The sequence below is a fragment of the Acipenser ruthenus genome, chromosome 48, assembly GCF_902713425.1.
Source record: "Acipenser ruthenus chromosome 48, fAciRut3.2 maternal haplotype, whole genome shotgun sequence".
Lineage (NCBI taxonomy): Eukaryota > Metazoa > Chordata > Actinopteri > Acipenseriformes > Acipenseridae > Acipenser > Acipenser ruthenus.
This window is the reverse complement of record NC_081236.1, coordinates 3,039,104-3,111,192: the sequence shown is the minus strand read 5'-3', so window position 1 is coordinate 3,111,192 and position 72,089 is coordinate 3,039,104. Positions and strand designations below refer to the sequence as shown.

The window sequence follows — 72,089 nt, the reverse complement described above, 5'->3', positions numbered from 1 at the left end:
GATAACTATAGAGCTTGCAACTCTTGGTCGACCATTCCAACTTGGAATGCTGTATGACTGTCGCAATGACTCCCTCATCCCAGGTAATCACGTTAATTACACTGTCATAAAGTAAAAGTGATGTTTGTATGTTTTACAATAAATAATACCACAAGTCGAAATACATCCACTTGTGTATGCATAACATTTGGAGTAATGTAGTATTTTTAAATGTAAGTGTTGGGGAGTAACCCATTACATGTCATCTGATTACATTGTTCAGTAATTGTAACTGTAATGGTTCCTTTTTCAGACAGTTAATGAAATGTGGTAACGCATTACATTTCATGTGATTTTTTTAAAAGACGACGGCTAATGCATAACATGGAAATAAGAAAGTGCTTCAACAGTGCAAGCCAAACCTTACAATGTTACATGAATGCACTTTTCATGGTGTCAGAGGAGGGAACAAGTAGGTTCGATAGATAGATCTTCAAAAGAATATTTCGAGCTACAGCCTGACCAAACAAAAAATATGTGTAAAATGTAATCTGTGTCTAACTAACTACTTGTAGCTGTAACTAGTTACTGTAACTACTGCTGTTACAATTGTGTTCCATTAACTGTAACAATTACTTTTTAAATGCAATTTCCAACACTGTACAAAACACATCAGTAATTACAGTTATATAGATATACTATACCTATATAGATAAGATGACAAATGTCACACAAAAAAAACATTTCTCATCTTATCTATATATTTGTAAAGTAAATTAATGTTTAATTTTTTTTATCTTCATGAGATCGATCGCACAGTTCAAATATGTTTTTTTTTTTTTTAATTCTTTAACAAATGTCTGTATTTGAATATTTAATTAAATTAGCTTTTAGCAAAAAAATAAATACCGGTATGTATAATTTTTAAAAAAATGACATCAGTTATTTATATTTGTGTGTGGTTGAAATCACTCCTTGACAAACGCGTACTTTTTGCTTCAGAAATGTCGTTCTTATAATACGGTAAATGTAAACTTTAAGTTACAACAGTAAATTTGCATTTTTCCCCCCAATAGTTCTCCTGTGCATTTGCCATGTTTTTAATATGCTGTACCATACCTCACTGCTTCAATATGCAGCATTAAGTTTGCAATGCATTTGTCTATGGTAAACGTTTGAGCTGTACTAACTGCATGCATGTTTGTTTTAAATCCACAATAACAATAAGTTAATTTGATTGTCATATCTACGTGTGATACATATATTTACTAAACAAATTAATACGGTTTCTTAAATTACTGGTCTACTCTCCATTAACAATTAAACCATTTGTGTATCTCAACTACAACTGAGAAATATATTTATAGTAAAGTTGGTTTCATTTATGGGTTTTTGCGGTGAATGGTCTTTTAAATCGTTCAAGACTTAAACCAGCAGAATCATGAAATGCAATCAAATAAACATTATTCAAATGTCAGCGTAACATTTTAATAAGAGACTAGTCTTTATCAATGCCAATTATTGCAGTTATGCACAGCGATTGTAATAGTGTCTAGCATAATATTTTTTCATTATAACTTTAGTTAAGATTACTCGCTTATTAAATAAAATCTTACCATGTTCTGCTTGTAAATAAAAAAATAAGTCTTGGACTATTTTAAAAATACAATTTTAAACCAATTGTATTATGAATACATTTCTCAGTTGTAGTTGAGATACACAAATGGCTTATCAGGGATCAATTGAATAATGGCAAGTTGAAAAGTCAGAGGTGTAAGAAATAATCACACACTATACAAATTGAACACGTAGACCTTTTCTGATAAACACACATCTTGTACGGTGCGGTGTACACATTGTACTGTTCCAGTTAAATTGCACAAGCTCTTATTGTTTATTCAGCTGTTTGTTTCTTTCCATGATGAGGGTGATAAATCATTGAAAGTCTGTCTCTAAACATTGTGTGATTTTCCTGTGTTTAATGTAAAGCTTTTCGAACCACTGTTTGACATGTCCCAAATCTGTGAACCATGAAATTCTGCACATACACACTTAACACCTACGATGATTAACCTTGGGCCTCGTTTCTGTTTGTCACAAGATGTTATCGCTTCAAAAGCTGTTTCCTCGTTTCTATAGAAAAACCACAAGCCTGTCCGATAAAACCAGACATGCAGCTTGTACCCCAGTTCAAAAATCTATTTGTGATGATATGGCCAAACCACAAACTTCTACTTAAATGACGCAATATAGTCACAGAACTCTACCTCCTGTCGGAAGGGGGTCAGTTCTGCGATTGGTACGAATTATTAGGCTACACCTCTTTTGGGTTAGAACCTCACATCCCGTGGGACTTAAACGTGCTTACTATATCAATGACTAACTATTGTTTTGGAACTTGAAAAGCATCTGTCGAGACCTGTAAATTGACCTGTAGCTCTCTTGCGCAAAAGTGCTATCTCTGTCGCCATGGCAGCTCAGAATACCATCAGCTGACGGCTGTCGTAAATTGCATGCATTACATTTCATTTGCTTTGTTCCCGTTTATATTTTATTTCCTGAATAAACTCTTTTTGATCGATACCTGAAGACTGATTTATTTTTAAGAAGAAATCAAACCTCTTACAGAGGGGAAACACTGAACACCAGAAACCCTACCCTACACAACTGCTTGATTTGATTCTGGACTTGAGATCGCAATTGAGCAAATATTATTAACATTGGTATTTACACTCATTTAATAGGATCAACTGAATAGGTACATATAATTCAATCGACCTAATTAACATTAAAATATGGGAGGGTATATTTAAATATTTCTGTCGGTGTTCCAATTTGGCCTTGCGTGACTATTGATATTGTGTTCTTAAAGTGGGTTTACAAGAATTGTTTAGATTGTGTTGAAAAATTGCAAGAGCAGCCTGCCTTATTTGGCCATCGTAAAAAAAATAAAATAAAAATAAAGCAAAAATAAAAACATTACACAAATACCTTCTACTACCCATGAATTATTTTTATTAATAAAGATTTTTGACTGCATACATATATATATATATATATATATATATATATATATATATATATAACACATACATATTCAAGTTTTCCTACAGAAAGGTAGCTTCAGCAATTCTGATCCTTATGATAGCAAATATACCATAGGTTACCCTATTCACCCACATAATAATAATAATAATAATAATAATAATAATAATAAAAAATAAATGAATCTGAATTCAGAATTCTGCAGGGACAGTTCAAGGCTCTCACTAGTAGAATGTTGTTATATTTGTTTTTTTGTTATTAGTAGTACAGTATACTGGTAACCCATACAAGCTCAACAAATTCCTCTTAAAGTGATGCTACTTCGTTCTGTAATTCTTGCAGCAAGCTGATTTTTTCTTTTCTTTTTCATGTTTCCTTGCTTGTGAAACACATCTTGTCCTATGAATTAGGATTAAGAGATTTTACTTCAACTCTATACACGGTCGCTCAAGCCTGGTGCTGAGGTCAGTAGCCTACAGCAATAATATAGGAGACCACTGGCATGAATTCCCAGCTATGCTCATTTTAATGCAGTATATTTGGGGGTACAACGTGACTTTTTGGTTCTTATTAGGTACTCGTGATAGATGCTAGTTAAGGCTAGTGTAACATTAATTGCATCTTATCTTAAGCTTAGCTATCCGCTCACAAACATGGAAATAACAAAAAATATCTTTCTGGGCTTTGCAAAGGGCTGCTTTTTTTGTAGTATATTTAGCATTTTTTATATCCTTGTATATTAAAACAACTAAACAATAAAGCACCATCATTTTAGGAGTCACCTGAAAATGACAATCATTTGAAAAAAATAACTGAAAGATGATGTCGTACAGTATGCTTATTTGTTTATTTTCCAGCAGATCTCAGTTGTTTTAGTCAATTTCTGCAGCTTTTTCGTGAGAAGGCAGTTCACCCTCCTTGTAATTAAAGGGGAAATACAAAACACCCATCAAACAGGAACGAGGTAGAGGTCAATTCTAAATTGACTTCGATCTTCTGACACATTATCCTGATCTCACTAACTTTTTAAAATATAGATCACCCTCACAGCACCATAACAATGAAGGTTATGACAACAATTTTGTTGCAAATAAAACTCCAGGAGAATGTAAATTAAGTTTTAAAGTGATATTATAAGAACATTTATAAACAAGAAGCTGTTAGGCCCATTCAGCAAATTCTGAGGTAGGTTGGATTTGGGTGGTAAATAATTACAGTAATCGCCATTAATTGACCTTTTAAAGTTAAGGTTAGTACTAATGATTCAAAAGAGGAATAACTTTCAGTAATAAATTTGTGCAACATTATAATTAGAGCAGTGAATGGAAGTCAGTCCCCTACCCAGCCCCACAAGACGTGCTTCTGAAACAATGTATAGTTTGGGGGAGATGCCTCTATCAGGCACTTTTCGTCGGCATGTATGCCAGGTTTCTGTGAAGAATAAAAGTTTATGATCTTTGATAAACTCATTAATTAGTGGAGTTTTATTGGATAAAGATCTAGGGGTAGGTGCACTAAAGTGTTACAGAAGTCTTGGGTGAAATGTACTAAACAAGCACAATGCTATTTGCAACTCTTCAGGGAATACTTTGCAGCAGTAAGTTCTGTTTGTGGTTCAAGCGTACATGAATATGTAATTATATATGTACATATACATATGAATATGAATTTTTGAGGTGAACAGCCAAATACCTATTTTTCCCTAAAAGCAGGGAATACTTACCAGCCTAGAAAACAAATTCCTATGACATTTCTGGTTTCCCCAGCGTGTTGGGAACAATAGACTGCACACATGTGCCGCTAACCCCTGCAGCTCATTCTGAACATCTGTATAGGAATAGGAAACACTATTCTATTAATGTGCAGGTGGTTTGTAATTGTGCACAATTCAGCACTGCACCACTGACTAACTTAAATAAAAATCGACAGTACACATTTGGTTTATAGGCTATTCATGATAATACGAATTAGTGGTATGATGCAAAATTTGTTGCTGGTCCTATGAAATTCGTGTGATTGAGAATAACTGTCCTCCTGTAAGTATCATAACTTGTCAATGCGGCATCATGCTCTATTGTATGTTAATTGTCTAGGCGGCCAAGTTAATAATAATAATAATAATAATAATAATAATAATCATAATTAAAAAAATGCTAAAATCATTTAGTTTCAATTGAAAATAATGTGTACAATACAGCAGCATGATTTATTTTGTGTTACCATACCGGTACTAAAGTAAAAAGAAAGTGCGCTGGGTATTCATTTGATTTTAATACTGTACTGTATAGGCATACTGTACAGATTTATATGTAATGTACAGCCTACCCAAAACACATTAGTGTTATTTCAGCACAATGATTTATATTTTAAATATATTGATAACTGTAAATGTATGTGTGTGCGATTTTTATTGTATTTTTTTTAAACCCGACACCTCCTATGTCAGACAAACATATCTGGTTTAGCGAGGGGCTACTGTATGGGTATGAAAAGCTTTTTGATAGAAACACATTTTTTATTTGGTGGTGAAGGTGGGGGCTCCACTATAGAATCAGATGGGATTAAACTGCCTTTCATTTTTTATATATATATATATATATATATATATATATATATATATATATATATATATATATATATATATAAACAGAATTAAAATAGGTAAAATGGAGATGGAACAGATGAGGTTTACATTTAACAAAAACAATGTTATTTTGATTCTTGCACCCTTGCATGTATAGACGTTAGCCTATCCTTCGGGCACCATCTTCTGCAGCAAACCACAACTCAGCTGTTTATTTGAACGATGTCACACGACTCTCGCAATGCTAGAGATCTCGCTAAGAAGATGCAACAAATATTTCAATTAGCATATTGCGGCTCTTTCCTTTAACATATTCACTCTTAGTACATACGACACAATGTATACTTTGCTAAGTGTTGCAACAAAAATGCAAATTGCGGTATGTTTGGGCTGCGACTGGCTCATCTTAGTACATCTACCCTTTAGTATTAAACAATGCTAAACATAAGTTGATTGATTCAGCAGGGGTTTGAACTGATGAAACAGGGATACATATATGAAACGGGGATACGTATAAGATTATTTAAGCAAGCCCCTTGAGTTTTCTTAACAACCACAGAGCAACTGGAGGGAATGATTCTATAACTAATACTATATTTGGTAAACCTTCTTTTAAAGTCTTATAGTTTTAGAAAAGTGTACAAGGGTTTAAATATATTCCTTTTTTAACCTATCATCTGCTTTTTCTCAGGTGTTAAATCACAATCTTCCTGTTCACTAAACTCATATACTGTGATATTGATCCGACTTTTACTTCTCTTTAGAGCTTTTGGACAGACCTTCCGCACATACATGAGCTGGTTTCCCTGCAAAGCGATTGTTCTCATAGTCATCGTATAGGGATACAGTTCACTACGCGTCATCATCTTCATAATCATTATTATTATATAATATTTAATTTTAATTATTTATATAATTATTATATAATCATACAATACATTTTACTTTTGAGTTGGGCTAGTTTATGTTAATGTGTCAGATTTTTCTTATTATTATTTGTTTATTTGTCAAGCATGTGAAGAAAAAAACATGTCATACTTTAAAATCCAAATATGGATTTTCAAAATACTGTAAATAAATACAAGCATGGATTTAAAGTCTGTGTGTTTTTTTTTTTTTTTGCAAGTGGTTCAATGCAGACCAAAATAATTAACGGTCCGCATATGAGTGTTTTTTTTTTATTTATTTTTTTTATTTGAACACATGATAATAATGTTTCAAATTTCATATTTTGTTGTAGGTATGACATTGTGGGACATGGACACACTTAAAAAAGATGTTGACCTGCGATCTCAACACAACACAGAGTTCCAGATCATTGCCTCTGATTCCATCGAGGATAAATCATCTGCTCTGAATATAGAAGCATCGCTGAAAGCAAGTTTCTTAGGAGGTTTAGTGGAGGTGAAAGGATCTGCCAAATACCTTAAAGACACAAAGAGCTCTAAACACCAGGCTCGTGTCACACTGCACTACCGAACAACCACCAAATTTATGCAGTTAACTATGAAGCAACTTGGTCGTGGGAATGTTCAGCATCCATACGTGTTCGATCAGGGCACAGCAACACATGTTGTCACAGCAGTGCTTTATGGTGCTCAGGCATTTTTTGTGTTTGATCGTGATGTTTCCTCTGGTGAGGACCATCAAGATATTCAAGGAAATCTGCAGGTTATGATAAAAAAAATACCAATGATTGCAATTGAGGGGGAGGGTTCTCTTAAAATGGCAGACAATGAAAAGTCTAGTACTGACCAGTTCACTTGCACATTCTATGGAGATGTTGCACTTGATAACAACCCTGTTTCATTTCAGGATGCCCTTAAAATATATTCCATACTCCCAAAACTGCTCGGGGATAATGGTGAACATGCAGTGCCAATGAGAGTCTGGCTATACCCATTAAATAAAATAGATTCCAGCGCTGCCCAAATTGTTCGGCAGATCAGTGTAGGACTGGTCAATCATTCACAGAATGTGCTAGAGGAGTTCAGTGAACTAGAAATGCGTTGTAATGACATGCTGAAAGATAAAGTTGTCTTTCAGTTCCCTGAGATTCGCAAAAAGATTAAGCATTTTAAATATATGTGTCTCGAGTACAAATTGGTTTTCCAGAAGAAACTGGCAGGAATGCTGCCATCCATTCGGGGGGGTGGACAAGAGGAAAGCAGGCTAGCAGACATCTTGAGAAATAAGGAACAGTCACCATTTAAAACCCACTTTCTTGAAAGCTGGTTAGATTGTAAGATGAGAGAAATCAATGTCCTCAGGATGTATATCAGCTTGATGAAAGACATAAAAATGTTGTCTTCAAAGAGTGAACATGATATGGCAGTATTGGATCACAAGGCCAAGTATGTTGTCTGTTTTGCATTCACATCACTGTGTCAGGAAGAAACATATATTTCAGATCTAGAACCCATTCCACTTTACAAGTGCCTGACAGTACAAACATGGAATATGCAAAGCACGAGGAGGAACAGTGGTTTTTGTCTCAGAAAGTTTCAGAGAGAATGAGAGAGCAGGCTAAGTTGTTTCTTGACTTTGCAGAGGCTAACAAAGACAATAGTAATACCAGATTTATAGCAGCTTCAGTATACAACAAGGGTCACCCAGGCGCTGCTATGTACTTGTATGAAGAAGGATTCAAGCAGAGTGACTGCTTTGAGCCGCCCTCCAAGCCAGACAAGCCAGTTGTGTGTGGAGTGACACATGACAGCGTGATGCTAAAGATAAAGCCATCACAATATGGGTTAAGCAATCTAGTCCAGTACATAGTTGAGTATAGTGTTCCTGAAAAAGATGAATGGAAATCTGTGGAAACATCTACTAAAGAAGAGTCCTACACTGTATCTGGTTTACTTCCAAACACACTTTACCAGTTCAAATGCAAAGCTGTATGCAGGCAAGGGGTCAGTAAGTCTAGTGATGCGAGCAACAGTGTTAAAACTCAACCTACAAGTCCACCAGGTCAACCATCAGCAGTTCAAATTGACTCGACTGAAATGACCATTGACTGGCTTAAACCAACGGTAATAGGAGCTGGGGTCAGCATTGATAACTACACTGTTGAATATAAGGAAATGAGGGATTCTGCTAGTGGTAGTGATTGCACTGACATGTGGATTAAAAAAAGATGTGAAAATAGTGAGTGCACTCTAAAGGAATTGAAACCTGAAACAACATATACCATTAGATTGTTTTCCAATTGTGGAGAAGCAGGCATAAGCGCACAAAGTGTTGAAGCGAAGGTAACAACACTGGCTGAAAGTAAGAGAATTGCTGACAAGATTCAAAGACAGAGTAAGTTAGTGAATAAGGGATCACCTTCCATTTACACTGTCCCACTACAAGAAGTAAATATCAACAAGGATTGTAAAAGGTGTTTCTTTGGAAAAGAAAACAAAAGAAATAATAAGACAGTTATGGTTGTTGGGGCAACAGGAGCTGGTAAAACCACTCTCATTAATGGAATGATAAACTACATACTTGGAGTTGAATGGGATGATGGATTCCGTTTCAAATTAATAGATGAAGGTGAAGCTACATCTCAAGCTGAAAGTCAAACATCTGTGATCACTGCATATGAAATCAGTTATCAGGATGGATTAACTCTTCCATACTCTATCACAATTATAGACACCCCTGGATTTGGAGATACAAGAGGAATTACACGGGACAGAATGATCACTGAACAAATCCGTCAGTTTTTTTAACCCCCAGTGGTGTTGATACTATTGATGCTGTGTGTTTTGTAACCCAAGCGTCATTGGCTCGCTTGACACATGCACAGAAATATGTATTTGACTCAATTCTTTCGATTTTTGGAAAAGATATTGCAGAAAACATACTGATGCTTGTGACATTTGCAGATGGACAAATCCCCCCAGTTCTAGAGGCAATCAAAGTTTCTGGAGTACCTTGTCCAAAAAGAAAAAATGGAATTCCTGTTCACTTTAAGTTCAATAATTCAGCCTTGTTTGCTGACAACAAATTCTCTAAAAATGATGATGAGAACAAGGATTGTGATGATGAGGATGATGATGATGATGATGATGGTGAAGATAACTTTGACAAAATGTTCTGGAAGATGGGTGTAAAAAGCATGAAAAACTTCTTTGACTCATTAGTCAAACTGCAAACAAAAAGTTTACGTCTAACAAAGGAAGTCCTTAAGCTGCTGTTGAAGGTTTACAACCTCAAGTCCAAGTGGGCTTGTCAAAACTGGATGAAATTCGGAAGACAAGGCAGATCATAGAACAACATGAGGCTGAGTTGAGTACTAATAAAGACTTTGAATTTGAGGTGGAGTTAATAAAGCCAAATCAAGAAGACATCAGTTATTCTGGTTCTTTTATCACCAACTGTCAATCATGTAATTACACATGTCACTACCCCTGTGGCATTCCAAATGATGATGGTAAAAGGGGTTGTGCTTCCATGGACTCAAATGGGAACTGTACTGCTTGTCCTAGGAAATGTCATTGGTCTGTTCATTTTAACCAGAAGTACAAATGGACATATAATATAGTGAAAGAAAAAAGGACAGTTCAGGATCTGAAAGACAAGTATGAGAAAGCATGTGGTGCTAAACTATCTGCCCAGGAAATTATTAAGAAACAGTCCGAGGAAATTCAAGAACTTGAAGATGAAGTGATAAGGCTCATAGATGAATCCTCCCGTTGTCTTACCCGTTTGCAGGAAATTGCATTGAAGCCAAATCCACTTTCCACACCCGAGTATATTGAATTGCTAATTGAAGGTGAAAAAGAAGAAGCTAAACCTGGGTACCTGGATCGTATTAAAGCATTACAAACAGAAAGAACAGGCTTCGATAATAGCTAAAGTTTCCAGGAATGAACCACCCAACCAAGCACAACCGAACAGAAAAGAGGAAGGCAAATCAAAAAACAAAAAAAGTTCAACACTATGGAGTTGGTTCAGATAAAAAATAGAATAAGCATCTGCATACTGTGAACAAAAATAATACATTTCAAATTAAAAATAAAAAAAAAACGTTTTACTTTTTTTTGGATTGCTTCGTGCCCCCCTGTTGAGAACCACTGTGTAAATGTGATGGATTAGCTACTACAACACTTCATATTAGCCACTCATGTATAGTTTACTTTGAGTTGTTGTGATCACAAGTTTTTGAAGATTCTGATCAATGTGAATTAAAGATTCTTAATGACAAGCTTGGTTTCTTCTCACTCAAACTAAGCTGTATTAATAACAATCAAAGTTGTTATAACAGTGGAAAACACTAGTGGAGGCTTTGAGTAAATTATTGATGCTCATAACATTGATATATATTGTAACTCCTGAATGTGTCAATACAAATTATGGATTATTGTTTTGGTAGTAGTTGGAGAGCATGAGAAGGGTATACAGCAGTGTTGGGCAACTGAAATTAATGGAAGGGCCCAGTGTGTGGCCCTAAACAGCCCTGAGGGCCACCAGACTCAACAATACATCAAAATCTCAGAAACTGCCAATTAAAATACATAAAGAAATAATCAAAAATACACTCACTGTCTAAAATATAAGCAATGTTACCATTTCAATTGAATAACAAATATAATTAAAAGTAATAGATGTGCAGTACCTACTTTTGCTATTTTTTTGCTTATTGTATTCCACTGCCCTCACCACTTTTTGAAGCAGCTGGTGTGTTTGACTATCCAACACCCTTTCCACCTACTCTTGTCACAAATGTGCCTCTGGGATACAGTGTTTAAACATGGATGTAGCAGTTAAGAATCTTATCACCAAAGAACCTACGGATTTGCCAACACAAGACTGATCAGAATGGGCTTGTGTTGAATGTGTTAAAAGACTTTGAATAAACTATTTAAACTAGACAGTTAATTGTCAGTAATGAGGGATGCATGTTTTGTAATACAAAGATATAGGAAAGTATTCCAGTAGGAAAATATAGACTTGTCCCCTTGATGTTCAAATGTTTGTCAACTGGAATGTTTCTTTCCTTGAATTGAAATGTTATGTTAAGAAGCAAAGCTTTCTAAAATACAAATCATATATTGGGAAAAAGTATCTAAATAAAATAATGTATTTCTGTTTATCTTAAATAATTCCTTATGGTAGGTAACTCTCTGACATTTACAAATAGTATGAGTAATATATGTTAATCTTAATCAAGCTCATTAACTATTACTTGATTGCAGATCAATAGATTTGTAGAATGTAATTGATGTATTCAATGTTAATGATTGCTTATTGTTCTTCATGTTAATGAGTTATATAATTAGACCTTGTCTGTTACTAGATTTCAGAACAGATAGTTTCCGATTGAAAAATATGTTAACCTGGCTGCAGCTTGACTGACATTTATGTTTAGTTTTTTTGTATTTAGCCATTTAATCCTGATTCACATGAAGATGTTGTTTTTGATCATTGTTGTTTTTAAATTAAAAACTATTCATTTCAAACAAATGTCTTATTTGCACATTTACTGTGAAATCCCATATTACAGTCACCTCCGTACAAAGGCCGCCTTTCTGATTTGCTTCCACTGATTTCAATGTAAATTGACCTTCAATATTAAGGCCATTTCAGTAATCTGTAAGTGAGGCACTGTCACAAAGACGGCCGGAGTGGGTGGCGTCAGACCAGAATCAGGAAGTAACACACAGAGAGATGGGGTTTTGGTAAAGCTGAGCGCGTGATTGCGCTCAGCATTTAATTAAACAGCACAGAAAATAAAAGGTTTGAAACAACAAAAACACAGGACACGGCACTACACGCCAAAATAAAGAGACAAACAAAACGACTAAACACTAAACAGACGGTGCAGGACAGACGAACAAACACGGTGAGTGAAAACACTTAACTATTATTATTCTTCTTATTATTATTATCTTTGCCTCCGTCTCCAATCCCGTTCTCCACTCACCGAACACCTAACCCTGACTGAGTGCTACGTGTCTCTATATATACTGTTGTGCTGGGATTCAATTACTAATTAATTATTCACTTGAATCCCAGCACGTGAATTAATTCTGTGCAACCCCGTGCTCACATATTACATTTAACCAGCACGTGAAGTGATTTGTGCCCTCCTCGTGCCTACATACAAATCTACACTTTTTAAATACACGTGAAACACAGACCCGTTTATATCCCGTGTACCAATGACTATACACCAACATTAACACACGCACGCAACACACAACACACAATTGCACACAGAGGCGGGGCACATTGCCACAGGCACCCTATACTTACTTACCAAAAATCATTCATTTGAGGTTTGAGGTGAGTGGGTAGTGCCCCCGGTCCCTAAGCAAATATCAGGAAGAATGTATAAAATTGGGGGTGCTACTACACCAGTCGTAACAGACGAAACTTTGCATTGTCTCTAGAATAGCCCAGTCACGAAACACAAACACAAAATAGAACAACAAAATCATCAGCGCTCACACACATCAGGTTACCATGCGTCTGCATATCAGGACTGGGACGAGTTTAGGGATTTCTAAGCTTTTTCACTGACTCCAGGACCGACAAAATTCTGCAGGGATCTCTAATTTGTTAATCTAGTAGATGTTTAAACTACAGCTCCATTACAATACTTAACCATTGAAAATTAGTAAGTATTTACCTACTATATTCTTATCTTTTGACAGTTTGAAAGAAACACTGTCCATCAAAATGTTTTTTTTTTCTTTGACTCCTCCCAGTTTTCTGAAATAGTATGGTCTACATGCAGCACATTACAAGCATCGGCCAACCAGCATATAACACAAGGTAAGTTTACAATCACTTAATAGGCCAACCAGTGTCTAACACAGTGCATATTTATTTAATTTTGCTGATGTCAAGTGGAAGGGTATTTCTCTTTGTTACATATCTAACACACTGTAATGTGATAGATAATTCAGCTGGATGCAGACAGATCTTGCAGTTTTATTACTGCAGCTCTCATGTACTTCTCAACTCAACTCACTTGATAAACTCACTGGTTTATCAATAAAGCTTATTGAATACAAGACCTTAAACAAACAAGTATGTTTCATTTCATGGGGTGGAGCCAGGCCACCTGATATAGTGTTTAAGACATGGAGTTATTAACATATAAAACATGTAGAGAGAGGGACTCCGCCTGTTCAAGGCCCAACACATAGAAGGGGGGTTTCCGTCATTGAGGAGAGCCAACACACAGGAGGGGGGTTACTGTCTCTGAGGTAACCCGACATACAAAGAGGCTCACGAACCAGAAATAAAAACATGAAGTTAGTAGATATTAGAACATATAGAGCGGGGTGTTCCGCCTCTTTAAAAAGCCCAACATAATAGAAGGGGGGTTCCGTTGCTGAGACAAACAAGAGGGGTTCCACCTCTTGAGGACCCTCACATAAATGGAGGCATCAGAACCTGAAAGAGAAGAAGACAAGAATCATGCATGCTAAAGGAAAGGTTTGACTCATGGAGAACCCTCCTCTACGAGGTAAATGAAGCGAAGCTTAATAAAGGGTTGGAGAAAGTGGAATCACTTATCCCCCAAAGAATGGACCCCCAGCTCCCTGCTGAAGACACCTATGAGAAGAAAAAAGAGGAACCGCCAATGCATAAAGAAAAGGAGAAAAGAGAGAAAACAATGAACACAAAAAGGGGAAAAATACACTTAACATGACAATGGGGTTAGTAAGCTGTACCATACTGACTATGTGAAGACCCTCCGCATGGTGGAAAGAAAAAAAAAACCCTTTCTTTTTAGGGGGAAATCTTTGGTGTCCCTGGCAGAAAGGCTGTCCCCACTCTGGACATACTAGCAATGGACTGATGGGCTGAGGATATTTTGGATAATGTAGAATGAATATAAGCTTCAACTGCTGATGAGGTCCAGCGCCCCATATTTTTGATTAAATGCTGGTTGATATTTGCTTTTGCAGCTGATGAAGCTGCCCCTGTTCTGAATGAATGAGGAGTGTAGAATTGTGAGGGGGAAGACCTTCTCTGGACACAACAGTGGAGAGATGTGAAGAAAACCAATGCCTTGATACAATGGACCAGTTTGAACTGATGAACAAAGGTTCAGAGGATGAAATGGACTTGCGTTCTGTGATGTACTTCAGCATGGAAGTGTAGGGGTATAGAGGAGAGTTGATTTTTGAAAGCTGAATACATTGTCCTTGCCGCAGCTGATCTTTTTTTGAAATCGGAGGTATAGGATGAAATGGGAATCTGGAATGAGCTTGAGGTCACTGCAGCGGATACCTAGAGTAGTGTCATGAATGAATCTAAAACCACTCTTCCCTTGTACAAGGTGCGATCACCTTTTTTGAGTGAAAGGTGTATGTGGCAGAGATAGATGTCTCTTTGATAGAAACAGTTTAATTTATTTGAAGTCTTCCCATTGATGATGGGAATGGGAATGTAGAGATGGAGGCCCTGCTAACAAGTTTAAGTTTCTGCAGGTATCAGGCTTTTAAAGACACACCTGTTGTGGCTTTGACAGACTCACTTAGAGCAGAAACTGTCCCAAGACTGTGACTGCTACTGGAAGCAGGCTGATCTTTGGGATACAAATTGAACATTTGTGAAACTGCATGCATGTTAAAATGTTGTAATAACTGTACTGTGTTTTAAAGAAGATAAAGCCAGAAGAAATACTAAACAAATTGTTAAAACACACTGTTCATACACAAAGTTATAATATGCTCTGTATTAACCTATACTTATGTTAGAATATTCTATATTCCTGTTTATTCTGTTATAACAGTGACAAATATTATTCTATCTTTGTAAGTCTGAGTAAAAAGGGAGCTAGGTTGGGGTCCCGCTGACCAGAAAACACCTGTGAAATGAGCTAAGCTTGTCTTTGTCTGAGCTATTGGTGCCAAGGCTTATAACCTTGAGTAGAAAGGCAGACGCGAGCATCAAGTTTCTTATTTAGAGAAGTAAGCTTGATCTGAAAATAGTCTTTAAGCTAAACACAGGTATTAGGGAATAATTCAAACAGTTTATAAGTCTAAATGTTTATTTTAACAGAAGAACTGTTTGAAAATAAGAGAATATAGTGCAGAAATTAACAAAGTAAAAACTTCAGTCAAAGCATAATAGTACCAGTCTGTGTCAGACATATAGTAGGATCTGCCAAAGCGAATGTAATTAATTTGTTAACCTTGTCTTTGCTTGAAACAAAATGGTACCAGGCGTGTGGGTAATTGAAGGAAATAACTTTTTGGCAACTAATGAGAGTATTAATGTTTGGGGGGTTTGAAATTCAAGGTTGCTATAATGAGCGATCTTTTATGTATAAGAAATACCTCCTGATACAGGAAAGGGGAGTCAGTGGTGAACTATATATGGCTTCATTAAATCATAGAAACTAATGAAGACCTGGTAAAAACAAATGAGGGGGAGCCATAGCATAGGACCATGTTATGCCATATGTCTGAGAAAATGCTTACAGAAGAGTCTTCTATTAATGATAAAGGAGTTACCGTGTGTTTTGAAAATGTTATTCACTTGAAGGACCATTTTTAAGATTTAATTATGACTTCTGACATAAAAGGCAAAGCAAAAACTCTATAAAAACTGAGGTAAAATCCTAGTCAAATGTCACTCAACTTGCTAACTACAAGCTGATGAAAACATGTCATAACCATAAACATATTGAAGTATTAATGCTATTATACCTGTTAAGGCACTGGACCTTGCAGATTGCCTGTCAGTTAGAATTCAACGTAGTCTGAAACTACTCAATCCATTTTTAAACATTTAATAAACTGAAGGAGTAATGATACTACTCTGATTCGTTAAAACTTCAAATTGAATGAGTCTGTGTGAATTTCTTGATTATTGACAGTCATCTGGATACGTTGCAAGCCCAGTGTATGAATGATCCACTTACAGGAGTCCGAAACATCTTTATGGCCTCCTGAACATCTCCTCTGAGTTTAAGAGTGTGCTTAAAGTATATATATACATATACTGTATATATATATATATATATTGTAAATGACTCACCCACTCTCGGGTTCGTTGCCCCTTTAAGAATCGTGACCCAACACACAGAAATGGATTTTTCTTGCGCGGTTGCGCTATTTTAATAAACTCCAAACAAAAATACAAAAACAAACACCTAGCTCTTTATGAGCACTAACTACACAAACAGGAACTCCCTGACTAACACGGGACAGCTAAGCTGTTTCCCCGTCTTTTCAAAAACCCCGGTTTAACACAGCACTTACGTTAATTCAATGGCTACTCGGAGACAGCACACCTCTCTGCCTCCTTCCACTCAGCAGCCCCGAGCAGACTGCTTGTTCTCCTTTTAAACTCCCGCACCTGGGCTTAATTTCTAATAACGCCCAGGTGCGGAAGACAATTAACAATAAAACAATTAAACAATTAACAAAACAATAAAGCAACACAAACCAACAAAGGAACCTTCTCTCGCAGGGAGGTTTTAACCCCCTCCCTGCTGTTTCTCATAACCCGCTATTTTACATATCCCCCCCCTTGTCTTTACAAGACACAGGCCACGAGACGGCCACCTCCTCCCCTAAAACATAACCACCCACCCTCAAGTCCACAAATGTCCTTTCTTGCCCTTTCCGACGGGCAGGCTTGAGGGTGGATCGGTCCACGTCCCGGCTCAGCCAGGAAGGGACCTCGCACCGGCGACAAGGGGACCCGACGGCTCAACAGGGGCGACCGGAGCGTAGACCGTGGCACTGGAGGATGCAGCAGTGGGCAGAGATCTTCCCCTGGGGACCGGCGCAGTGATGTCCGATCACCCAGGGGAAGCGAAGCAGCGAACAGGGGGAGCGACAGCGACGTCTGGCAGCAGCCCAGCGACGTCTGGGTGCTCGGGAAGAGCGGAGTAGGGAACCAGGGGAAAAGCTGTGGCCAGTGCTGCACACTCCTGGGCTCAAGGTCCAGCGCAGGAAGGTCCGGGCAGACCGGCCGGGTGTCCTGGAGCAAAGGGTGAGGGACTGGACGCAGCGGTGCCGGACTGGACCGTAGGGGCGGTGGTCGGGGCTGTGGTGGAGGTACGCTCGTCACCTCCTCCCTAGGCTCCGGAAGCGGCAGCTCCTCCCCTCTGGGCTCTGGCAGCGGCAGCTCCTCCCCTCTGGGCTCTGGCAGCGGCAGCTCCTCCCCTCTGGGCTCTGGCAGCGGCAGCTCCTCCCCTCTGGGCTCCGGCAGCGGCAGCTCCTCCCCTCTGGGCTCCGGCAGCTCCTCCCCTCTGGGCTCCGGCAGCGGCAGCTCCTCCCCTCTGGGCTCTGGCAGCGGCAGCTCCTCCCCTCTGGGCTCTGGCAGCGGCAGCTCCTCCCCTCTGGGCTCCGGCTATAGCTGCTGCTCCCTCCTCCTACCTGCCTTTTCTGATGGCACCCCTCAATTCCCCAGAGCGCTCCAGTTTTTCAATAACCACCCTTTACTTCCTCCCTCTGCAGTGTCTGGTTTTTCCCTAAAAAATGCCGTGGCCCTGCCTCCCCCCGAAAATGCCCTAATCTACAACCCCAAACCTGTGCCCCTTGGCCTACGCAACCAGATTTTAGCAGATGCAGATATTAACCTTGTTTCACTACTCATTAACACACTAGATTCCATCAATAACAGCGTGATCCAGTGCGCTGACCTCTCAGTTACACTTAAAACCTCCGACACCCGCTTATTCAGAACACTTACTATTTCCGAGTTCATTCTAGCTCTCAGCCATTTCAGGGACATCATATGCAAGTTCTATCCCGACCGCTGGCGCGAGTTGGATGATTGTATGTCGATCATTTTAGACTTCTCAGTTAGATTTGGAGGTTCCTATTTCTTTGAATACCACAAAGCCTTTTCTGCCAAAGCTGCTGCCCGTCTCCAACAATAGAACCAGAGGATCTACTGGGGTGCACTGGACAAAGACATATTCTCCTGTTTTTTTTACAGGTCTAGCATGCTCAGTATGTGGTTCCACCCCTCAGTCCCCCAAATTTCCTGCTCCCTTACCGACCCTCCACCCCGTCCCCTCATGTCCCTCCCTCGCAAACCTCCATCTTTTCATCCCCTCTAGATCAAAAGATGGTCAGGGCTGCAATACTACATACTCTGGAGGCCGCCAGATTTGTAACAACTTCAATGAAGGAACCTGTGCTATTCCACCTGTAACTTCCCTTCATTTCAGCTCACCATAACTCCACCACACCCAGCATCAATGGTTTAATCCCTCAAGAAGATTTCTCCTTGCAATATGCAAAAATCGACCATGCCATATCCTTAATCAAAATTGCTTGGAAAAATGCATGGCTGGCTAAAGCCGATATATCAAATGCATTTAAAATTATGCCTATTGATCCTGCCCTCTGGCACCTCTTCGGAGTACAGTGGCGTTCCAAATTTTACTTTTCTGCTCACCTGATGTTCGACTGTAGAAGTAGCCCCAAGATATTCGATACCCTGTCAAAAGTGCTGTGCTGGATCCTCGTTAACAACTACTGCATTCCTTTTCTGCTGCATCTCCTGGATGATTTTCTTCTCATCGATTGTCCCCACGCTTCCCCTGCCCAGAAAATAACAATCCTCAAATCATTATTTTCAAATCTCGGCATCCTGCTAGCATCAGAAAAGACCTTGGGTCCTCTCACTTCCATCGAGTTTCTTAGCTTCACCCTGAATTCCCAATGTTTTTCAGCCTCGCTTCCCCGGAAAAATAAAAATAGATGGTATTGTATCTATTATTTCCACTATTCTGTTTGGTCCCTGTGACAGAAATATAATGAGTTCTAGTTGTAAATCTCCCTCCCAACCTGTGAGGGCGCTAAGTAGCGAAAGGCAAAGTCTTTGGGCGGGCTGTCCTGACAGTTCATTTCCTAGGTCGGGGAGTCGGTCAGCCTGGAAGAAGGCGAGACTCCGTTGCAGGAACATATTGACCCGAAAGGTAAACGAGGTAGCAGCTGCAAGCAATAAAGACAGCTGAAATCGTTTACCAAGGGGTCATGCATAATCGCATAAAAGGGGCCAAAGAATTGTAAAGCTTTTCCTTCGCTTTGGTTTTGAAATAGACCCAGAAGGACCCGTGCACTGTGTATTGAGTATTGTGAGTGTTTTGTTTGTTTATAATTGTTACTTGTGTGTTTATAGACGGCCAACACATTCCTGAGCTGTTGCTAAGGCCCAGCACTGAACCCGGATCAGGACTGCACTATTTGTCACTCTTTAAACTGTATCACCCACCACGAGCACTACAGCACGCACCCAGGACTGGTGACCGTGGTTGTATATTGTGGGAGAGATACTGTGTTTATTGTTTAGGGCTGCAATCCCTGTTACTGTTCTCCATGTTTTACACATCACTGTGTATAACCAGAGTTTATTATTTGGTCACCAGACCTGGATTATAACAAAATAAAAGAACCATTTTCCATACCAGATTACATTAACAAATGTTGTTCATCCTCCCACCATATAATGAGAATATTCAGAAGGATTACCTGTTTATCTGTTACTCACCAGTTCATTCTCAGAGCTCAACACATTTCCGGCCACCTGAATGTAATCGCCGATTATCTTTCTTGTTTCCAAATGCAGAGATTCAGAGCATTAGCTCCCAAAGCCAACCTTCTGCCAACTCAGCTTCCTCCCATTTCATGCCTGACATTCATGTAAGCCACCCGCTGCATTCCCTAATTCTGCAGGCTCAAGAAACAACTATTCTCAGCATCACTCCCCGCTCACTACAAATGTACCGGTCATCCTGGAATTGCTTTAAAAATGTTCACATTGCATTCAACATTCCCTTCCCTTCATTTTCAATGCCTATATTATGTCCCTTAAGAATAGAGCTATGAGAGTTTCCTCCATCAAAATTTCAATTTCCAGCATCTTGTTTTTCCACAAACTCATTTCGGCACCCCCAGCTCTACAATCAGCAACTCACAAATTTCACTAATTCTGAAAGGGCTTCAATGATCAGAATCTCCTTTTCCCCCTGCATGCCTACCTATCACCATCAACGTACTCTCTTGGTGCCTCTCATACATCCACTCTGGCTACTCCTCCTAGTTTTAGATAAAACCTTAAAAGCCCCTTTTCTCCTAGCCTTTATTGGGTACTTAGGTGCTCAGAGTTTACATCACACTCAAATAAAAATAAGCAATCACTTCATCTGATAACTTTTCCTTCCTGCTCAAAAGAAGTACAAGTGGACAGGAAGGAAAGGGTTCCCTAATCTATTTGTTTAAATTAAACTCCCATGTTAGCCCATATGACCCCTTTCTCTCTTATCCATCTCCGCCTTTCTCAGGGCGCATCACCCTCAGACCCGCTTTTTATTATCGAAAACAGAACAATCGTCACCTTCGCCAGATTCTTTCCAGGTCCGGATTTGCAGCTGAGCAGTTCTCCGGTCATTCCTTCAGAATCGTAGCAGCTTCTCCCCATGGAGTTCCAGGCTCCTTTATCAAATGGTTAGGTTGTTGGTCCTCCAGTGCTTACCAAGTTTACATTAGAACTAATATTACGGATCCTAAAAATGCTTTTACAAAAATGTGCTCTTAAACGTTAGTAACCTGCCCGGAGGAAGGGCAATCAAATCAGCCATGGATTCCCAGAGGTTTATTTCCCAAAAATGGGTTTTGTTTTCCTCTCCTGCATGCTGATGATTATTTGTTAAAGGTCGGCTAAACCTTCAAGTGGGCTATATTCAATACTAATCGCGACATTGAGACCGGCTTGTTCTTTTTGGGGGTCTCCTCCTCGTCCAGTCGGCCAGACAGCCCTCAAACGAAGTTAGGTTTGATTCCAAATTAATGTGTATATACACAGCATACTTCTCTGTAAAATCGCATACTCGGCATTCTCCACTATAAATATTTGTACTTAAACATTTTGTGATTGGTGTTTGTCCCGAACTACTGAAATGAGCATTAGATACAATTTGATCATGTAAATTAAGCACATTGTACTATGGCGGTGACATTAGTACCTAGTTTCTTTATTTTACTTAAGTCGTGTTATAATTCCCCTGGTAAAAAAAAAAAAAGAAATGTCGCAACTACCTCCTAGCTGAAACTTACTTTTGGCTCTATATTAGTCTAATGTGATATTTGTGTTTCTTCATTTCAATGCTTTCAAACTATGGCATTTTATTTTCAGGAACTTTGAGGAGGAGCCCCTCTATACCATATTTTGTAGAATGTAGTTAACAAGTGACTGCATTACACCCCAGATAGTGAGGGTGTGAGAGGTTGTAGATAGCCTGGAGAGTTAATTTGTAAACCAAGAAAAAATCCTTAAAGTGAATTTAGGATACCTTCACAAATTCCTCTTATTTTGGATACATGAGTGTTTGAGACAAAATGTCTGCATACAAAATGTAAAATAATAATAATAATAATAATAATAATAATAATAATAATAATAATAAACTATTTTGTATAGCGCTGTGGCAGGCTGGCTCGCAGTGGTGAGGTGTGGTGATGTCACGGACCAGGAAGTAACTGAAACCAAACAATGGATGGGCGGGTGAAGCTGAATGCTACTGCACTCAGCATGTTTAATAAATCATATCAAAAACAAAAGGTTTAAACAAACAACAAAACAAAGGGCACGAGGGCCAAACGAATCAGACAGACAAACAAGTAAGTGTCGTGCTGGCTAATCCAGCACGTTTTAGCAATTGTTTCTAACTGTCGTTGTTTGTCCTCGCTCTCTCTCACTCTCTCCACTCCCCGTACTCTCCTCTGTACACTCCAACCCTGCAGAACGGACAGCTGCAGGTTCTTATACTCTGGCCGAGGGGTTAACTAGTTGTTAATTATCTTATTATCCCTCGGCCAGAGTCTGCATGCTTTTGGTAAGGATGCATGACTGTCAGCTAGTTACATAATCAGTAGCTGATCAGCCATGCATCCTCACGGGGTTTTTAAATATAAATAATAAAAGACGCGGCGCTTTTATCCGCGCCGGAAACAAATACAAATAATAATAAATAAATACATAGGGGCGGGACAGTCCGCCACAAGCGCCCTTAAAAGCAATCATCTCAGAGCGCTTCACAATTAATAGTACAGCAATAAATAAACAGATTATACATAAAAAGCACAAGGAAATAAAACAATCATAAAAATCATAAAAACGCCTTTCTAAAAAAAGTAAGTCTTTAAATAAGCTTTAAAAACACTCAAAGAAGCCGAGTCCCTGATCTCTAGTGGAATAGAGTTCCATAATTTGGGGGCATAGCAACAGAAGGCCCTGTCGCCTATAGAGCTCAGGCGAACAGGCGGGACACAGCAGTCTGAGATCAGCAGAGCGGAGGTTGCGAGTAGGAGTGTAAAAAGATTAAAGATCTGACAGATGAGTCAGAGCTAGCCCATGAAGATCCTTATATGTCAGCATTAAAATTTTAAAATCAATTCTGAATCTGATAGGCAGCCAGTGCAAGGCCTCCAAGACAGGAGTAATGTGATCTCTTGAGCGGGACCGAGACAAAATTCTGGCTGCAGAGTTTTGGACAAATTGAATTTTAGTGAGGATGCTATTAGACACCCCAGCAAGCAGGGTGTTACAGTAGTCGATCCTGGAGAAAACACAGGCATGAACCAATTTTTCAGCTGCAGGTAGAGAAAGCATGGGACACAGTCTGGCAATATTTCTAAGGTGAAAAAAAGAAACCTTGACAGTATTCAACACATGTGATTTAAAAGTTAACCCAGGATCGAAAATCACACCCAAATTTTTCATCTTAGATCTGAACTCAAGCAATGTTCCATTAACATGCAGATTTAAAGCATTGGTTTTTCCTAGCTGGTGGGGAGTACCTAACAGCATTACCTCAGTCTTGTCACAGTTAAGATGTAAAAAATGTTGCGACATCCAATTTTTTATATTAGAGATACAGGCAGTTAGGGCAGAGGCAGCAACATTGATATCAGGTTTAGAATTAATATAGATTTGAGTGTCGTCTGCACACACTCCGAAGAATGTTTGTGTTGCATATAAATAACATGCAACACAAACATTAGGGCAGTTTACAAGCAAAAACTGAAAAGCGTGACAACAGATCTCTCGCGCTTTTATGGTGATGACAGTTCTGCTTCCACGTTTACATGAGAGTTTATTTTAGAGAGAGAATTTAGTCGTCCAAATGCAAACAACCTCATTAATAATAAAATAATGGGAGGGTTTATTTAAATATCACCAAACGCACTGAAAAGAGATGCTGCGCGATAAAGGATATCGTTCAAATACACAGGGGTTTACATGAGGCTTTACGCGCTAGGCAGAGATGAAGAGAAGGTTACCCCCCATCTGTCTAGAATGCAAAGGGCTTGCAGTTAAAACGGTTCATGCTGCCAAGAAGAAAAAAATAATATAGTTATTACTATTATTGTTTAGAATTAGTTGTTCTAGAAATGGTAGAAGTAGCATGTGTACAAAAACCGACAGCACTCACCAATTCCCATTACTGCTTTTCTTATGCTTCTTAGGCTACTGGTGTCCTTTCACACACCCATATATATTGGTCTTAGCCAACTGCTTAACTGTTAATGTGCTAAACAAAAGGATTATGCGTTCAATAATCACACATATGCGTTAATGTGGAACAAATATATTAAAAACAACTCATGATGTGTTGGTTTCAAACACAGGTACTTTGTTGAAATATTAAAATTAATTATGCAGAAAATGTGGAAACTTACACAAACGCTGTTAATATAATAAATACATAATTTGTGTGTATTTGCTAATTAGTTATAAGGGTATATACAATCATGGGCCTACTTACAATGTAGTTGCGACAAAAATGGATGGATGGAGAAGACGCAAACACTGGCTAGATTAAGTCTTGTATGGGAAGAACTCCTTCAGTCCCATGCAATGGGTTTACAGGAAAGGAATCGTATAGTGCGCCGAAATTCGGCATGCAATGCAACCACCTCTTGGTGCTGTTGATCAGACGATGCTCCTGGATCAGCAGCTACAGCAGCTACAGCGTTCAAACCAACTTTAATTTAAAGAAGAACAGTTGGGAATTGCTTCACAGCTTTTGTTTTACATGTGAACCCTAAGAATAATATGTGAAAAACAAAACATATTGCATATGCGCACACACTTAGCCCGACATGCGTAAAATGGCTTGATATCCCCAACTATTTGTTTTTTCACAAATTATTCTTAGGCTTCACATGTAAAACAGAAGCTGTGAAACAATTCACATTTGGCAACCTTTAAATTAAAGTTGGTTTGAGCGCTGTAGCTGCTGTGGTTGAGGAGATAAAGCCATTTTACGCGTGTCAGGTAGGCTGTGTGCGTATATGCGGTATGTTATTGTTTTTCACAATTTATTTCTTTGATTCACATGTAAAGGAGAGCCTGTGAAACAATTCACAATTGGTCTTCTTCACATTAAAGTTGGTTTGGACGCTCTAGCTACTGTGGTTGAGGAGATAAAGCCCTTTTACGCGTGGCTGAGACCGAGTGTGTGTATGTGCGGTATGTTATTACACCGTGTAACACATTTTTTTTTTTTTTTGGTTCCTGGGTAGTAAGTGTTATTTCCTAATTGCTTATGCCTCAAAAGTATAGAAAATGGCTATTATTCCCCACAAACTTTGCTTTTGTGACCAGGACAGTGATATTTTGAAATTTACCTGTTTTCCAGAACATTCCAGATAGATTCAGTGCTGAGTAAACTTGGAGTAACTTCTAGAACTTTCCAGTAATATAAATAGTAGTATAAATACAGGGGCCTTAAGCCCACCAGTTCAGTTTAGTTCCAGATGCCTAAGTGGATACATATCTGCATTTTTCTGAGATGGCATCAAGAGGCTGCAAGCATCCAGCAGATGCATTTTGCTATGTCTGCAGCCAATTTATCAAGAGCGAAAAAGTACTCAGTGGAAGCATCTGCTAAGATGTGTGAGGCCTACAAGGCATATTTCAGCATGCCTGTCGGGGATCAAGACAAATGCTGGGCACCTCATTTCACCTGCGAGCACTGCAAAAAAACTCTGGAAGATGGACAATTGTTGCTCAGAATTTTATGTTATAAAATTTGTTAAAATTTTTAAAATTGTAAAAGTTTTTAATTTTAAAATGTTTTACAATTTTCAATGTTATTGAAAAAATATATCATATATGAAAAATGTTGCGAGAGGTCTACGGCTGGGAGGTCATAGTAGACTTCAAAATGGTGGCATTCCTGATGGGTCTCCAAGGCGGTTTTACCAAGTTTCCCTGCTATCTTTGCCTTTGGGACAGCAGGGACACCAAGGCGCACTACCACAGGCGGGACTGGCCACAAGGGACCGAGTTCTCTGTAGGAAGGAACAACGTCAAGTGGGAGCCACTGGTGGACCCCCAGAAGGTGCTGATGCCACCACTGCACATCAAATTGGGCCTTATGAAACAATTTGTCAGAGCTCTAGATAAAGAGTCGGCAGCCTTCAAGTACCTTCAAGACTTCTTCCCTAAGCTGTCTGAGGCAAAGGTCAAAGCCGGTGTCTTCGTCGGACCACAGATAAAGAAGATCCTGGAGTGCAATGAATTCCCCAAGAAGCTCACTAGTAAGGAGAAAGCGGCTTGGAACAGCTTTGTCGCAGTGGTTCGGGGCTTCCTGGGCAATCACAAGGCCGAAAACTATGTGGAGCTGGTTGAGACTCTGGTGAAGAACTACGGCACAATGGGCTGTAGGATGTCCCTCAAAGTCCATATCCTTGATGCTCATCTTGATAAATTCAAGGAGAACATGGGAGCGTACTCGGAGGAGCAAGGCGAGCGCTTCCACCAGGATATACTGGACTTTGAACGCCGCTACCAAGGACAGTATAACGAGAACATGATGGGAGACTACATTTGGGGGCTGATTCGTGAAAGTGATTTACAGTATAATCGTAAATCTCGAAAAACTACTCACTTCTAAATCTTTTGTAGTCATTTTTGTATTACTTTAGTATAAATACATGTTAATTTGGATTCATATGTTGTTTTTTTTCTGACTTTATGTGAATGAAAAGACACAAATTTGCCAGTTTTCTCATTGGAAATAGGTAAATTTCAAAATATCACTGTCCTGGTCACAAAAGCAAAGTTTGTGGGGAATAATAGCCATTTTCTATACTTTTGAGGCATAAGCAATTAAGAAATAACACTTACTACCCAGGAACCAAAAAAAAAAAAAAAATTGTTACACGGTGTTATCAATCATATAATATATAACAATATTATAATGTTTATTGTGTCATATAAATAACTCTTATTTGATAAATAAATTAATGCTCTAGGTTAAATTGTTTTCTGGTTTTAATTTTAAATACATGTTTTAATATTTATATTCACTTTTAATTATTTGATTTGTATATTTACATATCTCAGTTGTATTGGTTAGTATTTGCGCATACTTTGCTGTTATTGAATGCAGAAGGTAACTGCCGCCTTGTCCGAGTCTCCCTTAAGAAAAGGAATAATTTTAATAATTTTAATTGGAATTTCATTTTTCACTCTACGTCGGTTAACTCCGCCTGGTTTTACTGTTTTCGCATATCTTAGTTGTATTGGTTAATATTAGTAATTAGTATTTTGTTCCGTGTGTATGTTGGTATTGATGCCTTCTTGGCTGAGTCTCCCTTAAAAAAAGGAATACTAATTAGAATTACATTTTTAATACTCTTTATACGTGGGTTAATTCCGCCTGGAATTTCTCTTTTATTACGTGTATCTTCCGACTGGTTTAATAGACAGTATTATACATAGCATTTATTTACCATATAACAATACTCATTATTATGATTACTTTATGATTTATTGGTATATTTTTTGTAGTGAAGATCCAAAGTAGATGGATAGATACTCTCCCCTATGAAACATGTACCATGGTACTTGTACCACTGGATTTTTGGAACAAGGTACAATGGTATCATGGTATCAGTGTGAAAGTACAATGGTTTAATTTACATGTGTATCATTTATGTATATATCCTATACCATCAATGTAACCTATTATGGTACTATAATACAGTCCAATGGTGTATATATATATATATATATATATATATATATATATATATATATATATATATATATATATTAGCTCAAAGAGCCAGCTGCCCAACGTTTCGATATGTTGTACATATCTTTCTCAAGGGAGCCTGTGTTTGAATCAAAACATTGGAGGTATTTATAGGTTTTTGACGGCATGACAACTACTTGTTATTGTTTACATTCAAATTATATGATTTATTCTTACATGATGTAATGGTGTTCTATATATTGTGACATCATATATATATATATATGATGTCACAATATATAGAACACCATGTGACATCATATATATATATATATATATATATATATATATATATATATATATATATAGCTACACTATATTAGAGACAGTACAGTGTTGCAATTAGATATCATCTTATCTTAGAAATAAAAAGTAGGCTACAATGTTAATGTATTATCGTGACACTGCATGATAGTACCAATACAGCATTGTACATTGATGGTATAGGATATATACATATATTATACAGTACCATTGTACTTTCACACGGATAACATTATATCGTATTAGCTTGTTTTCAAAATCCAGTGGTACACAAGTATCAAGCCATGGTACATTTGTATATAGTGCTGCCTCAGGTTCATAAATAATAATAATAATAATAATAATAATAATAATAATAATAATAATAATAATAATAATAATAATAAACACTCCATAAAATCACACTTAATTAATTTATTAACTTTACAACTTCTCTGGCCAACCTCATTAATGCCCCTGCACGACGACGATGATGGGCTCTCCTTCGGATTGCAGATCCCATCTTCTGATTTTCATTTATTATTAAAAATATACCGATGGCTATTGTGGCTACAGCAATTATCTCCATTTTTTCTCTGCTCTCCAGTCTCGGCGCTCGCATTTCATTTTGAGCGCCAAGACTCTGAAGAGCAGAGGACATTAAAATAAAAATAACTTAATTGATAAATAACTAGCTAACGTTTTTTTATTGTAGTTCTGCTCATAATCAAGTACCCCCCCCCCCCCCCAAAAAAAAAAAAACACACACACACACACACACACACTTACTTTGCCATCCCCAGAAAAAAACACATGCACGCATATTACAGACAACACGAAAAGTCAATGTTTTATTAGCATGCGCTTTAAAATGGATAGCTACTTTAAGCATAGCAATATTTAACAGCTACTCTCCTACACATATATAAACAAACAAAAATGACAATGACCTCCCGAGTTCACATCTTCTTGTCTGTAAACATTTCCAGTGCTGATTTATGATGACGCCTTTTCCTGGCTGTGAATGATGACGCTGAAGTGTGTTTCAACTGAAACACTTTTACAAGAGTGTAGTATCCTTGATAATACCTTAAAGGATTTACTCGACACGGTATTGCATAAACACAACGTGGTTTATTTTCTGGTGATCGCCATCTTAACTCTCAGTAAACTGAATACAACATCCGGAACCCCAGGCTAGTAACCCTTGTCTCTAACTTACATCTAGTAACCACTAGATGTCAGTATCTAACAATTACAGCCTAACACTGTTCAATTATAATGCATACCCAATACATTACAAAGAGTACCCTTTCAACACAGTCCATACAGATTTCCGAGGTTTTGAAATGGAACACAGCCTAAGAGTGCAGAGCTGAGCAGTGAAACGTGCATGCAAGGGCCGCAGGAAAAATGATTAGTTTTGTTGCGGTCGCGTCCGTGCGTGCGTGCGTGTGAAGAATTGCAATCAAGCACGGAACAAAAGCTTGAAAACAGTCCCGACAGGATAAAAGAAATCGGAGAGAGTCAACACAGGAGCAGATGCCGTTTGGAAACAAGGAGACAAACGTGAGTCGTTGGCACTATTTGTATGGACTGTTTTAGTCTCAGTGCGAGTGCAGCGCTGAGTGCTTCAGATATTTTTAAACAGGACTCAGCAGAACTATATGTAAGGAAAGGAGCTGTGGACTGTGTTTGTTATTCCCATGCGTGTGTGCTATCATTGGGAAAAATAACAAACAACCTGAAATATCAATTGCAGAAGCCAACGGAAATCTGTATGGACTGTGTTGAAAGGGTACTCTTGTACAAGAAGCTTTTACCTGTGTGGGATTATATACAGTATTGGAACGCGTTAATAGTAAACCTGCAGAAGAGCGGTGTGTGTTGAATGCCTGTGTTCAGCGCAGGAGTGTAGCGCTGTAAACCAAAACGTAACCAGCAGTTCAGGAGGACTGTAGTAGACATAAATTTAATATTTGAAGCTGTGTGGTTTACCGGGGGTGTGCTAACCTGGTGAGTGAAGAATCCCAAAAAGTACTCAAAGACGAGTTGAGGTGGTTTTAACACAGAACTGTTTATCTGGTGTGCTTGCTACGAGCAATCTTCCTTGTGTACGAACTGTTTCAAAAGAAACTGACAAAGTCAAACTGAAGTTTGGAACCAGGATTTATTAAACTGTACTGAGTCACAGGGTGATCCAGCAGAGGGAGTCCGGCACAGACTGCAGTACAAGTGGTCTCCAGCAGAGGGAGACAAAATCTGGGAACTTACCTGTATACAGAGACCTGAAAGAAAAAGGTGGATTAAAAGGAGATGGCACAAAACCGTGGAATACAACTGTTACAAGGACTGTTCACAGATACTTACTTACCTGGAGAAGAATTCAAAGGGGAAATCACGTGGAGATTAACTGAATGTTTCTGGTCCTTGTTATATTGTTTTTTTTGTGTGAAAAGTGTAAGATACTGCACACAGGCAATACAAATGTGCATTTTTTGAAGAGGTTGAAGTCTATTCCTAATTTGAATTGAATTGCCCCGAAAGACTGACTCCCTTTTTCTGGGGGTAGCAAGTTCCTGGGTGCCCAGGGGCCCATTTATCCTCCCAGTTCTCTCCGAGCTGTCAGAGTCCAAATCCGCATCCAGTAAGGACTGATAACGGTTGGACACAACAATCTCTGGAGTTGTCTCCCCTGTACGGCGTGCACGCCCTTTCTTTCCCTTTCGACCCACAGTCACCCAGGTTTCTCTACCTGTCTGGTCTGAAGTCTCCCTCCTCCCTGCTAGGGGCATGCACACAATCTCTTTCTCTAGGTGTGTTAATTAAGTCTGTCAATTCTCTATTACTCTCTTATACTCTGATTACATTCTATATAGTAAATCAGTGTGCAAATTACCTAAACATTGCATACCAAACAGTGCACATAAACAAGGCTGAACTAGACTATAAAGCACTATAGTTTGAAACCCAATGATATCAAGCATATAATTATCAAGTAAATACTTCACTCCAAGCAAACACGTAGCGTCGCTTATAGTCCGATTATAGTTCTCTAAAATAAAACCGTGTGCAAATCACCTACACATTGCGTGTCAAGCACTTATACTTACAAGTACACATAAGCGAGGTCTAAGTAAACAATAAAATATTGCAATTATAAACCCAATTACACCAAACATACAAATCAACAAGTGAACACTTGGGTCAGAGCGAACACATAGTGTTGTTTACACTCTCTGGCTGAGCCTGATGTATATTCTCTCTCTCTCTCTCTCTCTCATCCCGTGTTTTTTTGTTTATTATATAACCTTCCAATGGCTCGCTTCCTGACTGGCTTTGTTCCACACCCAGTATAGCTGTTCTCTCGCCCTCTCTAGCTCTATCTCTGTGTTGCTTACGTCTTGCAGCTCTTCCCCTTCTAAGTTTCAATTGCAGTTTTGTTTTCGTTTCAGTATCTGTTGTCCGTTCTCTTTCTGTCACGAGTCTCTAGTTATCGCTTTTCTCTTCTCTTAACGAGCATCTTGTATCCACTGCTACTTCCTAGAAATACAAAAATCACTGCGGCCTCCTGGCCACGTTAATCCAATCCCTGGTCACATTCAATCAAATCCACTTTAAATTTTCAATGAGTTTCGGCTGGTAGTACTAATCCATCTCAGGAGGGCATGTCATTCACCAATACACTCGTGCAACAAAACAAATATAATTTACCAAATCAAACCCAAATAAGCCAAAATCAATATTGCCAAAATAATATTAAATCACAAATAGAAAAAGGAAACACACAAAAAAGTGCTTATAAAATCATAAATATAATACATAAAAAAACATTTGTGCAATACAAAACAAACCTCTAATTTGCCTTGGTCACCTTGTGACACTAACGCAGACAAGGATGGGGCAAAGCATGTCACCACAATTACATTACAGGGCAAAGGCAGTTTGCTCATCAAAATGAGGTGCATGCGCATTGTGCCCTAGTGTTAGAGCAGGGGTCCAATCACGGTCCTGGAGGGCTATTCCACCCCCGGTTTAACAGGTAAAGAGATATAAATTACCTTTAGATACAAATAGAACTAGACTAAAAGTGTTTGCCTGGGATGGAAAATGGAAATTCAAAGAAGTTTATTTTTTTATTTTTTATTAAGCAAAGCAATACATCATACAACACCAAAAGACAGCTCAATGTATCACTTCTCTATATACCATGCTTCTTTCTCATTAATGTGACATATTAAAATATAAAAACAATGTCATAACTGAACATGTGAAACATTTCAGCTTTTAAATACAAATTATGTTATTGAAAATATAAGCAAAACATTTTCATATCAATACAAATTCCCCGACAGTTTACACATGGGAGGATTTCATTGTTGTTTAACTTGTTCTGATAATAACACCTTGCAGAGATGAAGTCTTTAGCGCTGGCTAAGCTTTGCTAGAGGAGGCGGAGGGACAGTTGTCTTCTTGACTGCATGCTTCTTATAGTTCGATTGAGCAAATCTGCACCCAGGTCACTGGATTCATGGCTGTTGAAAAGCAACCTCTGGCTGAAAAAGACAATGAAATGCACATTACTGAACTTAGAAGAGTTTCTCTCTCTGTCATTCTCATCTATAATCATACACAATCCCTGCTTTCTACTTTCTTCCCAATAGTGTTTAAATAATTTCAGTTGCCCTTAATCCTAGCCAAACCCCAGGCTCTTACATAGAAATGAACAGCAGAGCCATATTATTAAGTTTGTTACATTACACTTAAAGAAAACACAACAACAGCATGATTATTCACCCATTGTTCAGGTAGTGTGAATAGGATGATGGTGCATGTTTATGTAGAATATGATACACATTTACCATGTCAGTGTAACTGCATTCAGATTTGCATCCGAAGGCTGATGTAGAGATAGCGATGAACATCTCCAAAATGTTCAGCACCAGAAGAACTGCCAGAATGCCTACATACTGTAAAACACACATCAGTTCATTCAAAAGCCATTGTCTAGACAGCACATTATAACAAGAATGAAGCCTATTATAGGATATATTGAATACTGGATGCTGGGGTCCATTATAAGATGGTGAATCCAGAGATCTGATGCAGGACTTTGTGGAGTAGTCCTTTCTCAACAATGATCTTAACTTTAAGCAATAGTTACAGATTTGACTGCATTTAAGGGGTGTTATGTCCGTACTATGCATCCTAGTATAGTAATATTAAACATTACATATAAGGCAGTTATAATAATACAATGGGATTTTAATTACAATAATGATCTATAACTATAAAACTCAATTTTAAAGAGTAACTAGCAGGGTTCCTAAAGATACAGCATTACATCCCCACATGTTGCTAAAACTGTTTAAATAACATACCTGTAAATGTTCTTTTCATTGTTAACATCCTGACAACGTTTTACACTTTACAGTCTGTTTCAAAGCTCTTTTCAAAATGTCTGCTCAAGTGCACTGGAGTTTGAGATCTGTCCTCTAAATCACTGCAGAAAGAGTGATAAAAACAAACACACATAAAAACAAGTGCTCTGGCTTTTCTGTTCTATACCACATCATGGATCGTTATTGCTTTGTTACCTCTGAACAACAATCCTTACTGTGCACTAGAGTGGCAGTTTTGAAAAGCGCTTTGAAGTTATAAGTGTAAACAGCTGTCAGGATGTTAGCAATGAAAAGAACATTTCCAGGTACGTTATTTAAACAGTTGTAGCAACATGTGGGGACGTGTGACACTATATGTTTCGGAACCCCGCTACTTATTCTTTAAATATGTAGAAATTATATAGAAAATAAACTGGTAAAAATCTGACAAAAACAGAAGTTCTGGTGCTGTATGTGAGGGAGTGACAGCGAAACAGTGAAAGAGAAGCACATGAATGAGACAAGAGTTGAAAAGGAGGTAATATAAAGGAAAAAAATAAAACGATAAAAGAAGAGAGAGGTTGAAGATTGCAGGCGGTGCAAACACTTACTGGGTTTGTCGAGTAACTATGGGAGTAATAATAACCTGAAGTTACTATGGACAGGTTTACTGAATAGAGAATAAATCCAACTCCAGCAAAAATAGAACTGACAACGTTCATTCCTAAACATGCCTTGACCTAGAAGTGAAATAAAACAACAACATTACAAATACAAGTTTTATTCATAATCAGATCAATACATTCAGAACTAGGGTCTACGTTACCTCTTATATGATCACATATTCACAAGTGATAAATTACAACAAGCACACTGAAAAAGAATCTACTTGACCCTTGTCCTTTTTTATTCTGACATGGGTTTAAACAATGATGTGAGAATGATATTACACCAGTTCTCATTTTACTTACCTAATAGTGTCCATCCAGGTTACCAGGTGGAACTGGCTCGTTCTACTGGTCTCAGAGGATGGCTACGTGTCATTATTTGTTTAACGTTTCTATTACTACTAATTGCATGTGTGCTGTTAATGTGTTTCATGTGCTTAATTAACCCTCATCAGCAATGAGATCAGCAGTATCAATAGCAATTCACTATTCTTTGTGAAACTTGTACAGCTTTAAGTAAAATATCATTTTTCTGGTAAAAGATCTATAATTCTTTATTCCAAATCCATTACTTTGTCAAAGAAAGGTGATAGCTACTATAATTATAGTAAGACAAGTACGATAACTTAGTCAGCCAAGTCTCCAAAATCTAGAAAAGTATAGTAAGATAACGATATGATGACATCACAATTTTAGAAGAACGCTCCATTCTGGGTGCCAGAAGTCGTTAGCTATTGTTACAGGTATCTTTTCTCCTTTTTAACTATTTGCATACCTGTACCCTTTAATTTGTATTAAGGCGACAATTCAAACTCCCTAAAGTTGTAAGCAACACTTCACCTCGACTGACACACTGTACAGTGACATGTGAAAGTTATGCGGACAGCTGCACATATGAGTGTTTACAAAGATGACAGTGTGCTGTCCAAGTGCTGGCAAGTTAAGCAGAGGTATGTATGAACAGTAATGAACAGTTTTAATTTGAGATCCGTCTTTCTAATACCTATCAACTATGTAATTTATGGTGGATACAGACATGTGGTGCAATGTTTATTAGCATACAGGTGGAGCAATGTTTGTTAGAATATTTGTCCCAGCACTAACAAAAATAATATTATTCCTTACCGCTATTTTCATGTCATACTACTAAAGCCTCTTCTCATCCATCTTATTCGCGACAGTAACTATGGCTATGCTTTCTTTGAAATGTTATCTCAAACCTGTGCATCTAAAATTCGACAAACGCTGTGCCCATTAACAGCAAAAAAAATGGGTTTCCATTAAAACACATTTGTAGTGTATAAACAGGTCAATGTGATGATGTCATGGGCATGGCTAAGGTTATTCACAAGCAGCTAAGAGATAGCAGCAAACAGAAACACTATCAGGAATTGAAATTGAAGCTTAAACAGTAACAGCAATGAACTGTGCTGAATGACAGCTGGATATTAAAGTAAAGGTTAATTAAGAGAGGGCTTGCTAGGGGCTGCTGTGGCTGCACACAATAACACTGGTGGCTGCATTTGAGAAATGATGACCTAGGAAGAGCCTTAATATTAAATAAAAAAGAAATGAATCAGTCGATTTAGAAAAAGTTCAGTTACACAAAAAGTGTGTGTTACAGATGGCAGGTATTTCTATTTGTGTATCAGTTTACTGACCAGATCTCTTCTGTGGGTATTCTCAGCTGCAACAGCCAGGGATCCAGAGATAATATACTGTAAGAGATACAAGATTTCCATTGTAAGCCATGAATATAAATAACAACTGAGACCTTTAAAAAGATGTGCAGGTTTGCAAATACTCAGTGCGAGATTAATAATGACCCAAATTAGCAGAACAAGCCAGTAGCCGACTACAGCATTGGGAAGGGCCCACACCCAGAATATTATTTATAGATTTGAACTTTACTCCAAAATGTTTAATACCAGGTTATTTGCAATGGAGGATGGTGGTTGGTTTGGTCAACAAAGAATAATAAAATCACACAATTCAAGATGTTCTGTTATACAGCCAATTAGTCATTTACTGACACTTATTAAAAAAAAAAAAAAAAAACTAAGCCCTTTGCGGTCCTATGTCGGCCCTGGTCCGACATTGCAATTATTCCTATCCGGTCTAATGTCGGACCCTGTCAAAAAGACGCAAGAAACAGGTTTCTAGTCGTTTTTTCTCCGGAAAAAGCCAAGAAAACCATTCAATGGCCGAGTGGGAGCGAGAGGAGCCGAGACAAGCCGAAAAAAAAGGGTGTATCTCATGAATAGTCATACTTGCCCCTGGCATCAGATAACGGCGGCCATAAGGAAACAAGCTGGCTGTAACTGCATCAGTGCTCAGAGAATATCACAGACATTTGCAGAGATTTTTTGAGATGTTATAGTAATAAAATAATGACTTGGATCGCATTATTGAGGCGTTTGGTGATAAAACGAGTGATCAGGCGATGATTGATCGGTATGTACGACTATTATTATTATTATTATTATTATTATTATTATTATTATTATTATTATTTATTTCTTAGCATATGTGAAAGCGATAGCAAACGAAAGGGTGTGGCGGGGCTGGAGATGCCTAGTGAGTGCTTTGTTGATATGCAGGGCCTTTTAAACCAGTTTGACTGTGGAAAAAAAATACTTTTAAACAGCGCGTCTAAAATTAACTGTGCGTGTGAAAATAAATTGGACCTGATGCGCCTGACACGCACTTAATAAATGGACTGCAAAGGCCTAATACTAATACATGTATTTAAGGCTTTAAGCATGGAAATGTGTATTACATATAATTAATAGAACTGAAATACTTGAATCCATACCCTTAATTGGTAAGACTTAATAAACATGCAATAAACATACATCACATTTAAGCATTGAATATAAATATGATATAGATTATAAATAGCAGTTCTGAATCAAATATTAGAAAACACTTCAGTACCATCAGCCAATCAGCTTCCAGCTCTAGCTGGCTTCTATCAGACAGTAGATGCCCTCTGGAACGTCACGGCATCTACTGTGAATCAAACAAAATCAATCCGTGCAAGTGCCAGCTTTTGCATTTTGATTTGCCTTAATGAAAGCTCAGTTCATATCTATTGGACAGAAAATACTAAACAGAGACAATTGGTCCAAATATATTTTATTATTGAGCAAAACCAGTCAAACAATTCTTTGCACTTACCAAAGCAACCAATCCTGTACCTGCAGAGTCAGCCAATCATAGTCTGTCTGTCAGCTTGACTGGCGCTCAGTAACATTGTGCTGTTCAGATATCTGGCACTGTTCAGATAAACTATAAGCAACTCTTATAGAACTGGTCAGACACATGGCAAATGACATTTAATAGAGAGAAGGTACTGCACACAGGCAATAAAAATGTGTATTATAAATATCATATGGGAGATACTGAAATTGAATGAATCTATGAAAAAGACCTAAGAGTTTAAGTTGTCTCAGAAATGTCTTCATCTAGACAAAGTGGGGAAGCTATAAAAAAGGCCAACAAGATGCTCGGATATATTGTGAAAAGTGTTGAATTTAAATCAAGTAATGTTAAAACTTTACAATGCATTAGTAAGATCTCATCTAGAATATTGTGTTCAGTTCTGGTCACCTCGTTACAAAAAGGATATTGCTGCTCTAGAAAGAGTGCAAAGAAGAGCAACCAGAATTATCCCGGGTTTAAAAGGCATGTCGTATGCAAAGAAGACTATGCGGTGATATGAATCAAGCATTCAAAATTTTAAAAGGTATAGACAATGTGGACCCAGGGAACTTTTTCGACCTGAAAAAAGAAACCAGGGGTCCAGGGGTCACAAATGGAGATTAGATAAAGGGGCATTCAGAACAGAAAATAGGAGGCACTTTTTTACAGAGAATTCTGAGGTTCTGGAACCAAATCCCCAGTAAGGATGTTGAAGCTGACACCCTGGGATCCTTCAAGAAGCTGCTTGATGAGATTCTGGGATCAATAAGCTACTAACAACCAAACAAGCAAGATGGGCTGAATGGCCTCCTCTCGTTTGTAAACTTTCTTATGTTCTTATGTAAAACATTTGTTTAATAAAAACATCGACAGGCACTATCACTTAAATAGACACTTAATATTGTAGGGAAATACCTTTTGAAAAGTATCAGATGGTGCCATTTATAGAGAGAAACATGTTTGTAGTTCAAATCTATGTAAGGATAGCAATGATAATGCTCAGCAACAGGTCTGCTAATAAGGTCTGCTCAGCAAACCGCTGTACTCTGAACAGGAAACCAGTCTTAGCTGAACAGACGCTGACAAAAATAGGTTGCTAAGGTAACGACAGTTTAAGCCTTGTGGTTGGGACATTTCCAGATAACTAGAAGAACACATTTTGCAGAACAGAGAAGCAAGTGGCTTGCCAGAGTACTGCTGTCCGCTAGAATTAGGAAGACAGCAAACGAGTTAAAACTCACGTAGGCTCTGGGATAGCTGGGTATAAATACCAGCAGAGAAGATGTCTATTTGAGACGCATCCCAAGTCCATCCTGTTCACTTGGAAGGTATGTGGCAGTGCCCCCAGAGGGAAAGGCCAAATTGATCAATACCCGACCTTTGTAATGGCTAGTTGCTAATGATAATGTTACTAATATGTGTGTCACCATAAAGGGAACTACAGTATATTAAACTCTTAATCATTGTTTGAACTTGAATCGTAGGTTATAAAATACGATTCCCTACAATATACACTCTCTCCAATTTAACCTCAAATACATCCAGAAGTATAGATTTAATTCAAATGGCTGAGATTGAAATATATACACTAAAGTAGTGTATATAAAGAAAAATAAATACAGTATGGCAGAACCACACTCTCAGTCCAAATAAACAAGAGACCATCTGGGTCAAATCCACAGAGCCTACGCCTCGCCTTGTCTCGCCTCGCTTCAGCCTCTGCCCTCCCCTCTTTACCCTGGAGTGATTGGGCCAAACCGGTTTAAATAAGACAACTACTAAGACAATTGTGAACTATCAAACAGATCAGTGAGTCAAATAGGATCAACACTGCAGTGCAGCCCCTTTACCCTCCAATGTAATAGTATCTTACCAACTAAACAAGCCAACACTAAAATGTCAATATGAACGTGTAATCATTACCAAAATGAATTAACTAGTGACATTATAAAACATAAAGTGAACACACTTGTATTTATTAAAAACACCACATACCACAGCAGGAGCCTTTCCACACGCGTTAACTCTGGAATTATTTGTTGATTTTTCAAAGTTTTTTTTTGAATAATTATGAATGTGATATTTGTGAAACTGCTCTAGTCTGTTGTTGAAGAAGCCAAGAAGAACAGAACAGAATATTTGCTACTTCTGCATAACTGAGTAAGTCCTTGGCCTATATTTCCACTGTGGCCAAAATGCAAGGAAACTGCCAGTGCCATAGTAAATGAGGTACGTGAGCAATTTACCACAGTGGAAAACCAGGTCAGACGATTAGACAAGTTTATCTGCATTATATTGACATTTTTGTTGTACATTTTGGTTAAAGTGGAAAAGTACCATTAACTGGGTTTCCATCTTTAAGGTTTAAAAAAATCTATATCAATGAAAAGTGTTTGTTTATTTTTATGGAAACACTGTTACTTGCTAAATGTGTGTGCACAAATGTTCTTCTTCACCTCCCCTAAAAGCAGGCTGCATGAAAGACAAACAATATATTTAGCAAGGTAAGATCCTGCAGAGAGCCATGCATGAGACTGTTACCCTTGAGAATCTTCTGAAGATGTAGGATGTGAGCTTTCATTTCTGGAACGGTAACCCAAATATTCCGTGCCTACCTCAAGTAAATTGACAGCAATCTTCTAGAAATGTACAGAGTGGCCTATTGGGTCTCCACTGGAACCTGATCCTGGATGTAAGGGCTATTTTATTTCTCTGCCTGTTTGAAGCATACTCTGTGACATTTGAATTGGACATTTCAAATTGTGAATAAAATCTGGGGTAAAATCCATGAAGAAACGAAGGTATTACTTATTTTCCTTACCCATACACCAGTCCAGAAAGGTAATCCAATGATTCCTGCAAACGTGTACGCATTCACCAGGACAGCACTAAACAGCAGACTCACAATCCCAATTATTATTTGCACAACCTTACAAAACAAAAGCAGATTTCAGGATAAGAATACTCAGGAATTTTAACATTTCACACATTTTGCGAATAAATAAAACATTTCATTGGTATTACACATTGTTGTATAAATCGTAGAGCTAAACGATGAATTCAAATGTTGATTTAGATTGTATTCGAGATGTAGGATCTATACTCTAGGGTCCACTCAGACTGTGAAATGCACTTGTTTCCAAGATTTTACAGACAAGCATAGTCGAAGATCTGCTCAGATCTTGCAGCTGGTCCTCAGAAACCAGCAAATCAGCTTGAATTGTGTTGGTAAGTCTGCCCTGTTTCTGTGTCCGTGCAACTTGAGAGTAAAGGACTTTTCACACCAAGTGTCAAAGCGTCAGCGTCTGGCAAATGCGTTAAAATCGTTGTACTGCAAAGAGAAGGTAAATCTGTGAAGCACAAGAGATCAAGAAGGAGGCAGCGATGAAGACATATCATTGTTATATGTGGGGCAGCGGTGTTGGTGTCTTTGTGGATTTGGGGTTTATAACATTGGAAATGCTGGGTGAATAGCATGGGCCTGTGCAGGAGCTGAAACTGGACAGTGATATGTCTCTTTTTTTAACATTCTTCAGAATGAGCAGAGACAGGTTTGCTGAGCAACTTGACATGGTTGGTCCAAACATTAAAAAAAAAAAAAAGAAATACCAACTATTGAGAGTCTGTCAGTCCAGACAGTGTCTGTCCGTCTGCTTGAGGAGAGTACTATACATATACATATTTACACAGTCGACTGCACATTAGTGTTCTGTAGCGTCCCCTAATAGAATACAAGTCTACTTACAGTGTAACCACATCTTTGATTAAAGATACAATGTTCCACTATCATTATTAAATATATATGAAGTGCAGTTAAATACAATATTTTGAATTTGTTGTTTCTTAACTTTGATAGTTCAAGTTCAAGCTCTGAATTTCATTTATTAAACCTTTTTTTAAATCAATGCAAACCAGTATATTTGCATGAAAAACAAGCATTGACCCTAAACGGGCTCAGCATGTTCTGATTGTCAGTCTGTGCTCCATGTGAGTGCAAGGCAGAGCTGTCTACTGACTGGGAACTGTGGCTGTGCGCCACAACAACTGCTTCAAGCCATAGCCAATATGTTTAATTAACTAGACTACTGTAACAAATGCACCATCACACTAAAATGTAGTGTTTCCATCATATATATGCATTTGTATAGATGAAGATGATTTATTCAGAGGGGAGTGGGTGTCTAAAGCTAAAAACCATAAGCCACTGTTTGAAACCCTGTTTAGTAGATTAAAACGGTTTTACATGATTTAAAACCTCAGTGTTGATCTCACCCCAGTCTTCTTTCTCTCCATAGCTTTATCATTTTTGAAATTTTGAAAACTGCTCAGTTGGACATTCATCACTTCTAATGGTGCTCATGATGATGTTCATTGCCGTGACGATGATGTGAGGGGTAGCGTGCTGGACTGTGATTGGTTAGAGAAATACATTTACAGATCTGTTTTGTGCAATGTTGAATGAATGTCATGTGGCCAGTGTGAAAGCCTCCATTACATCCTAATGAAGGAGTGTTGCGCCGGACGCTGATGTTTTGACGTGACGCGCTTGGGGTGAAAGGGGCATCTGGGAATTGGATTTTTAAAAGTAGAATTGGCTGCATTTTAGAATATAATTATTTTATCCTCGCGTTATTCATGATCTTTGAATTCCAATTCAAGCTTTTGTATTATAACATTGAAGCTGACATTTGAAGGCTCAAGATTCATAGCTCTTGAAGACCTGACACACAGACTGGGGCACATTGTGTCATCAATAATCAAATCAGTTTCACCTTCATCTCCTGTGCTTGACTTACCTGCTGCCAACTGGATTGCTGTGCACTGTTTGAGTTACTGAACAGCTGTTAACAAGGGTTTGATCTATATTTTTTTACATATACAGTATAATATTCAAGTACTGCATCTTATAAAACTTTTGAACATGTGTTAATTAGGTGAATAAAAAAATAACAAAAATAAAAACATGTCTAAAGAGACTTTTTTCATTCAACTGGAAGGAATTCACTGAGATGAGAACACTTTACATCGCATACCATATACAGTACTACAGTATTTCTGCCAGTACTGTGCTCTCTAAGCTTAAGAAATCACTGCACACCATGTGTATATAATTGCTGACTTACCCCCAAAGCTTTGGGCTGTCCTCGTAGAAATGTCTGCAGCGGCCCTGGCAGCTATCTTGCCACTGTTCCTGGTGCAGCCTGGCCAGCACTGCTCAGGGGGTACTTGTGAGTGACGATAACAAACCCTCCAGCTGTTGTCACATGTGAAGCCATGGCGCTTGCCTGGTCTGGTAGCGGCACATTAAAAGAAAAGAAACACAAATTGAGTTGTAGTCATTTTTTGGTAATATTTGACGTATGATTTTGTTGAGAAATGGGACACAGCAAAGGTAATGTGATGCGTTTCTTATAAACTTTGCAGAGTGTTTTAAGAACATAAGAAGAACATAAGAAATTTTACAAACGAGAGGATGCCATTCGGCCCATCTTGCTTATTTGGTTGTTAGTAGATTATTGATCCCAGAATCTCATCAAGCAGCTTCTTGAAGGATCCCAGGGTGTCAGCTTCAACAACATTACTGGAGAGTTGGTTCCAGACCCTTACAATTCTCTGTGTAAAAATGTGCCTCCTATTTTCTGTTCTGAATGCCCCATTATCTAACCTCCATTTGTGACCCCTAGTCCTTGTTTCTTTTTTTAGGTTGTTAAAGTCCCTTGGGTCAACATTGTCAATACCTTTTAGAATTTGGAATGCTTGAATCAGATCACCACGTAGTCTTCTTTGTTCAAGACTGAATAGATTCAAATCTTTTAGCCTGTCTGCATACAACATGCTTTTTAAACCAGGGATAATTCTGGTTGCTCTTCTCTTTCTAGAGCAGCAATATCCTTTTTGTAACGAGGTGACCAGAATTGAACACAATATTCTAGATGAGGTCTTACTAATGCATTGTAAAGTTTTAACATTACTTGATTTAAATTCAACACATTTCACAATATATCCAAGCATCTTTGTTGGTGTTTTTTTATAGCTTCCCCACATTGTCTAGATGAAGACATTTCTGAGTCAACATAAACTCCTAGGTTTTTCATAGATTCCTTCTTCAATTTCAGTATCTCCCATATGATATTTATAATGCACATTTTTATTGCCTGCGTGCAGTACATTACACTGTTCTCTATTAAATGTAATTTGCCATGTGTCTGACCAGTTTTGTAACACTATAAGTCATATTTATGCAGAGATTAAACAAAGAATATAAACAAGAAATATACACATTCCTGCTACTTATGTCAAAAGATCAGCTGAAGTCATCAAGGCTTTTCTCTTGTGGTTTTGTTGGCTATGCCTCGTAGCTTGTTACAGGTGTAGATTTTGGCTCCTGGTTTACCTGGGCAGTTGGCTCCAGGAGGTGCGGTAAAGTGCAGATCAAAGAACAGTAACTAAATAATAAACACTCTCTAAAGTTTGCACTATTTTACCTACACAGTTTGTACAGTTAGTCCCACTTATGTACATTATTATTATTATTATTATTATTATTATTATTATTATTATTATTATTATTATTATTATTATTATTAATTTCTAAGCAGACGCCCTTATCCAGGGCGACTTACAATCGTAAGCAAATACATTTCAAGTGTTACAGTACAAGTAATAATACAATAAGAGCAAGATAAACACAATGACTTTCGTTCAAGCAAGTATAAGTGTGACAAAATACAATTCAATAATACAGCAGATAACAGTGATAGTTACATCAGGATATGATTAACTACAAAATACTATTAAACACTTGGTAACCTTTAAGTTTTCATCAGGTGTACACAGCATGCTATTTGCTGATGATATCCGTGGGTGTTTATGTACAACAGATGTCTGCCTGGTGCAGAATGTGAGAACCTGGTCAAAATGTGATAATAACCTTTTTCTCGTCCGGCGCAACAGTGGCTGCTTGCTAGAGAATTATAATCTGTGTTTGGCGCGTGTATTTCTAAAGTGGTACAAAACTCATATTTGAGTGTCTCAAACAAACCCTTTTTTGATGTGTACTTGACTTGAAGTCATTTTAATTGTCAATTATATTTTATTACTTTCATGGGGTTCTAGTCCTAGATGTGCATTTTATTAATATTGAAAAATACTGTATATGTGTCAAAAACGATTGTATTCTTGTAGGCCTAGTTAACACAAGAGTCTTTTTTTGGCAATACAAATAAATTGCAATAATTGATATGTGTTAAGATTCGTGGTCCGATTTCAAGTTAATTATTTGAAGGTGTGGAATAATTTGAATATACATATATAATTTCACTTTAAAAACAGTTATTTTTTTTTTATTTTTTTAAATAATTTAAACATTTTGCATACATCCAAAAAAATGAAAACTTTGTCAAATAATTAACTTTAATCATGTATCACTAATTGAAAATACAATTCACTGGCAGAAAAAGGGCGGTTTCATTTACTGTATTTCCTCAGTTTGCACGTACATGCAAAATTCATCCAAATAAATACAATAAAAAATAGTTTCATTTGTGTACACTGCAGTTATACCTCCTTAGGTTATATTAGGGGACAAAACATTATTAATTATTATTATTATTATTATTATTATTATATACATTTGACAAATCTTTCTGAACTTGCGATATTATTATTATTATTATTATTATTATTATTATTATTATTATTATTATTACATGTATTAAGTGAGTTTAAGTTAGTTTATTAATGTTATTAGAATTTTTAAGCTTGTTATTATAGTTTATTAACATACGCTTGTCTATTGCTTTTATTTTATTTATTCTGTTCATCTCATCTGTTGATGCACGTGTATCATGACATAAGTAATAAATACATTTGTATTTATTGATTCATATTGTGATTGGCATATTGTGTACGGTGGTCAACTCTGAGCTAAGAGAACACTTTGCCTGCTTCCTGAGGGATGTCCTCTTAGCCAGACTACTATAATAATAATAATAATAATAATAATAATAATAATAATAATAATAATAATAATAATAATAATCACAAGAAGGGATGCAGGGAAGTTTAGATCGATTCAAATGTCTGTATTAATATCTGTACTAAAGTAATGTATTAAGATTAAAGTAATGTATTAAAATATTTTAATATTGCTAGATGTATTAAAAATAAATAATAATAATAATAATAATAATAATAATAATAATAATAATAATAATAATCACAAGAAGGGATGCAGGGAAGTTTAGATCGATTCAAATGTCTGTATTAATATCTGTACTAAAGTAATGTATTAAGATTAAAGTAATGTATTAAAATATTTTAATATTGCTAGATGTATTAAAAATAAATAAATAATAATAATAATAATAATAATAATAATAATAATAATAATAATAATAATAAATATCACAAGAAGGGATGCAGGGAAGTTTAGATCGATTCAAATGTCTGTATTAATATCTGTACTAAAGTAATGTATTAAGATTAAAGTAATGTATTAAAATATTAATATTGCTAGATGTATTAAAAATAAATAAATAATAATAATAATAATAATAATAATAATAATAATAATAATAATAATAATAATAATTAAAGAGAACTAAGGCTCAAGCTTCATAAAAAATAAATAATACATTAATATTATTTACATAAATGTACCCAAATATGTGTAACAGCGTTTCACTTCAGTTCAGGTACCTCCTATGTTTGTGAATTTTTTTTTTTTTATCTACCTCCTAAATAAAATGTAAAACATGTAAAAGAATAAAAGTACCGGTGATTTTTTATTTTATAATTAGGAGTTGAATGAATGTTGTGAAGGTGCTAACATTTATCAGCGAAAGTAAAATGTAAAAAAAGGGTTTTAGTAATTAAAATATCTAGTAGTCTACGTGTCTTAGTGGTGATTGTGCTGTTTGTTCAGTAACTTGTTTACAGTGTGTACATAAAGTGTATTCAAAGTAATCAGTCTGCAGTCTGCATTTCTACAGCTTGTCATTCAAAGCAGAGACTAGTTTTTATTCTTGTTGGGATTACTGTGTTGCCGCTGACGTTGACAGACAGCATTCAGAGGGTGTGTATAGAAAGGAGATTTTCTTTCATCAAGCAGAACAAAAGTCTACATAAAAGAAAATACTGTATTTAGGTATTTTTCAGGTTAAAGGAAATCGATCCAATCTTTAATATACAGATACACCTGTTATATGTCTGAAGAGACTCAGAGCTGGTGGGGCGATGTCCCTCCTGCCTCTGCGGCTCACGATGGGCTGGTAAATGTACGTCTTACTGGATAATTTATAGATTTACTGATTTTACAAATTAACTGTAAGTGGTGCTGCATCGATTATTTCACAGTGGTCAGTGGCAACTTCTCTCAAACAAAAGCCCTTCTCATAATAACCAACCAGAGAAGAGAAGACTGAGAAAATAAGAACCTGGCTATTTCGAGCAAATGCAGTGTGTGTGTGTGTGTGTGTGTGTATAAACAGGCTAGTGATAAAGCAACTGAGAATATTTTTACATTATGAACACCTATAACAACCTACTGAGAATCTATCAGCGGGATAAATTCAGGTTGATGTTTCTACAGATCAAACAGGCATTCATTATAGTGTTTCTTTGATTGTGTACATTATTACATAATATGGCAATCATCGATAATATATAATTGCAGTATTTTGTATTATGAACCCCTTTTAGCGTGATATAGATTTATTGATTATCATCCCAACAGTCGCTACCACTGTATGTGGAATTGTCTGTGACTAAATTGTTAACTTGTGTAAAGCATTTATTTTATATATATATATATATATATGAGAAAATCCAGGATCATTAATTACCTGTGTGTCTTCCAGGCTGATTCACCCCTGATGAGATACCAGAGTAGATATCCTGATTTGATGTCCGCAGCCCAGTGTAAATGTGTTGCATCTCCATAGCTAGTCCTCTAATGAAGAGAGGAAGAGCTGCAGATGTTCCTATTCACACATCCACACACTTTGACCACCCTGTGCAGGCTTATTTTAAGATGTTTCCAGACCACCTCAGGAAGTGGTTTGAAGCTGAAAATACAGCTGTAAGGGCAGCGTGCATTGAAGCGCTACTGTGGTCTGGACATGTATTTGTGGTCTTTATTTCTTCTGTAGAAATAATAAGCATGGCCGGATGTAAATTTAAAATGAGATCCATCAGTAACATGAAAAGTAGATCACTGTGACCTACTTTACCCTGACATGTTATTAGGACCTGCACCCTGTATCGAGTTGAAAAAACATTTGCAGTAATCACAGCCTTGACATGACATGACATAGACTCAAAAAGCTGGAGTGATGAATGCATCATTCATCATTGAGATCTGGGGATTGTGGTGGCCATGAAAGATGCCTGAAGTCTCTGTCATGCTCCTGCCCCTGCTTCTGGCACGGTGCATGGGTGCATTATCATCTGCATCAGGGTACAAGTGCAGCATTGTTGGGTGCACTTGATCTGCAGCAGTGCTTAAGTAACCTACAGCATTTGTTCAGTAATCAAGGGATTCAGGATATACCAGGAGAACATGCCCTACATCATGGCGATGCCAGATCCAATGGGGCAGACAGCTGCTAATAAAGTGGACAGAAAGGGTAAATCCACTCTACGTACATGTAAAAATGTACATTTGACATACAGGCAGCAAACTGTGTGCCTCCATTTACTCCCAGATTCAAAAAGGAAACAAAACGATGTTGGATGATGGTGAAAAACACACTTCCAGCAGCACTTTGAATATCAGAAGAGTCAGTACAGGTCTCCCCATGTTACAGGCCCACTGACTTGTACCTGCAGATTTCTGGAGCGTATTAACATGTTTTAATACAATGTTATAGTACATTAATACATGATTGAATATGAGACCTGCAAATAGTGCTGTATACAGGTATGAGTGCACTGCAATACATTAAACTAAAGCTGCCATCAATTGACACAAAATAAGCACTGCATTTAGGCAAACATATTTAAACATGTTTTTATACAAAGATGAACAAAACATAGATACCTGCACAAAGAGCTATAATAAATAGTATTTCATTAAAAAATATATTATACACACACACACACACACACACACACACACACACACAGTGGCTCTCAAAGGTATTCCCCCCCCCCCCCCTTGGACTTTTCCACATTTTATTGTGTTACAACATGGAATCAAAATGGATTTAATTAGAATAAGTCCAGAATGTCAAAGTGAAAAATAAAATCTACAATTGTTCTAAATTACAAATATAAAACAGAAAATAATTGATTGCATGGTATTCACCACCTTTGCTATGACACATCTAAATAAGCTCTGGTGTAACCAATTGTCTTTAGAAGTGACATAATTAGTTGAGTGGAGTCCACCAGTGTGCAAATATGGTGTTTCCCATGATTTCAGGTTAAATACACTTGTGTCTAGGAGGTCCCACAGTTGGTTCCTAACAAAAACTACATCATGAAGACGAAGGAACATTCAAAGCAAATCCGGAATAAGGTTCTTCAAAAGCATCAATCAGGGGTAGGGTGTAAGAACATTTCCAAGGCATTCAATATCCCCCGGAGCATAGTAAAGTCCATTAAGAAATGGAGAGAATATGGCACAACTGTGAATCTGTCTAGAACAGGCCGTCCTCAAAAACTGAGTGTCCGGGCGAGAAGGGCACTAGTCAGGGAGGCCACCAAGAGGCCAATGGCAACTCTAAAGGAGTTACAGTCTTCCACGGCTGAACTGGGAGACACTGTGCATACGGCAACTGGCCTTTATGGGAGATTGGCAAAAAGAAAGCCATTGTTGAAAAAAACTCACATCAAATATCGGCTAGAGTTTGCCAGAAGGCATGTGGGAGACTCTGAGACCAAGTGGAAGAAGATTCTATGGTCTGATGAGACCAAAATAGAGCTTTTTGGCCTCAACACTAAGCGCTATGTTTGGCGCAAGCCTAACACTGCACATCATCCTGAGAACACCATCCCTACCGTGTAGCATGGTGGTGGCAGCATCATGCTATGGGGATGCTTCTCTGCATCAGGGCCTGGAAAGCTCGTGAAGATAGAAGGCAAAATGGATGCAGCAAAGTACAGAGAAATCCTGGAGGAAAACCTGCTGAAGTCTGCAAGAGACCTGGGACTTGGGAGAAGATTCATCTTCCAGCAGGACAATGACCCCAAACATAAAGCCAAAGCCACACTGGAGTGGCTTAAAAACAAAAAGGTCAATGTCCTGGACAAGCCCAGTCAAAGCCTGGACCTCAATCCAATTGAGAATATGTTGAAAGAGTTGAAAATTGCTGTTCACCAAAGGTTCCCATCCAACTTGATGGAGCTTGAGCAATTTTGCAAAGAAGAATGGGCAAAAATTGCAGTGTCCAGATGTGCAAAGCTGGTAGAGACTTGTCCAAATAGACTCATGGCTGTAATTGCTGCCTCTACCAAATATTGACGCAAGGGGGTGAATACTTATGCAATCAATTATTTTCTGTTTTGTATTTGTTATTTTTCACTTTGACATTATGGACTTTGTGTTGATCAGTGGCAAAAACTCCTAATTCAATCCATTTTGATTCCATGTTGTAACACAAATGTTGGAAAGTCCAAGGGGGGTGAATACTTTTGAGAGCCACTGTATATATACAGTGCCTTGCAAAAGTAATCAGACCCCTGACCAATTCTCTCATATTACTGAATTACAAATGGTACATTGAAATTTCATTCTGTTTGATATTTTATTTTAAAACACTGAAACTCAAAATCAATTATTGTAAGGTGACATTGGTTTTATGTTGGGAAATATTTTTAAGAAAAATAAAAAACTGAAATATCTTGCTTGCATAAGTATTCAACCCCTGTGCTGTGGAAGCTCCCAGTTTACACCGATGAAAGAAATTGCCCTAACAAGGACACAATTACCTTACCATTGGCCTCCACCTGTTATTATGACATCTATATCATTTATATTACATTATTTATTTCTGTTTTAAAATGGAATATTTGCCTGCAGATAAATCTTTCTTTATATAAATATAAAAAGGTCTGGTATATGTGGGATTTGAAACCTTCAGTTTGCAAGCATGTTATGTTAACTGTCAGTGCTACACAATTAGTTGAGAGAAGCAGTATTTTGAAAGGTGAAGTCAGCCAGCAGAGAATTCTCGGAACACATATTAGAGATTTTTTTAGCTATCACTCATGTTCATCTTCATCATCCTCATTCTGAGATTTTGACCTTGAACTCTGAACATTTTTGGTTTCCTGTCAGTGTAATGCTCATTGTGGTCCCTATATATATATTAATTTGAAAGTAAAAATATATGAAAGCATGACAACCTTTATGTACAAAAATCTTCTCTAATATACAATTGAACAAGAACTGTTGAATATTTATTTTCATTTCATACAGTTATATATATGTGTGTATAAATAGGCTAGTGATAAAACTAGTGAGAATATTTTTACATTAAGAACACCTATAACAACCTACTGAGAATTCTGGAGTCAATTAACCAAATATTACAGCTACTTTAAGCATTATGAACTTCTGGCATTTTGCCCGTGGAGGTATTTTCTTTTGGTTATTACACACATGGGATGGCAAACAAAACATATTTATTAAAACAAGCTTTACTAGGTCGTGCCACATCCATGCTTGGTTTTCAAACACGTGGAGTTGAGCTAGAAGTAGTGTGATTGAGATTTTGAAAATAGTGAGGCATCTGATACTAGCACAGCTATGTTGTTTCCTGGCTTTGGTCTATTTGTCAGCAGGATAGATTCACAGAATCTCTCTTCAGGTTGATGTTTCTACAGATCAAACAAGCATTCATTATAGTCTTTTTATGATTGTGTACTTTATTACATAATATGGCCGTCATCGCAATAACTAATCAATGCAATAATATTTAAATGCAGTATTTTGTATTATGAACCCCTTTTAGCATGAGATTATAAAATTATTGATTATCATCCCAACAGTCGCTACCACTGTATGTGAAATTGTCTGTGAATGAATCGTTAACTTGTGTAAAGTATTTATCTTCGGTATATATATATAAAAATTACCTTCCCTGTATCAATAAAATAAAATAAATAAACTGCAATGTCACGGGGCGGAAACAGAGATATCAATATTAAACATGTTTATATTTGTATATAGATATATGAGAAAATCCAGGATAATTAATTACCTGTGTGTCTTCCAGGCTGATTCACCCCTGGTGAGGTGCCAGAGTAGATATCCTGACTTGGTGTCTGCAGCCCAGTGTAAATGTGTTCCATCTCTATAGCTAGTCCTCTAATGAAGAGAGGAAGAGCTGCACATGTTCCTATTCACACATCCACACACTTTGACCACCCTGTACAGGCTTGTTTTAAGATGTTTTCAGACCACCTCAGGAAGTGGTTTAAAGCTGAAAATACAGCTGCAAGGATAGTGTGCATTGGAGCACTACTGTGGTCTTATGATGTACATGTGGTCTTTATTTCTTCTGCAGAAATAACAAGCATGGCCGGATGTAAATTTAAAATGAGATCCATCAGTAACATGAAAGGTTGCTCATTGTCACTTAATTTACCCTGACATGTTATTAGGACCTGCACCCTGTATCGAGTTGGAAAACATTTGCAGTAATCACAGCATTGACTTGGCGTGACATAGACTCAACAAGCTGGAGTGATGAATGCATCATTTATCATTGAGATCTGGGGATTGTGCTGGCCATGAAAGATGCCTGAAGTCTCTGTCATGCTCCTGCCCCTGCTTCTGGCACGGTGCATGGGTGCATTATCATCTGCATCAGGGTACAAGTGCAGCATTGTCGGGTGCACTTGATCTGCAACACTGTTTAAGTAACCTACAGCATTTTTTCATTAATCAAGGGATCCAGCATATACCAGGAGAACATGCCCTACATCATGGCAATGCCAGATCCAATGGGCCAGACAGCTGCTAATAAAGTGGACAGAAAGGGTAAATCCACTCTATGTACATGTAAAATGTACCTTTGACATACAGGCAGCAAACTGTGTGCCTCCATTTACTCCCAGATTCAAAAAGGAAACAAAAAGCTGTTGGATGATGGTGAAAAACACACTTTTGAACTTCGGAACAGAAATAGCTTCGACTGATTATAATATATATATATATATATATATATATATATATATATATATATATATATATATATATATAAAAATCTAACACATATATATATTTATTGACCATTAATTTGTTTGAATTGAATTGGTTCAGTCAAGCTGAAAGTGGAGCAGGTGCTACAGATATGATGCATATTTCGATTCTTGTGGAAGATAATGAGAAGCTATTTAACTCATTTTAAGCTGTTTAGATAGACTGTATATAGTATATGTTGTGTTTCTCTTGTGCTTGTAAAATCTACAATGATATATTTGTATTAAACATATTAGCTTCAGGACCATCTCCACTGCTCCCATTGCCAGTGTGCAGCTGAACTGTAGAAGCAATGAAAAGATTAACTATTCAAATGCAGCATTTTAGTGAGATGCTGTTCCTTTAAAGGTTATATCAAGTGATGAGAACATACATACCAGTGAGATGTCTGTTATTATAGCAATCTATATTTTAAATCAGTACATTTATACACAATTATACATTCTACACATTATACTGTTTCTAATGACTAAATAACAAATACAAATTAATTAAAAGATTAAACAATATTTGTGCAGCAACGTTAAACAATAATTTTTTATTAATACTGTAGCGACCCAGCCAACTGAAAGGGGACCTTGTTGGTCTTTTGTGTTGTCCTGGTTGTTTGTCCTGTTTGTGTGTCCTGTGCTTTTGGTGTTTTGTGTATTGTTAAGGTTCAGACCACGCCACCTAGATATGGTGTGTGTGTGTGTGTGTGTGCATGCAAGGGAGAGCTGCAATTGGCCGGACTGGACAAGGACGCAGGAGCAGCAGGGGTATAAATACCTGGGACACACGAAACCGGGGGGAGAGAGAGTGGACGAGACAGTGTGCGAGACAGATAACAAGATTGACTCACAGAGCAACAGAGTGAGTCTGAGGTTACATAATCTCCAGTGTGACAGATGAGAGAGTGAGAGGCTGGGGGTCTGTGTTGAGGTCGGGAGTGCGTAAGGAACGGAGGGGGAACTACACTTTAGACAGTGACAGGGGAGTTTGTTACTTTTGTGGCGTGGTCCTGGCCCAAACAGGGACTCGGGACAGTATTGAGTTCTGTTCAAAGCAATACACTACTGTCATTTAGCCCTGCACACCTTGTCTCCAGTGTCATCCATCCTGTTGAGAGCTCGAGTCGTCACATTGGTGTCAGAAATGGGATGAAGAATCCACGCTGTTCAACAAGATGGAGGCGCGGGCAGAGCTGAACGCTGGTACAGGGAAACCGCAGCTGCAGGACGAGTTGGCATCGCAACTGCGACAGAGGAGTGGCCGGGAGATGGCAGAGGGAGACAGCTTTCAGGAGGAGATCGAGCTGCTATGAGAGGGCCTGTGATAAGCAGGCTCTAATGGTTACATCAGACCAGAAAGGAGTACACAGACAGACGGTAAATGCGCTTGCTTGCGCCGTTTTATTGTAAAATAAAAGGTTTGAACAAAACAAAACACAGGACACGGCGCTTGAGGCCAAATAAAACAGATAAACAAAACGGACTAACGCTTAAACAAACGGTGGACGGACAGACAAACAAACACGGTGAGTCAAACAGTTATTATTATTATTCTTTTTGTTATATTTTATTTTACCTCCTTCTCCACTCACCGAACACACAACCCCGAGTGAGTAAAACGTGCATCTATATATACTGTTGTGCCGGGATTCAATTACCAATTAATTATTCACTTGAATCCCAGCACGTGAATTAATTATGTGCAACCTCGTGCTCACATATTAAATACTTTAAATGCACGTGAAGTGATGTGCCATCCTCGTGCCTAAATACAATTCTACATCTTAAATAACTCGTGCTGCACACACCCATTTATATCCCGTGCAGCCATCTCTATACACCAGCATTAACACACGCAACATACAACATATAACACACAAATGCACACAGGGGTGGGGCACATTGCCACAGGGCCTCAGACAAGTGGACTGGAGTTCAGACGAGACACCAGTGGTGGAGCAGCAAGATAGCGCCGGGCTGGGGATCTGCACAGCGGCCAGAAAAGACAATGACGTCATTCAGGAAGGAGGACGGCGGACATCTTGGTGAAGATATAAACAAAGGGACCTACACTCCGCTCCATTTTTCTGGTAAGGCCGACTGGAATACATTTATAATAGTGGCCAGCTTAGAGGGATGGACTGATAGGGTTAAGACACTACTAATAGCTTGCTTGGATCCAGATACATTTAAAAAAATAGAGCCTGTCATTGATGCATCATCTGCTGAGTTCAAGACTGTGATAAACAAATTGGATGAATGTCTGAGTGTAAATGTAGGTTTAGATAAACCTCGAGATGGGTGTTGTGCCGATCACAACAGTGTGTGGAGCAATGAGAGAGGTGGGCCGGAGAGGAGGCCTGGGGGGGAAGTGTGGTCAAGGCGGGGCACTACAGTGGGCAATCTCCGTGGGAGGCCTACCTGGCCAAATTTCAGATGGTAGCGCTGGCCAATGGCTGGGACCTACTCGAAAAGACCGGTCAACTGGCAGCAGCGCTAGAAGGGGAGGCACTACAAGCCCTGCTAGACGTGGAAGCTGAAGAGCTGACAGATTACCAGGCTATTGTTACTGCTCTGGAACCCCGCTATGGAGGGGTTGAACCTGCTGTTGCTCTGCACCAAACCATGGCAACTCGTTTTTGGCAGATGGGAGAGAAACTGGGTGTGCTGGTCGCAGACGTGCGGTATCTTGCCCGGTAGGGATACTCCAGCTTTACACCTGCGGCTCAGGATGAACTGGCCACCGAGGCCTTTAACCGAGGCTTAACCCCCAAAGCCCAGTGCCAACAGGTCCGGATTGCTGCTCCAATCTCCCTAGAGCTTGCCCTGGCCCACGCACGCCAGACCTGGGTTTCTGAAAGAGCTGAGGATGATGTCACTCCTGTATGGGCCTCTGAAATGGTAGCGCTCTTGAAGATGGCACTCATGGCCACCCACCCGTGCGGCTGAGCCCCGCACACGGCTGTGTTGGGTCTGTGACAAGCCAGGCCACATCCAGTGCTTCTGCCCCGTGGCTGGGGCTGCTTCTCCACTCCAGAACTCCCAGCAGCAGGGAAACCAACAGGGACCGGGGTAAGAGACAGTTCCACCAGGCCTTCAATCCGCCTATGACTCGGGTCCAACCGCCAAGCCGAGGGGATGGGACCACGCCCCATCCAGGAGCTACCGACAGCCACCCTCACACGCCTGCCCTGGTAGTGTGGCAGACCTCTGTGGGAGATTATTGCCACACCTTCATCAAGATTGAGGGAGTTCCTTGCAACACCCTGATAGACTCAGGGTCCACGGTCACACTAGTTTGCCCAGATGTGTTGCCTGCCGGAGCCAAGCTGGAACCGACGACTGTACACCGTGACAGGAGAGGTGGCTCCCATGCTGGGAAAGGGGAGGTTTGTGACAGAGGTGGTAGGGAGAACGATACACCACCCCGTCTGGGTTACGGAGGTGCAGGACCCATGCATCTTGGGGTTGGACTTCATCCACTACATGGGGGGAGGGGGGGGGGGCAATTAGACCTGCAGTCAGGGACATTGCATTTAATGGGGGGCCCGAGCTTGGCCCTTTCGACTCTGAGGGGGCCCACCTTTGCCCTGGGGCGATGGGGTCAGGAGAGGGTTTTGTGTTCGTGATTTTGTTTGAAACTTTATTTTGCTCTGTGAGCACTGTGTTTTGTGTTTAAAATATTTATTTTATTTTTGTATTATTTAAATAAACTGCGCCGCCGCGTCTATTTTGAACTGCAGTACTTCCCTGGTGTCAGAGTGTTTCCCTTCCTGCTTCTGACCCGACATCACCGCACAGCCACCCTGTCACAGGCCCATTGACCTGCAGATTTCTGGAGCGTATGAACATGTTGCAATACAAGCCAAGGTCATGTTATTTGAGACCTGCAAACAGTGCTGTATACAGGTTACTATGAGTGCACTGCAATACATTAAACTAAAGCTGCCATCTACTGACAAAATAAACACTGCATCCAGACACACAAATTTAAACACATTTTTATAAAAAGATGAACAAAACAGACACCTGCACAAAGAGCTATAATAAATAGTATGTCATTAAATATATATAATAACAGAACAGAGAATACAAAACCCAAGGGCTGGGAGCCTTACATCATTCTGCCTTCTCTTAACCACAACATGGACCCAAATCAGTCCTTTCCCTCTCCGATATCAGGGCTGGATAACGCACTGAACTGGGACCACAAAATCCATTTAAACAAACTTCAGCTGTGTTAAGAAAAAAAAAAAACACATTTAAATGAATGCACCTTTTAGTTCTCAAACGGTTTACAGTGAGCATCTAGTAAAATTATGCAAGTAAGCAAGCAAAGAATTAAAATCGATCAGCAATCAAGACTTAGACCAAAGGAAACATTTTAGTAATTATTACATCTATGTGTAATCAAAGAATTCTACCATCTATAAAACAAACACCCTTTTTATACCTTTGGATGTCTAATTGTGACAAGTAGGCACTGTTTAGCTCCAGTGTATGTCCATGCAAATACAAATAGGTTATGCAGGAATAAACTGAAATGAAAGAAAAAGTACAGCTACTGTTTGTTATTTTAAATATTCTCTTTTGTCTTTCACCAAGATATGAACCCAGGATTATTTTCAAGGTTTAATATTCATTCATGTGGAAGGGTGGTGGGAGTTCTTAACACAACTTGGGTGCCTGATTTATTCTTTACCACAAGGTGGCACTGTGGTACTGCTTCTACCAACGATGGTATTAGCAGGTTACTTGGTCACCTTTGGTGCACATGCAAGTGCCACAAATAATCATCCAGAACAGAAGGTACAAAGGGAAATGAGAAAACAAAACACTTCTAAAACAAACTACAAAATAGGTGCTGCACTTTGCAGCGTTACCCCGACCGTCGCTATCCGCACGGCCCGGGTCTCCGTCCTACGCTCACCCGTTCCCTCACCCTGCCATGTGGATACTTTCCAGGGTCTAAAAAAAAAAAAAAAAATCCCTTTTCTTTCTTTTTATCTTGTTTTGTTCTCATTCCTCTCCGACTGTGCATGGTCCGGCGCTCCCGCTGGCTCGTTTTCCATCTTAGAGGGGCAGGCTGTGGGAACAACAGAGCATTATCTTATTGGGTCAGCAATCCCCCACCTCTACCCAGGGGTTCTGGTTAATTCCCCTTAGCCTATCTTTAAACCCCGCGTGTCTCCTTTCTCTCTCGCCGTCGTTCCTGGAACCCCGACGTGGCACGCTGGAGACCGGCACTGGACCTTGACCCTCCGCGCTGACTGGTAAGTAAGTATCTCCGGTCCCGGATGCTGGACCTCGAACTTTGGGACAGCAGCAAGTAGAACGCTGGCAGACCTTAGGCGTGTCCTGGCAGGATTACAAAAAGATCGCTCTGCGTAGGTAAGTGCAAAGTACAAAAATATGAAAAAAGTTTAAGCAGTTCTGGAAATGATCAAAGTACAAATAAAATAATGTTCTCTTTTCGCCCTTGGCCGTCTCCCGGGACCACGACCTTGACTCTACTGGGGAATGGATTGTCCAAGGAGTACCAACCAGACACAGCAAGGCAGTACATCCATGCTTGGTTTTCAAATACCTGGAGTTGAGCTAGAAGTGGCGAGATTGAGATTTTTAAAATAGCGAGGTAGATGATACTAGCACGGCTGTGTTGTTTCCTAGCTTCGGTCTATTTGTCAGCGGGAAAGATTTCCAGAATCTCACTTCAGGCATTCATTATTGTCTTTCTTTGATCGTGTAGGTTATTACATGACAAGTCACTCATCACAATGACTGATCATTGCAATAATATAAATTCAGTATTTTGTATTATTAACCCCTTTTAGCGTGATATAGATTTATTGATTATCATTCCAACAGTCGCTACCGCTGCATGTGGAACTGTCTGTGACTGAATCGTTAACTTGTGTAAAACATTTATCTTCCCTATATCAATAAAACAAATGACCTTCCCTGTATCAATACAATAAAATAAAATAAAAAAACTGTGCAATGTCACGGGGTGGAAACAGAGATATAAATATTAAACACTTTTATATTTGTATCAATATATTAGAAAATGCAGGATCATTAATTAGCTGTGTTTTCCAGGCTGTTTCTCCCCTGGTGGGATGTCAGAGTGGATATCCTGGTCTGGTGTCTGCAGTCCAGTGTAAATGTGTTCCATCTGCATAGCTAGTGCTCTAATGCTGCACATGTTCCTAAGAGGAATCTGACTTTCACATTCACACATTGTGACCAATCAGTGTAGGCTTGTTTTAAGATTTCCAGACCACCTCAGGATTAAAGCTGAACTACAGCTGTAAGGGCAGCGTGCATTGAAGCATTACTGTGGTCTGGACATGTATTTGTGGTCTTTATTTCTTCTGCAGAAATTACAAGCATGGCTGAATGTAAATTTAAAATGAGATCCATCAGTAACATGAAAAGTAGATCATTGTGACCTACTTTACCCTGACATGTTATTGACCTGCACCCTGTATTGAGTTGCAAAACCATTTGTAGTAATCACAGCCTTGACTTGATGTGACATATGAATGCATCATTCAAGCTCCCACCAAATCTCTTCAATTGGATTGAGATCTGGAGATTGTGGTGGCCATGAAAGATGCCTGAAGTCTCTGTCATGCTCCTGCCCCTGCTTCTGGCATGGGGCATGGGTGCATTATCATCTGCATCAGGGTACAAGTGCAGCATTGTTGGATGCACTTGATCTGAAGCAGTGTTTAAGAAACCTACAGCATTTGCTCAGTAATCAAGGGATCCAGGATATACAAGGAGAACATGCCCTACATCATGGCGATGCCAGATCCAATGGGGCAGACAGCTGCTAATAAAGTGGACAGAAAGGGTAAATCCACTCTATGTACATGTAAAAATGTACCTTTGATATACAGGCAGCAAACTGTGTGCCTCCATTTACTCCCAGATTAAAAAAGGAAACAAAACAATGTTGGATGATGGTGAAAAACACACTTCCTGCAGCACTTTGAATATCAGAAGAGTCAGTACAGGTCTCCCCATGTTACAGGCCCACTGACATGTACCTGCAGATTTCTGGAGCGTATTAACATGTTTTAATACAATGTTATAGTACATTAATACATGATTGAATATGAGACCTGCAAATAGTGCTGTATACAGGTATGAGTGCACTGCAATACATTAAACTAAAGCTGCCATCAATTGACACAAAATAAGCACTGCATTTAGGCAAACATATTTAAACATGTTTTTATACAAAGATGAACAAAACATAGATACCTGCACAAAGAGCTATAATAAATAGTATTTCATTAAAAAATATATTATACACACACACACACACACACACACACACACACAGTGGCTCTCAAAGGTATTCCCCCCCCCCCCCCCCCCTTGGACTTTTCCACATTTTATTGTGTTACAACATGGAATCAAAATGGATTTAATTAGAATAAGTCCAGAATGTCAAAGTGAAAAATAAAATCTACAATTGTTCTAAATTACAAATATAAAACAGAAAATAATTGATTGCATGGTATTCACCACCTTTGCTATGACACATCTAAATAAGCTCTGGTGTAACCAATTGTCTTTAGAAGTGATAATTAGTTGAGTGGAGTCCACCAGTGTGCAAATATGGTGTTTCCCATGATTTCAGGTTAAATACACTTGTGTCTAGGAGGTCCCACAGTTGGTTCCTAACAAAAACTACATCATGAAGACGAAGGAACATTCAAAGCAAATCCGGAATAAGGTTCTTCAAAAGCATCAATCAGGGGTAGGGTGTAAGAACATTTCCAAGGCATTCAATATCCCCCGGAGCATAGTAAAGTCCATTAAGAAATGGAGAGAATATGGCACAACTGTGAATCTGTCTAGAACAGGCCGTCCTCAAAAACTGAGTGTCCGGGCGAGAAGGGCACTAGTCAGGGAGGCCACCAAGAGGCCAATGGCAACTCTAAAGGAGTTACAGGAGTTTGGCGCAAGCCTAACACTGCACATCATCCTGAGAACACCATCCCTACCGTGTAGCATGGTGGTGGCAGCATCATGCTATGGGGATGCTTCTCTGCATCAGGGCCTGGAAAGCTCGTGAAGATAGAAGGCAAAATGGATGCAGCAAAGTACAGAGAAATCCTGGAGGAAAACCTGCTGAAGTCTGCAAGAGACCTGGGACTTGGGAGAAGATTCATCTTCCAGCAGGACAATGACCCCAAACATAAAGCCAAAGCCACACTGGAGTGGCTTAAAAACAAAAAGGTCAATGTCCTGGACAAGCCCAGTCAAAGCCTGGACCTCAATCCAATTGAGAATATGTTGAAAGAGTTGAAAATTGCTGTTCACCAAAGGTTCCCATCCAACTTGATGGAGCTTGAGCAATTTTGCAAAGAAGAATGGGCAAAAATTGCAGTGTCCAGATGTGCAAAGCTGGTAGAGACTTGTCCAAATAGACTCATGGCTGTAATTGCTGCCTCTACCAAATATTGACTCAAGGGGGTGAATACTTATGCAATCAATTATTTTCTGTTTTGTATTTGTTATTTTTCACTTTGACATTATGGACTTTGTGTTGATCAGTGGCAAAAACTCCTAATTCAATCCATTTTGATTCCATGTTGTAACACAAATGTTGGAAAGTCCAAGGGGGGTGAATACTTTTGAGAGCCACTGTATATATACAGTGCCTTGCAAAAGTAATCAGACCCCTGACCAATTCTCTCATATTACTGAATTACAAATGGTACATTGAAATTTCATTCTGTTTGATATTTTATTTTAAAACACTGAAACTCAAAATCAATTATTGTAAGGTGACATTGGTTTTATGTTGGGAAATATTTTTAAGAAAAATAAAAAACTGAAATATCTTGCTTGCATAAGTATTCAACCCCTGTGCTGTGGAAGCTCCCAGTTTACACCGATGAAAGAAATTGCCCTAACAAGGACACAATTACCTTACCATTGGCCTCCACCTGTTATTATGACATCTATATCATTTATATTACATTATTTATTTCTGTTTTAAAATGGAATATTTGCCTGCAGATAAATCTTTCTTTATATAAATATAAAAAGGTCTGGTATATGTGGGATTTGAAACCTTCAGTTTGCAAGCATGTTATGTTAACTGTCAGTGCTACACAATTAGTTGAGAGAAGCAGTATTTTGAAAGGTGAAGTCAGCCAGCAGAGAATTCTCGGAACACATATTAGAGATTTTTTTAGCTATCACTCATGTTCATCTTCATCATCCTCATTCTGAGATTTTGACCTTGAACTCTGAACATTTTTGGTTTCCTGTCAGTGTAATGCTCATTGTGGTCCCTATATATATATTAATTTGAAAGTAAAAATATATGAAAGCATGACAACCTTTATGTACAAAAATCTTCTCTAATATACAATTGAACAAGAACTGTTGAATATTTATTTTCATTTCATACAGTTATATATATGTGTGTATAAATAGGCTAGTGATAAAACTAGTGAGAATATTTTTACATTAAGAACACCTATAACAACCTACTGAGAATTCTGGAGTCAATTAACCAAATATTACAGCTACTTTAAGCATTATGAACTTGTGGAATTTTGCCCGTGGAGGTATTTTCTTTTGGTTATTACACACATGGGATGGCAAATAAAACATATTTATTAAAACAAGCTTTACTAGGTTGTGCCACATCCATGCTTGGTTTTCAAACATGTGGAGTTGAGCTAGAAGTAGTGTGATTGAGATTTTGAAAATAGTGAGGCATCTGATACTAGCACAGCTATGTTGTTTCCTGGCTTTGGTCTATTTGTCAGCAGGATAGATTCACAGAATCTCTCTTCAGGTTGATATTTCTACAGATCAAACAAGCATTCATTATAGTCTTTTTATGATTGTGTACTTTAATACATAATATGGCCGTCATCGCAATAACTAATCAATGCAATAATATTTAAATGCAGTATTTTGTATTATGAACCCCTTTTAGCATGAGATTATAAAATTATTGATTATCATCCCAACAGTCGCTACCACTGTATGTGAAATTGTCTGTGAATGAATCGTTAACTTGTGTAAAGTATTTATCTTCGGTATATATATATAAAAATTACCTTCCCTGTATCAATAAAATAAAATAAAATAAACTGCAATGTCACGGGGCGGAAACAGAGATATCAATATTAAACATGTTTATATTTGTATATAGATATATGAGAAAATCCAGGATCATTAATTACCTGTGTGTCTTCCAGGCTGATTCACCCCTGGTGAGGTGCCAGAGTAGATATCCTGACTTGGTGTCTGCAGCCCAGTGTAAATGTGTTCCATCTCTATAGCTAGTCCTCTAATGAAGAGAGGAAGAGCTGCACATGTTCCTATTCACACATCCACACACTTTGACCACCCTGTACAGGCTTGTTTTAAGATGTTTTCAGACCACCTCAGGAAGTGGTTTAAAGCTGAAAATACAGCTGCAAGGATAGTGTGCATTGGAGCACTACTGTGGTCTTATGATGTACATGTGGTCTTTATTTCTTCTGCAGAAATAACAAGCATGGCCGGATGTAAATTTAAAATGAGATCCATCAGTAACATGAAAGGTTGCTCATTGTCACTTAATTTACCCTGACATGTTATTAGGACCTGCACCCTGTATCGAGTTGGAAAACATTTGCAGTAATCACAGCATTGACTTGGCGTGACATAGACTCAACAAGCTGGAGTGATGAATGCATCATTTATCATTGAGATCTGGGGATTGTGCTGGCCATGAAAGATGCCTGAAGTCTCTGTCATGCTCCTGCCCCTGCTTCTGGCACGGTGCATGGGTGCATTATCATCTGCATCAGGGTACAAGTGCAGCATTGTTGGGTGCACTTGATCTGCAGCAGTGCTTAAGTAACCTACAGCATTTGTTCAGTAATCAAGGGATCCAGGATATACCAGGAGAACATGCCCTACATCATGGCGATGCCAGATCCAATGGGCCAGACAGCTGCTAATAAAGTGGACAGAAAGGGTAAATCCACTCCATGTACATGTAAAATGTACCTTTGACATACAGGCAGCAAACTGTGTGCCTCCATTTACTCCCAGATTCAAAAAGGAAACAAAAAGCTGTTGAATGATGGTGAAAAACACACTTTTGAACTTCGGAACAGAAATAGCTTCGACTGATTATAATATATATATATATATATATATATATATATATATATATATATATATATATATATTATATATATATATATAAAAAAAATCTAACACATATATATATTTATTGACCATTAATTTGTTTGAATTGAATTGGTTCAGTCAAGCTGAAAGTGGAGCAGGTGCTACAGATATGATGCATATTTCGATTCTTGTGGAAGATAATGAGAAGCTATTTAACTCATTTTAAGCTGTTTAGATAGACTGTATATAGTATATGTTGTGTTTCTCTTGTGCTTGTAAAATCTACAATGATATATTTGTATTAAACATATTAGCTTCAGGACCATCTCCACTGCTCCCATTGCCAGTGTGCAGCTGAACTGTAGAAGCAATGAAAAGATTAACTATTCAAATGCAGCATTTTAGTGAGATGCTGTTCCTTTAAAGGTTATATCAAGTGATGAGAACATACATACCAGTGAGATGTCTGTTATTATAGCAATCTATATTTTAAATCAGTACATTTATACACAATTATACATTCTACACATTATACTGTTTCTAATGACTAAATAACAAATATAAATTAATTAAAAGATTAAACAATATTTGTGCAGCAACGTTAAACAATAATTTTTTATTAATACTGTAGCGACCCAGCCAACTGAAAGGGGACCTTGTTGGTCTTTTGTGTTGTCCTGGTTGTTTGTCCTGTTTGTGTGTCCTGTGCTTTTGGTGTTTTGTGTATTGTTAAGGTTCAGACCACGCCACCTAGATATGGTGTGTGTGTGTGTGTGTGTGCATGCAAGGGAGAGCTGCAATTGGCCGGACTGGACAAGGACGCAGGAGCAGCAGGGGTATAAATACCTGGGACACACGAAACCGGGGGGAGAGAGAGTGGACGAGACAGTGTGCGAGACAGATAACAAGATTGACTCACAGAGCAACAGAGTGAGTCTGAGGTTACATAATCTCCAGTGTGACAGATGAGAGAGTGAGAGGCTGGAGGTCTGTGTTGAGGTCGGGAGTGCGTAAGGAACGGAGGGGGAACTACACTTCAGACAGCGACAGGGGAGTTTGTTACTTTTGTGGCGTGGTCCTGGCCCAAACAGGGACTCGGGACAGTATTGAGTTCTGTTCAAAGCAATACACTACTGTCATTTAGCCCTGCACACCTTGTCTCCAGTGTCATCCATCCTGTTGAGAGCTCGAGTCATCACATTGGTGTCAGAAATGGGATGAAGAATCCACGCTGTTCAACAAGATGGAGGCGCGGGCAGAGCTGAACGCTGGTACAGGGAAACCGCAGCTGCAGGACGAGTTGGCATCGCAACTGCGACAGAGGAGTGGCCGGGAGATGGCAGAGGGAGACAGCTTTCAGGAGGAGATCGAGCTGCTATGAGAGGGCCTGTGATAAGCAGGCTCTAATGGTTACATCAGACCAGAAAGGAGTACACAGACAGACGGTAAATGCGCTTGCTTGCGCCGTTTTATTGTAAAATAAAAGGTTTGAACAAAACAAAACACAGGACACGGCGCTTGAGGCCAAATAAAACAGATAAACAAAACGGACTAACGCTTAAACAAACGGTGGACGGACAGACAAACAAACACGGTGAGTCAAACAGTTATTATTATTATTCTTTTTGTTATATTTTATTTTACCTCCTTCTCCACTCACCGAACACACAACCCCGAGTGAGTAAAACGTGCATCTATATATACTGTTGTGCCGGGATTCAATTACCAATTAATTATTCACTTGAATCCCAGCACGTGAATTAATTATGTGCAACCTCGTGCTCACATATTAAATACTTTAAATGCACGTGAAGTGATGTGCCATCCTCGTGCCTAAATACAATTCTACATCTTAAATAACTCGTGCTGCACACACCCATTTATATCCCGTGCAGCCATCTCTATACACCAGCATTAACACACGCAACATACAACATATAACACACAAATGCACACAGGGGTGGGGCACATTGCCACAGGGCCTCAGACAAGTGGACTGGAGTTCAGACGAGACACCAGTGGTGGAGCAGCAAGATAGCGCCGGGCTGGGGATCTGCACAGCGGCCAGAAAAGACAATGACGTCATTCAAGAAGGAGGACGGCGGACATCTTGGTGAAGATATAAACAAAGGGACCTACACTCCGCTCCATTTTTCTGGTAAGGCCGACTGGAATACATTTATAATAGTGGCCAGCTTAGAGGGATGGACTGATAGGGTTAAGACACTACTAATAGCTTGCTTGGATCCAGATACATTTAAAAAAATAGAGCCTGTCATTGATGCATCATCTGCTGAGTTCAAGACTGTGATAAACAAATTGGATGAATGTCTGAGTGTAAATGTAGGTTTAGATAAACCTCGAGATGGGTGTTGTGCCGATCACAACAGTGTGTGGAGCAATGAGAGAGGTGGGCCGGAGAGGAGGCCTGGGGGGGAAGTGTGGTCAAGGCGGGGCACTACAGTGGGCAATCTCCGTGGGAGGCCTACCTGGCCAAATTTCAGATGGTAGCGCTGGCCAATGGCTGGGACCTACTCGAAAAGACCGGTCAACTGGCAGCAGCGCTAGAAGGGGAGGCACTACAAGCCCTGCTAGACGTGGAAGCTGAAGAGCCGACAGATTACCAGGCTATTGTTACTGCTCTGGAACCCCGCTATGGAGGGGTTGAACCTGCTTTTGCTCTGCACCAAACCATGGCAACTCGTTTTTGGCAGATGGGAGAGAAACTGGGTGTGCTGGTTGCAGACGTGCAGTATCTTGCCCGGTAGGGATACTCCAGCTTTACACCTGCGGCTCAGGATGAACTGGCCACCGAGGCCTTTAACCGAGGCCTTTAACCGAGGCTTAACCCCCAAAGCCCAGTGCCAACAGGTCCGGATTGCTGCTCCAATCTCCCTAGAGCTCGCCCTGGCCCACGCCCAAAGGATAGAGGCCATGCTAGAGGAGGGCAAGTGGGAGAAAAACCCAGCCTTCCCCTGGTCCATGCACGCCAGACCTGGGTTTCTGAAAGAGCTGAGGATGATGTCACTCCTGTATGGGCCTCTGAAATGGTAGCGCTCTTGAAGATGGCACTCATGGCCACCCACCCGTGCGGCTGAGCCCCGCACACGGCTGTGTTGGGTCTGTGACAAGCCAGGCCACATCCAGTGCTTCTGCCCCGTGGCTGGGGCTGCTTCTCCACTCCAGAACTCCCAGCAGCAGGGAAACCAACAGGGACCGGGGTAAGAGATAGTTCCACCAGGCCTTCAATCCGCCTATGACTCGGGTCCAACCGCCAAGCCGAGGGGATGGGACCACGCCCCATCCAGGAGCTACCGACAGCCACCCTCACACGCCTGCCCTGGTAGTGTGGCAGACCTCTGTGGGAGGTTATTGCCACACCTTCATCAAGATTGAGGGAGTTCCTTGCAACACCCTGATAGACTCAGGGTCCACGGTCACACTAGTTTGCCCAGATGTGTTGCCTGCCGGAGCCAAGCTGGAACCGACGACTGTACACCGTGACAGGAGAGGTGGCTCCCATGCTGGGAAAGGGGAGGTTTGTGACAGAGGTGGTAGGGAGAACGATACACCACCCCGTCTGGGTTACGGAGGTGCAGGACCCATGCATCTTGGGGTTGGACTTCATCCACTACATGGGGGGGGGGGGGGGGGGGGGGGGGGGCAATTAGACCTGCAGTCAGGGACATTACATTTAATGGGGGGCCTGAGCTTGGCCCTTTCGACTCTGAGGGGGCCCACCTTTGCCCTGGGGCGATGGGGTCAGGAGAGGGTTTTGTGTTCGTGATTTTGTTTGAAACTTTATTTTGCTCTGTGAGCACTGTGTTTTGTGTTTAAAATATTTATTTTATTTTTGTATTATTTAAATAAACTGCGCCGCCGCGTCTTTATTTTGAACTGCAGTACTTCCCTGGTGTCAGAGTGTTTCCCTTCCTGCTTCTGACCTGACGTCACCGCACAGCCACCCTGTCACAGGCCCATTGACTTGTACCTGCAGATTTCTGGAGCGTATGAACATGTTGCAATACAAGCCAAGGTCATGTTATTTGAGACCTGCAAATAGTGCTGTATACAGGTTACTATGAGTGCACTGCAATACATTAAACTAAAGCTGCCATCTATTGACAAAATAAACACTGCATCCAGACACACAAATTTAAACACATTTTTATAAAAAGATAAACAAAACACAGACACCTGCACAAAGAGCTATAATTAATTGTATTTTATTAAATATATATAATAACAGAACAGAGAATACAAAACCCAAGGGCTGGGAGCCTTACATATTGTTCACACCATTCTGCCTTCTCTTAACCACAACATGGACCCAAATCAGTCCTTTCCCTCTCCGATATCAGGGCTGGGTAACGCACTGAACTGGGACCACAAAATCCATTTAAACAAACTTCAGCTGTGTTAAGAAAAAAAAAAAAAACACATTTAAATGAATGCACATTTTAGTTCTCAAACGGTTTACAGTGAGCATCTAGTAAAATTATGCAAGTAAGCAAGCAAAGAATTAATCGATCAGCAATCAAGACTTAGACCAAAGGAAACATTTTAGTAATTATTACATCTATGTGTAATCAAAGAATTCTACCATCTATAAAACAAACACCCTTTTTATACCTTTGGATGTCTAATTGTGACAAGTAGGCACTGTTTAGCTCCAGTGTATGTCCATGCAAATACAAATAGGTTATGCAGGAATAAACTGAAATGAAAGAAAGTACAGCTACTGTTTGTTATTAAATATTTTATCTTTCACCAAGATATGAACCCAGGATTATTTTCAAGGTTTAATATTCATTCATGTGGAAGGGTGGTGGGAGTTCTCAACACAACTTGGGTGCCTGATTTATTCTTTACCACAAGGTGGCACTGTGGTACTGCTTCTACCAACGATGGTATTAGCAGGTTACTTGGTCACCTTTGGTGCACATGCAAGTGCCACAAATAATCATCCAGAACAGAAGGTACAAAAGGGAAAGGAGAAAACAAAACACTAACAAACTACAAAATAGGTGCTGCACTTTGCAGCGTTACCCCGACCGTCGCTATCCGCACGGCCCGGGTCTCCGTCCTACGCTCACCCGTTCCCTCACCCTGCCATGTGGATACTTTCCAGGGTTCAAAAAAAAAAATCCCTTTTCTTTCTTTTTATCTTGTTTTGTTCTCATTCCTCTCCGACTGTGCATGTTCCGGCGCTCCTGCTGGCTCGTTTTCCATCTTAGAGGGGCAGGCTGTGGGAACAACAGAGCATTATCTTATTGGGTCAGCAACCCCCCCCCCCCCCGGCCCACCTCTCAGTCACTCAGAGAGAGGGAAATCCAACACACCCTCTTCCCCACCTCTCCGTGTCACTGCCATGACTGACAGGCGGATCTACGAGGCTTCTGCCCCCTTCCTGAAGTACCACGCATGCGCCAGACAGTCAGCACAGATCTCCCCTGTTACAATTCACTATACAGGCAATTAATCATGGATGAATTACTTGCATTAAAAATTCTCATAGAGCAAGGAAAATTACCTGTAGGAATCAGTTTATTATACAGTAACCCTAAATTTTAGGTGTGATCTGTTGATTAATTTGCGTTTTTTTTTTTTAATTAATAGTATTATTAATGTGGCTAGTAAATAATTGGTGTAAGAAAGAATCTGCACGTTTCTTACCCATCTGTTTGTTGGATTTAAAATACTTACCCGTACTCCTTTACTGAGGTGCGATAAATTAGACAACAAATAGGGCTTAATTTATGACAGGGCAGTAAACATTATGGGGCACCATAATTGCAATCAGTATGCAAGTTCATGATTTCCATTTTTATTATTGCAATTGTATTCATTCTCACTCATTAAATTCTAGTCATTACCATTTAATGTTGACATTAGGAGAACCGTGCAGAATTGTTTAAACTGCATTCTCCTGTAGGCATTCAAGAAATGTATTCATTAAATTAGCAAAGTGCTCCCCCAGTGCTTTCTTCCACAGCAATATGCAAGAATCTAAAACATGCTATTAAGAACCGGAGCTCCCATCTTTCAATATGCCTTGCAGGATATTGTAAACGTGTGATTCACACACCATAAAAGAGCCAAGTGCACTTGCAAACTGCATTGTGAACACAAACAAACTCAGTCCTGAAAACAGAAAGGGACCAAAAAAAAAAAAAAAAAACGAACTTTAGCTCGCATGCAAATGAACTCTGTCCCTTTGCTCGCAGATAAGTGTGAACAGCAAGCACATTCCCTCCCCTTCTAGCGCTGTTGGTACAGTACTGTCAGATTTACATGTACTCTATCTATATATACACACACAAACTCAGGGGAGACATTTAAGGAGGACAGAAATGCTTTAAACTCCTGTAAGTGGTTGTGTCTGTGCTCTGGGCATGCTATGTGTCCAGACAACTTTTTAATAATCAAGAAAATCACACACTTATTTAATATGAAGTTTTAACAAATCAGCGCAGTAGTGCCCTTTCGGTTTATTAAATGCTTTAAAAAAAGTGGATTGGTTGCTCAGACCACCGTAAATCTCAAGTAATAAGCAATCAGGTTTAACAGCATTAGTACTTCAAAATACAGTAATACAAATATGGTTATTAATTTAGCCTTAAGGCTAGTCATGCAAAAAGCTAGGAGCACCCACAGCTACATTCTAGATTATTCAGGTTATCACATAATTTCTATACCTTATAGCAATGCATCAAATATAAAAGATACATTTAAATATATGCTTACCTTCTAGTATATGGAAGTGTAGTGTATAAGAACTGACTCTTCAAAAGTCAGACTTCTGACTTTGATCAAACAGCAATCAGTTTTTCAGAGACACTCAGAGCATGGACCACGTCAGCTTGCAAGATCAAGTTCAATGGTTCCAAATGGAGTCTTGCTCTGGGCTTACATAGGATTTTCCCTCCATTGAATACATCAGGAGTCCCAATTAAATCTAATCATCAATCTGCCTTGACAGTTCTTATCTTTGAGTTAATGATATATTCTAAAATAATCCCGTCAACTCCTTTTTAAAACTAATTTGAGTTATATAAAAAACATTTAAAATTAATTGGATACAACGCCTTTCCAAAATATTGGAACATGATCTCATGGTTCTCATTTTCAACCCCTCCTTTCTCTAAAAAGTCAGGCGAACCAAAGTTCACAGGATCTTTGCTACAAGTCTATATGTGTATTAAAAGAGATGCTGTTTTATATATAACATCAACTTTTTGTGTGATTATATTAGCCTGGGTCTACAATATATTTTCTCTGAGAAGCTGTGATAGTGATGGCTTTGCAGGGGTGATGTCAGACCAGAAACACAGACTCAACTCCAGGAAGTAGCGGGGCAAAACTGAAACACTACGGCGTTCATCTCTTTTATTAAATACGTTTTTAAACAAGACAAAACACTTACAAAACAAAAGGGCACTTTTGCCATACAAATAAATAATTCTCGTGCTGGTGTATAAACCAGCACACTTAGCAATTGTTATATTTTCAGTTATTTCTCTTTGATATTTGATATTTCAGGTTGTTTGTTATTTTTCCCAATGATAGCACACACGCATGGGAATAACAAACACAGTCCACAGCTCCTTCCCTTACTACACACGGTTCTGCAGTCCTGTTTAAAAATATCTGAATCACTCAGCGCTGCACTCGCACTGAGCCTAAAACAGTCCATACAAATAGTGCCAACGACTCACGTTTGTCTCCTTGTTTCCAAACGGCATCTACTCCTGTGTTGACTCTCCCCGATTTCTTTTATCCTGCCGAGATTGTTTTCAAGCTTTTGTTCCATGTTTGATTGCAGTTCTTCTGTTCCGCGTCTCCACACGCACACACACGAGACCGCAACAACAAAACTAATCCTTTTTCATGCTGCCCTTGCATGCACGTTTCGCTACTCAGCTAGTCCGTCTTAGTTTAACATTTGTAACTCTGGACTTGACACTTTGACCTCTCTTCCTACTGTGGTAGCCTGGCTTCTTTTTAAGCTCTGAGCATTCCCGCCACAGTTAAAACTGACCACTCTCATTCGGGCCTGTTCAGTGTAATTTGTTCCTCCATTTCTTAAAGGCGTATTCCACTAAAATCGTACATAAACTGTTTTTAAACCAAATACACACTTAAGTGAGATGTACTGCTTTTATTTCCAACTACTTCACGATGTTATGTTAGTAATAAAAAGCAATATATCTCACAATATATATTTATATTATATTTGAATATATATTTAATAACTTTAAGTTGTCTCCTCAAACATACTGCAATTATTCTCTCCAAACAAATACATAGTTATACTAAAGACAAGAAAACAGCTAAAATTCATAGGACCATAATAATAACAATTATCCTCCCACCCGATTTTAATAATCGCAGTACAACAATTTCCCAAATCTACTAATATACCACAGTTAATAAGATACTAAAGTGCCAATCCAATAAAATAATATATTTACAATTAGTGATCACAGATTTGTTTTGGTTTTAACCATACTTTTAGTTTATAAGTACAATCTTTAAATTCATGTTGACCTTTAATGTCGTCTGGCAAAGAATTCCAGAAAGTTACACCTTTA

General features: G+C 38.8%; 2 protein-coding genes and 2 long non-coding RNA genes across 5 annotated transcripts in view; 2 read left to right on the top strand and 2 right to left on the bottom strand.

Annotated features, from left to right (window-relative positions):
• Window positions 1-8,050, top strand: part of LOC131721172 (stonustoxin subunit alpha-like) — a gene marked incomplete at its 3' end in the record, with an annotated part of 8,080 nt that extends 30 nt beyond the window's left edge. Inside the window, exons 1-2 of the mRNA XM_059014494.1 lie at window positions 1-83; window positions 6,849-8,050. The exon at window positions 1-83 is cut by the window's left edge and continues 30 nt beyond it. Coding sequence (XP_058870477.1) covers window positions 1-83; window positions 6,849-8,050 — 1,285 coding nt within the window. The remainder of the gene's footprint in view (window positions 84-6,848) is intronic.
• On the top strand, window positions 8,029-9,419 carry LOC131721255 (twitchin-like). The gene has a single exon (XM_059014725.1). It carries the CDS (start codon window positions 8,062-8,064, stop codon window positions 9,322-9,324), a length of 1,263 nt encoding a protein of 420 aa, XP_058870708.1. The 5' UTR covers window positions 8,029-8,061; the 3' UTR covers window positions 9,325-9,419.
• Window positions 9,420-32,228: 22,809 nt separating this feature from the next.
• Window positions 32,229-47,113, bottom strand: LOC117407887 (uncharacterized). The gene is made up of 7 exons (XR_009319912.1): window positions 46,974-47,113; window positions 42,252-42,418; window positions 39,950-40,057; window positions 35,586-35,642; window positions 33,868-33,996; window positions 32,738-32,845; window positions 32,229-32,431 (listed from the first exon to the last, which is right to left on the bottom strand). It is a non-coding gene; the product is annotated as an uncharacterized LOC117407887 (long non-coding RNA).
• A 20,592-nt stretch (window positions 47,114-67,705) lies between these two features.
• On the bottom strand, window positions 67,706-71,535 carry LOC131721258 (uncharacterized). 2 transcript variants are annotated; one of them, XR_009319911.1, is made up of 3 exons: window positions 71,214-71,535; window positions 68,592-68,741; window positions 67,706-67,909 (listed from the first exon to the last, which is right to left on the bottom strand). It is a non-coding gene; the product is annotated as an uncharacterized LOC131721258 (long non-coding RNA). The 2 variants fall into 2 exon arrangements; XR_009319910.1 differs by having other exon boundaries at window positions 68,604-68,741; window positions 71,214-71,534.
• Window positions 71,536-72,089: the final 554 nt, after the last annotated feature.

Excerpts from the sequence above, each read along its gene's own strand:
- LOC131721255 (XM_059014725.1), top strand. The coding sequence starts at position 8,062 with ATGGAATATGCAAAGCACGAGGAGGAACAGTGGTTTTTGTCTCAGAAA.